Source organism: Lepidothrix coronata, unplaced genomic scaffold (genome assembly GCF_001604755.1).
Source record: "Lepidothrix coronata isolate B3197 unplaced genomic scaffold, Lepidothrix_coronata-1.0 Scaffold353, whole genome shotgun sequence".
Classification (NCBI taxonomy): domain Eukaryota; kingdom Metazoa; phylum Chordata; class Aves; order Passeriformes; family Pipridae; genus Lepidothrix; species Lepidothrix coronata.
This window is the reverse complement of record NW_016690533.1, coordinates 197,994-269,161: the sequence shown is the minus strand read 5'-3', so window position 1 is coordinate 269,161 and position 71,168 is coordinate 197,994. Positions and strand designations below refer to the sequence as shown.

The 71,168-nt window shown below is 41.2% G+C and overlaps 3 protein-coding genes across 7 annotated transcripts; 1 reads left to right on the top strand and 2 right to left on the bottom strand.

The window, feature by feature from the left end:
* Positions 1–4,301: 4,301 nt before the first annotated feature.
* CDV3 (CDV3 homolog) lies at positions 4,302–28,214 on the top strand. 5 transcript variants are annotated; one of them, XM_017838704.1, is made up of 7 exons: positions 4,302–4,579; positions 6,997–7,076; positions 9,287–9,426; positions 10,303–10,465; positions 11,589–11,638; positions 11,770–11,854; positions 12,021–13,698. In XM_017838704.1, the coding sequence occupies exons 1-6, from the start codon at positions 4,346–4,348 to the stop codon at positions 11,775–11,777; spliced, it is 675 nt and encodes a 224-aa protein (XP_017694193.1). In that variant the 5' UTR covers positions 4,302–4,345; the 3' UTR covers positions 11,778–11,854; positions 12,021–13,698. The 5 variants fall into 5 exon arrangements, with proteins under 5 accessions (XP_017694193.1, XP_017694192.1, XP_017694194.1 ...); XM_017838703.1 differs by having other exon boundaries at positions 4,303–4,579; positions 11,589–11,854; XM_017838705.1 differs by lacking the exons at positions 11,589–11,638; positions 11,770–11,854; positions 12,021–13,698 and adding an exon at positions 25,515–28,214 and having other exon boundaries at positions 4,303–4,579.
* Positions 28,215–29,925: 1,711 nt separating this feature from the next.
* TOPBP1 (topoisomerase (DNA) II binding protein 1) lies at positions 29,926–55,067 on the bottom strand. The gene is made up of 28 exons (XM_017838721.1): positions 54,975–55,067; positions 54,621–54,702; positions 53,933–54,067; positions 53,221–53,364; positions 52,250–52,431; positions 51,934–52,127; positions 50,915–51,094; positions 49,851–50,020; positions 49,158–49,321; positions 47,913–48,160; positions 47,304–47,623; positions 46,350–46,522; positions 45,148–45,359; positions 43,466–43,755; positions 41,691–41,864; positions 40,541–40,650; positions 39,357–39,480; positions 38,935–39,084; positions 38,328–38,436; positions 37,506–37,698; positions 36,476–36,702; positions 35,319–35,482; positions 34,273–34,387; positions 33,591–33,754; positions 32,547–32,687; positions 31,436–31,525; positions 30,812–30,973; positions 29,926–30,475 (listed from the first exon to the last, which is right to left on the bottom strand). The coding sequence occupies exons 2-28, from the start codon at positions 54,699–54,701 to the stop codon at positions 30,332–30,334; spliced, it is 4,560 nt and encodes a 1,519-aa protein (XP_017694210.1). The 5' UTR covers position 54,702; positions 54,975–55,067; the 3' UTR covers positions 29,926–30,331.
* A 2,020-nt stretch (positions 55,068–57,087) lies between these two features.
* LOC108509338 (C-C chemokine receptor type 5-like) lies at positions 57,088–64,522 on the bottom strand. The gene is made up of 2 exons (XM_017838719.1): positions 64,238–64,522; positions 57,088–60,535 (listed from the first exon to the last, which is right to left on the bottom strand). The coding sequence occupies exon 2, from the start codon at positions 60,522–60,524 to the stop codon at positions 59,454–59,456; it is 1,071 nt and encodes a 356-aa protein (XP_017694208.1). The 5' UTR covers positions 60,525–60,535; positions 64,238–64,522; the 3' UTR covers positions 57,088–59,453.
* Between the last annotated feature and the right edge of the window lie 6,646 nt (positions 64,523–71,168).

Below are 71,168 nucleotides of genomic sequence, written 5' to 3'. Positions count from 1 at the left end.
CTAGTCCCTGCCTCACTGAAGATTTCACACTGAGCAGAAACATAGCACACCAGGTAAGAACTAGTACTCTAGCCTACCATTCTACTGTTTGCATTTCAGTATAAGGATTATTATACTGATTCTATTGTTAAAAGATTATTTTTAAGGTCACTTTCAAGCTAGCATTGTCTAAAATTTAACATTTTAACAAAACACCATGCACTGCTGCCACCACTATCTGCTTTCAGATAGCAATTACTGGTGAAGAAATGGGCATGATAACACTTCTCCCTTCTGGCTGTAGAGGTCTGAAACTACAGAGAGAGAGCCTCAGAGCTTAGAAGAAGGTTAAGCTCCTAAAGAGAACTGGGCCCATGCTGTGACGATAACTACACCAGAACCCTTCTGCAAACTGCTTTGCACCTAATGGTACCTTTTCCAATTTCCTCAAGCAGGCATCTGCCTGAAAGTTACAAAATGAATTGTTCTTCTGCTTGTGCTCTGCAAATGTCAAAGCAGTTTGCAGTGCTACCACCTTCATGTCACAGAATGATAATTAGGTACAAAGAAGTAAGGGTAAGATGAAACACTGGGGGACTGGAAATGGAAGTCTGCTCTTAACTCCTGCATCACCCACAACTCACTTCGACTTTCCTCCCTTTCAGTTTCTCCACAAGAACAGTGGCTGCTGCATCACTTCCCCTACATGCAGTAGTGCTTCACGCCTCAGGCTTTATAATATGCACCAAGATGCACAGGGAACAGCATCATGGCAAGGCTCACCATAGCTACAGGACAGAGAAAAGAGGCAGGCAAGCACCACTGTGTGCCGTGACAGGCACACTGCAGTGTGCACTGCTAATGTGGGGGAGGAAAGAGACAAAGTCCTCAGTGCTCCAGGTAAATCCATACCTGAGCAGAGGCATCAGAGCGCTGTGTCTTGCCAAAGGTGGGTCACACAGGTCAGTGATACACAGTGCAGCAGAAAGCTGTGTGTTGAGCTCATGCTCCCATCACAGCAGTGCGGCATTCTGGACATATTCCTTCCATTATAAACATTACTTCTGCCAGCCAGGCCTGCGAGCCATTCTTCAGCGAAATGTCCTCTGTGCAAGTATTGAGAAATGCTGAATTCGAGAAAGGAAAACACAAATAGTGACCTTTTTTCTGCCTCTAACTTTTTACACAGCGACAATCTTAACTGTAAAAGCCAACATAAGGCATTCGCAGTGAACTACAAATGCCATGCATCAGCACATTTTCACAATTTTACATAAAAATAAAACTAGAGGTGGGAGGCAAATCCAAGCATAACCACATAACTAATGCTTCCTTTAAAGCGCCAACTGAGACATGTCTTTAAATCTGAATCTAAGCCTTCTGAGGCCTAAAATGTTGCTGTTATTTTCCATGGTTTCCGCTGAGTCTGTTCCAGTTTAACAGCTGAAATGTTTCTCAGTACTCTGCTCCTGACAGGTATTAAGTTTCTAATCCAGAGCTGGGCATTCCAGCCTTGCAGCACTGTGTTTGCAAGAGACAAGTGACGGAGATGCCAAAAGCAGCAAAAAGGCATCAGGTTCACTTTCATCAGCCTGATAACGGGGTTATCCATAATAATGCAACTAAAATATTTTACCAGCTGCAGAAGTTCAGAATCAGGCACAGCACTATACTTAGTGGCCATTATTAGCCACAAAAGCTGAGGAACACAAACTATCTGCTTAGTTGCATGGTATTATCACTGCTGAGCCTGCAAGTCACAGCACAGTGCAGCGTGGAGGTACATTGGCTTCCTGGGCAGTAATGGAGCACAAACAAGGAAATGCAGCGCTTCAACAAAAGGAATGTCAAACACTCTTCCACACCCAACTGTCCCCTGTCACACCTTCCACGAAACCTCCTATCAGCTGAAGGGAAGAGTAAGAGGGGAGCACCAAGGAGGCACAGAAAATGAGCCTTAGCTACCAAATATGCTCCCTACTTCAGTAATTATTTCTGTCACAAGTAGAAAGTGTCGTTGATCACGCGGCATTCTTGGTGTTACCAGACGAACTGTTACACTTGCAGCTTTTAGTTCTCAAGGCCTGCTCTGTGCAGGCTCAAACCCTAGAAGAACACAGGTAGTAGAGAAATACAGGGAAGACATAGGATGGCATATAAAAATATGACTGTAACACATCTCCCAAAGGCAAAACACTTGGCTACAGTGACTCAGTTATTGGCAGCTACTTGATGCTTCATGAAGACATTGCGTATTTAACCTCTTTCTGCAGTATGACAATGGCACCTCCCCTGTTTTTCTCAAACAATCTGAGAAACATGGATGAAAACCACTAAATAACAGTACTTTCATGGACAGAAACTGAGACTGTCACTCTCCAAAGTTTGGAAAAACTTTTCATTTCTATGTTAATATATACACATATATGTAATGATTTCAAAGAAAATATCACAAAGCACAAAATTGTATCAAATAACTCAAGAGTACAAACATGCTTATTTTTATGTAATTGTAATACAAACCAATACATATTTGATAGGTAATTCTCATTTGGGCTTACTCTTTACCAGTAGGAACTTCTATCTCCTTTTAATGGCTGACCAGCAAAGTAAGTAATCAGAAACAGTGTCTCATGTAATTATTTATGTCTCATGACAGTCTGAGGCTGTTTTTCCAAATGTCCTGCCTCAAACCTTCTGACAACGCGTTTTGAAGCTACAGTGAACTTTTTAAATACCCATGTTTTTTTCCAGAGTTAGAGGTCACTACGGTACCCAAAGGGAGAGGTGACAATCTGCAGACATCCACTGTGAAGTCAGTTTTCCAGTAGATATTCCCTAGGCTTCCTTTTCCCTAGGAAAGCAGTTAGGAAGCTGACGCCAAGACATCCGGACATCCTAGACAGAGTGGTGTTTCAAGGCTTACTCACTTAACCACACCATCTCCAAGATGAAAGCTAAATTACTTCCTTGCATCCTTTACAATGGCAGTGTAAGCTCACAGCCCTTGCTGGGGTGCAGGAGGCAGCACCTTTGTCACTGCAGTCCAGGCTGGGAGTGAACATCACCTCGCGTCATGGGTGGGAGCTGGGCAGGCCGAGCAGCGCCTGGAGCTGGCAGGACTGGCTGAGGGCTGGGGCCGCTCCAGTAGCTCTCTCAGTCTCCTCAGAAGTGACTCCTGCCACACTCTGAGTCCAAGGTGAATGTCCCTCTTTCACGGTACAGCCCAATGCAGGAAGCAGCCAAGGGTTTCCCCAGGAGCTGCAGCCGATCTTGATCACAGAATGGTTAGGGTTGGAAGGGACCTCTGGAGATAACGTAGTCCAATCCCCCCGCCAAGACAGGGTCACCTTGAGCAGGTGACATGGGACGCGTCCAGGTGGGTTTGGAATGTCTCCAGAGAGGGAGACTCCATGGCCTCCCGAGACAGCCTGTGCCGGTGCTCTGCCACCCCCAAGGTAAAGAAGTTCTTCCTCATGTTGAGGTGCAACTTCTTATGGTTTAGTTTATTGTCACTATTCCTCGTCCTGTCTCTGGGCACCACTGAACAGTGTAGCACCACCGCCTTGGCACCTCCCTCTGCGATATTTATATGCATTGATGAGACCCCCTCTCAGTCTTCTCTTCTCCAGACTAAACAGGCCCACCTCCCGCAGCCTCTCCTCATAAGAGAGATGCTCCGCTCCCTTAATAATCTTTGTGTCCCTTCGATGGACCCTCTGCAGTAGCTCCTTGTCCAGAACTGGGCACACTATTCCAGATGTGGCCTCACTAGGGCTGAGTAGAGGGTCCCTCGACCTGCTGGCCACGCTCTTCCCGATGCGCCCCAGGATACGACTGGGCCCTCCTGGCAAGCACGGGGGGGTGTCACACTGCAGTTTCGTGGACAACCTGTCACATCCACATGGAACCGATCCCTGCCCAGACGGGGAGGGGCGGTAGCAGGAGGTGTCCGCGCGAGCCGGGCCCTTGGCGCGCACGCGCCGCCCCGCCCAACTCGGCCAATCCGCGGCCGCGCCGCCACCGCCCTCCCCGCGCCCGCCGCTCGCGGGCCTCACGCGCCACAACGTCAGCGCCTTTCGCCTCGTTTTTGGAGACGCCCCCGAGGGGCCGGCGGCGCTCATTGGCCGGCGCGCGGCGGCGCATGCGCGCGCAGAGGCGCGGCTCCGCCCCGCCTCCCCTCAGCCCCTCTGCTCCCCCCGGGCCGCGTCAGGCGTGGGGCGCGCGACCCGCCGGGCGGGCCGGGCAGGAGCTTCCGCAGCCGCCGCAGCCGCCGCCGGGCGGGCGCGCTCGCCCAGCAGCGGGAGCGCAGCTCGCCTGTCCGCCCGGGCCGCCGCCGCCTCTCCTGCCCCCGCCCGGCTCCGCCATGGCCGAGACCGAGGAGCGGAGCCTGGACGACTTCTTCGCCAAGCGGGACAAGAAGAAGCGGAAGGAGAAGAGCAGCCGCAGCGCCGCCGCCGCCGCCTCCAGCGCTTCCAACGCCGCTTCCAACGCCGCGGGCGCGGCCGCGGGGACCCCCCGCCCTGCTGAGGGCGGCGGCTCTGGGGCCACCGCCGCCTCCAGCGCCGCCGGCGGCTCCTCGGCCAAGGCGGCGAGCAAGGTGCGGGCGGGGAGGCCGCGGGTTCCTGCCGGCAGGGGGCGCCGCCGCCGCCCGGCCATGCGGCGCCCGGGGCCGTGCGGGGCCTGGCGGGGAGCCCGAGCCCCAGCCCAGCCCCGCCCGGGGCCGCCGGGACGGCTGCTGCTCCTGCTGCTGGTGGGGGGGTCGCGGGAGCCCCTCGCCGCGAGTCCTGGCCTGGTGGGAGGCGGGAGTGCTGGGCCCTTTCCCGCCCTGCGGTCCCTCCCGGGTTTCCGGGTGTTGCGGCCGGAACCGGGAGTTTGCGGCAGGTGCCAGCCCTGGGCCACCTGGGGCTGTGCAGCGTGGCCTGTGGACCTTGGCGATAAGATTTCCCCGGAGTCCGCTCTGTGCCTCGCTGCCAGGAAGGGTTTTACTGCCAGTAATTTTTTTTTTTTTTTTTTTTTTTTGCTACCGTATTACAGTGCAACGATGAGAATGCAGGAGAAGCTTAAGTGCCCGTAGTTGAGTTAGTGCCTCTGTTTCTTCCTCCGCCAGCTCTCCCCTGGCCCCAGCATCGGCACCGAACTAATGTAACTGAAACCAGAAGCAGTTATAGGATCTCTAATGCTGTATATTTCAAAATGAATTTTAAGAAATACTCTGCTATTTCTTAATGATGTTTAAACTGGGGAGTCTGACATATGCAGTAGCTTTCTAATGTATCTTTCTGCTTTAGACAGGACAAATAGAACCTAAGAAATTACTTGAACCTTTTATTTCTTTATTTCTGCTTTGGGTTTTTTTGCCTCTTGGTGTTGTTTTCCTTCGTGGGCTTTAACAAGTAGTAATCTGAGGAAATCTTCTCTGTTTTGCTGCTACAAACCAAATCTTCATCTGTCCCTGTGATATTGTTGTATACTCTCTGAATGTAAAAAGATGGCTTGTGAAAGGGTTTTTGGAAGTTAGATACCTTGCTTCCTTCATTGTTACGTAGGGGATCAATGATTTAAGGATATTTTCTTGTGCTAGATTGAATACTGAAACCAGAAGCAGTTATAAGAGGTCTAATGCTGCATGTTTCAAAACAAATTTTAAGAAATACTCTACTGTTTCCTAATATTTAACTGAGAACTCAACAAGTGCAGTAGCTTTCTGAGTAGATCAAGGTCAGCGGTAATCTTTCAGCTACTGTTTTGCTCACTTGCTGGTAAAATAGTATGTGGCTTTGACTGAAGCTTGTACTTGGATTAGAAATAAAAATCACTGAATGTGAAAGGTATGTTAGCTTGGAAACTGTGATGTTTCCATGGAGATGGGGATATAAGAAATCTAAAAGGTTTTAGAGCTGTAGATTCATCCTCTTCCAAAAGACTGAATCTTCAGCAGATGGTGCAGTTACATGGGGTCACTTCCTACTTCTGTTACTTTAAAGCAGGTCAGAGTTTTTCTGCTGGAGATTGACAATGTAGAAGGTCCTAGCACAGGGCTCTAGAAGAAGCTTTATTCCCAGCTGTTCAGTGGAAAGGGGACTGTACCTTTGTCAGACCTTGTTCTCAAGGTCTTCCTATTTAAAGTAGTATAACTGCATTTTGTGTAGTGTGTAAGAATTATGTAAACCATTAATTAGGCTGTGTGTGTCTTAAAGCTGTGACTGGGAACATTGTGAGGACTGCTTATCTGTTCTGGTCCATTTCTGGCCTACCTTAATAATCCCAGAATCTGCTAATGACACTGTAGGACAAAATTAACTCCACTTAAGTGAGTCCCTCTTTCCCCAAACACGTAATCAAACTCGTGTTTTAAAACCCTGTAGTGAAGCTCTTGAAAGATACATGTTTTTGCGTACTAAGATTGCTGTGGTTTTGAAGCTGACCTTTTGACTGTTATAAAAACGTTTCTAAGAAAACAAGACTGTAAACATGGCTGTGAATGTGAAAAAACCAAATGTATCAATATTAATCTCTGTCATAAATCCACGGGAAGCCATTCCAGATGTTCTTTACTGTTTTGCTCATGAAATAGATGGATGGAAAAGTAAATCTAAAGCTTCGTGTGCCTTCAGGCTGTCACAAAAGCTTACTGTTAGTAACAGAGAGAGGGCTTGCCTTGTATTTCCCTGGTCATGACTGCACAGTCGTGTTCCATGATTTGTGTTGTCCCTTGACTTCCTCATGGATGTTTACTGAGATGATGTGGTTTTCTTTCACTCGAACGACTTCTTTGCTGGGGCATTTCTTAGCTGTTGTAGTGAGTTAAAGTCAGCTCACAGGTGCGTCCCTGGCGACAGTACGTTAGGGGAGGAGGGCATGCAATCCTTTACCCTCTTGCCACTGGTGGTCACAGTTTGGTTTCTCTTAGAACTGCACCTTCACCCTCAGTTTTCTTTGCATTATCTTAGTTACATTCTCCTTTTCTACTTTTGTTGTAAAGAAAGTTACAACTTAATTTTTCTCTTCTTACAGGAAGAGGATGACTGGAAGGAGTTTGAGCAAAAGGAAGAAATTGATTATAGTGGTCTTAGAGTTCAATCCATGCAAATAAGGTACTACTTTTTCCTTATTTTTTTTCTCCAGTATAATCATTACGTATGTTTAAAAAGAATGGATTTTTTTCTTCAGAGCTGCTTCCATGGAGTCCAGTTAAAGGAAGCTGGGTACATTTCTGATAGTGTAGAATTTTGCTCCCGGGTAACTTAGGTTTGACTGGTCTCTGCCAGTATACTCTTTATTTTCTAAATTTCCATTCATACTCTAGGTCTGTCTGTTTTAGTTGGGACTCACATTTTTATTACAAATGCTTAACGTTCCCCTCCATAAAGATAGTAAAGAATTTCTCAGAGGAGTGCAGGGTAGTAATTCCCACTGAATCATTTGGCTGCTGTAACGGTATCTGACTCAATCTGTTCAGGATCTTCAGTTTGGGAGCAAATTCCTGAACCATTGCGTCTTTATTTCAGTAAAACAAAAATATAGTTGCTAAAGCTAGTGTCCCATGATAAGATCCCACAGGACTGCATTTCTGAGTCTCATCCATGATTTCTTGTTTGCTTTTTCGTTAGACTTTTCCTGTTGTCTGGTCCAAAGTAGGTCTACTTAAGTCTGTCCTGGTTAAGAAAAACTTTTCGTCGGGTCAGAAAATGGGTTTTTATGACCTCAGTCGTAGCCTGAGAATGCCAGATAATGCTGGCAATTAGGTACCATGTCCAGGTATTGATGATGATCAAAATAATGTCGTCCTAAAATCATCATAACCAATGCAGTAGATGTTTTCTCCACTGTGTGAGCAGGTCTGACATACTCTTTGAATAATTTACTTTTTTGGATCACATAATTCCCCCTACCCCTTTCAGTTAACTAGTCCTTTTAGGTCATTTGCATGAATTTGGCCCACAAGCTGTCCATGCCATTGAAGTGTCACGGTGGATAATCACGTCTGAATAGACAAGTAACCAGTGGGCTGCAGCTTCACTGACTACTGGTGCTGTTTGACTGGGAAGCCAGTACCTTGGTTTTCCAGACAAAGGCTGGCATGCGGAATGCTTCTGATACTGTGGCAGATTTTCAGGCACATGGAAGTTTCTGCCAGAGGACTTTGTAACCACTCGTAGATTGAAGGGAAGAGTGGAGAAGTAAATGGAAGAAAAAACCACTAGAGGTTATAAATTATCCATCTCTGGAGATCTCTTAGCTGAAAATAAGATATAGAGTATCTGACGGGGTGGGGTGTTACTTGTCCTGGCTCTGTTGTAGTTAGTCTGTAGGCATCTGCTTCTGACTCTCCTTTAAAATGCGGTAGTGATGGTTTAGGCCCTTGGATCACCTTACTATGATTGTTAATGTGTTTGGATGAACAGTAAAAGGCCACTTAGTTTTCAGAAATTACAGGCATATTTTGCTGTTCTCTGATTGTTGTTTACACAGAACGTTTACACAGATCATGATCCAGTAGGATTTGGTGTATTGCAAACTTCTGAATTGACACTTCGCTGCTGTTGAGATCAGTGTCTGGATTTTTTTTTCAACAACCTCACCCTCCACATCTGTCACATTCTGCTACACGGCTTTCTGTAGTAGCTTTGACCAGGAAATTATTTTGGGTCTCTTGACTATTTCTGTGCAAAATATAATAGTCTAAATAAAATACAGTCAAGCTTTTGCATAGGATTTCTCTTTAAAAAATGACATATTTTACTCTCTTGTGGGTTTTTTTGATTGCCTGCTTTCAGAAAAAAAATCTGAGTTTGATTGTAGAATATGTGTGTATGGGTAATATGAGTGTGTTTCTCACGTGGTTGTGCCTATAGGGAATGTGAGCTCAGGATTTGCTTTTTTTCACCAATGCTCCACTATTTCTTCATCTTGACTAAAGCATTTTATGGAAGCTGGACTTTGAGACCTTTCCTGCTTTGTCTTCTCAACCCTTTCAAATGTCTTAGTAAGGAAAAAGCCTTTAAGCTCAAAATAAGATACCAGTTTCTTTGATCACTTAGTTCAAGTTGAATTTGTCTTTTTTTGTAAGTTTTGCTTCTCAAGTACTTTTTTTTTTCTTCTCAGTTGCCAAGTTATGTAGCAGTGTGCCAAAAATTGTTCAGATGGAATTACTAGTTCAGTGATTATGGGACTAATGTAGTCTGGTTTAAGCTAGTGCCTTCAGTACAGCAGCCATGAAGTCTTGTTTATGGGGATTCTGTAATCTCTGGCAAGTCTTAAACCTCTGCTTGTAAGGTGCTAATGATCATTTCTTTTTTTATAGTGAAAAGGAAGATGATGAAAGTGAAAAAAGAGAAGAACCTGGTGACAATTGGGAAGAGACTGGTGGTGGTGGTGTAGATAGATCATCTGGTCCTTGGAACAAGTCAGCTCCTGCACCAGCACCTGTCATTGAACCAATTGGTAAATTTAACTCAGAGTTGTTTTTTCCAATTGGAAGTGCATCAGGTTGAATTAAGCTGCTCCCTGGGTAAAGCTCAAGGAACAGTTTTGTTCAGGCACCCATTAACATACTAGTGGCTTGTTTGGCATGCTAGTAAACGAGGAAATTTTCCTGTGAGGGCATCTGAGGAACTGAATTGAATTTAAAGTGTCTGCCCGCTACTTTAAAACACAAGGGGAAGTATTTTTTTATTTCTGACTTCGAGGGGGCGGGGGGAAGCATTCTGTCTTTTCAGGAGATCCATCTACTGTCCAATCTGCAAAATATCTGTGGGAAGCATTTCTGTTGATCTAAAAATACTGCTTTAACACTTCTGTGGATGTTCAGCCAATATCTGATGTCTAACGTGGCAGTTCTTGAATAGGCTTCCATGGTTAGTAGCACGCTTTTCAAATTAGTTCTAGGATATGGAGAACATGACATTGCAAAATTGATTCTTTAACTAGGGTAGGACTTTAGTTTTTTTATTAAATACAATTTATTAGCATCAGTGGACATAAACTACCAAGTCATGATCTGAGTTCGGAATATTCTCTTTTGCTGAGAAATTACTGAAAAATAGTCTGCTTTGTTCTTCCTTGTTTGTACAGGCAAGGAGGTAAAGCTAATTAGTCATGTTTTGATTTGACCACTGAGTACAGATTGAATTAGGTGATAGCTGATTTCCTACTTCGTCTAAAATATTTGCTTCCAAAGCTCTAAAAGGTACAAAAACGTACTTGAAAGATTTGTGGAGTTTGGTTTGTGTGTTGGTTGTTTTGTTTGTTAGTTGTTTTTTTTTCTTCAGCTATGAATGTAAACCTTTTCGCTTGTGTAACTCTTGTCCTTGTAACTAGTTACGGAAGCTCCAGAACCAGTTCAGACTGGTGGTGTATACAGGCCGCCCGGTGCCCGGGAGGGTGGCAGGCCACGGAGAGCACAGCAAGGACCACCAGAAATCTATAGTGATACACAGTTCCCATCACTGCAGTCCACCGCCAAGCTTGTAGACAGTCGAAAGTAAGTACATTCCATTAATGCCCCAAGAGACATGAGTTAACTGCTTTCTCTAAGTTCTTATTTTGTGTAGGGCTTAAGCCTGAATCTTTCCACAGAGAAAGAAATTACTAAGAGGTGTTAACTATATTTTCTGACTCTGTTCCCATTAAATGATTTTCATAGGACCTAGCCCAGTAAGACAGCCAAACAAGACTGCCAGTTATGTTATCTTTGATGGCTGAAGGATTTCCCTGAAGCAAAATATTTATGCACTTGACAGCATCTGGTTCCCTGAGACACTAGCCATGGGGAGGGAAGCTCTCTGTTACTACCTTCAACAGGCATGTAGGAAGTCTTTAGCATACTGCCTTCACTTTAGAGTTGTGAAGGTAGCAGAAGTGGAAGAATGGGGTTTGATACAAATACAAATCCATACACTTGCTGTCTGAGCTGTGGTTAACAGTGATGAGCTCCCCCAGTTTTACGGAACTGTTTTGTATTTATGTGGTGCTGAAGACTTGAGTCTCACCCTGCTTTTGAATCCTGATCTCACCATAACCTCATTGTCAATAGAAGAGATAGCTAGGCCAATACTTAATACACTTGGGATTTTTGGGGGGTTTTTTGTTGATGATTTTTTTTTCCTTTTTGTTATTGTTGTAGTTTGATGGGTTTTTTTTCTCTCCCTGCTTGCTACGTTACTGTTTAATACAGCTTGGCAGAAGCTCTGGGTTTTTTTTTTTGGTGTGGCTTTGTGTGCTTGGCAAATGAAACATGCTGTCATTGGTGCTTTGGGGTTTGAATGGTACAAATTGAGTCAAGGTGAAATTCTGAATGAACATTCTGGAAATTGGCTTCTGCTTTCTAGAACCTATTTTTCATAATTGCACTTAAATTTACTTTTGAGAATGTTAATATTGACATTTATAATCTGAATCGTACTGGGTGGTACAATGGATAGATATTTATGTATTTTGGAGATAAGATTTGCTTGGGAATGTTTGGCTATTCTGTTCAACTTAAGACCTTAGTGTTTGTTTTATGTTTATAATGTTTTTGTTGGGATGGGGTGGAAATAGTCTAGAAATTCACAATTCACAAGCTAGTGATAAGATATTTACTGATTACATTTATTTTCCCTTAGGGATAAAGAAATGGAGAAGAGCTTTGAAGTAGTAAAATACAAAACTAGAGGTAGGGATGAGGTGTCAAAAAACCAGGCACTTAAACTTCAGCTAGACAACCAGTATGCTGTGCTTGGGGATCAGTAGAGCTGCACACACATTACAATTAAGGAATGCATTTTTGGTAACCCTTCTACTAAGGTAACTAAACTACAGCTAACAGCTATGATGAACATGCCACCTTATTTCTGCTGGATCTACTGCAGCGAGTGCAGACTACTTTGACGTAAGTGATTGGTTCTCCTGCACTATGGAAGCATAATATATTGCAACTTCTCCATTGGATATGGGGCAAATTAATGTAAATGATTGAACAAGAGTCATCAGTGTTCTTTAATTGCTCAGAAAGATACCTACAGCCAGTGGTCATTTCAAAATCTTTTTATGTTCAGATACTGAGCCTTCGTAAAGGTTGACTACCTCAGACTTGCTGCACTCATTGTGGACACCATGTGGATCACAACTTCTGGAAGAGAAGGTTACAGCTGTTTTAGTGGCCATCTGAAACTTGAAACCAGCTCTACTGGATTCCTGTCAGAAATCCTGCAGAAGTCAGCCATTTGGTTCCAATTTGCTATAACAAAGATTTAAGTGACCTTAATGACAAACCTGTTTGTTCCCCTTCTGAGGAATCCTGTCATGTGTAGCCATAGCCTACTAGAGACTTCTGGAGCATACCATACCACTCATACTATCCAAGTATAACAGAGCTGTAGTTTGTTTACCTTTTTAGACAGCTGTACAGAAGTAACTGCAAAACAAATTAAAACTTATTCAGTATCAGATTTGAGGAATGATGGGTTTGAATGGTCTGTTTGCATTAGCCATTTTCACAGTTGTCTGTTTAAGCATTTTTTTTTCTATTATCCACAAAAAAAAAGCCTGCTCTGTTTCTGGTATCAATTTGCAGTATATTTAAACAATGATAAGATGTTGTAGTGAAATAGGGTTTATTTTGGTTTTTGTCATGAAGTTTATCTTTCTCACCCTAAAGCATTGAGAGTTTTCGATTTGACACAGAAGTATCTGGACTCCAACTACAGGCTTCAGAATTTGTCCTTTAAAATGAGATACATGGCAGTAGCGATACTACATAAAAACTGTCTTCTATCAAAAATAATTATTTGTTGAAGAGTGATGATTACTTGGTAACCAAAATAACTTAGTACGCAGAGGGATAACTAAAGCTGGTAAGCCTGATTTGTTTGGCTACTTCTGTGAAACATGCAGGTTCTTTGAGGCAGAAATCCTCTAAGTATGATTCATAAATGGTGTTTATTCACAGTCAGAAAGTTTAGTAATAATGGAAGGCATTGACTTCTTTAAGTTACTTAATTCAGTGGAAGAAGGCAAAATGGCACTGATACACTAAGAATATAGGACGTTGGCTGTAATTCTGTTTTGATGAACCAAACATGTCAAGTACCAAAAGTGTTCTGCTGTAACTGTTTTTCTCTTCTCTGAATTCTTAAACCAGAAGCAAAATGAAGTACAATAGTGGTGTGCTCCAGTGTTGAGATTTTTCAGAGTAAATGCCAAAAAATAGACTCAAGACCCCAGGAGTTGCCAATGGCAAGAAAAACAAGGGAACAAAACAAAGTTTGCTTACGTGTGTGGGAGTACTGTGTATGTGCAGAAAATGAGGATAGTGCAGGAATCACCTAGTTGGGTTCCCTTTGACTAACTGCTGACTTGCTTTAAAACTACTTTTCTGAGGCCATTGTGGATTTTGCTGTTGACTTCAGTGGGGCTGGGGTTTCACCTGGTTTTTTTGTGCACGGACTAAAACTGGCCTTGCCCTTGCAGAGTTCACTGTCTCTAAAACTTCTGCTAGAAGCTGCTATTAAAGAGAGGGCTCAAGAGACTATTCTTAAAGTTGGAGACTTCATTTGGAAACAAACCCCCGCTGAAAGACTGATACCTTGGACTCTGAGCTGCGTATCTTCCTTGAAAAACCATTGTTGCCAGCCAAACTGTTGTCACAATTTCTGTGGAATTCATGGTAAATGGACATGTCTCTTGATGGGGTAGAAATGTGAAGTCTTAAAACACTTTTCCTGATGATCTAAAGAGAGTGAGGTCACCAGTGCATCTGAATTGAGTTTGAGTTTCCTGTGTAGGGTAGATGAGACTATCCATTGTACCACCTTGTGGTGGTTTAATACCTCCCAGCTGTGAGTGGTATTGAATAGCAACATAGCCGTGCCCGCATGGCTCTAAGCTCTACCCTATCTCTGCAACCAGGGCATTATCCACCCCTTATTCTAAAGTATCTATGTCATGCCCAAATCTTAGACCTTCCAAGTGTGTATATGTGTGCATGTGTGTGTATATATATATATACACATAACTATACACAAGCACAGGTATCATTTCATTAGTAAATGGCTGTCCCCCAAGACATCTGTTGAATTCATTTAGTCCATGTCTCTGGGCTCTGTCCATCCTGGATGTCTTCCACAGCAGGAGAGCTGGTGTGCTGTCAGTGGGTTGCAAGCTGCATCAGGAGCTCACAACTGGTGTAACTGGAGCAGTCCACACTCATGGTAGTTATGACACATGGTGGCAGTGTCATTCAGCAACCAATATTACATACACAGTTCAACATGACAGACTGTTCTCACCCAAAAATCAAATCCCATTGAGGTGCACCTAGTGTTTCCCTGTTCCTCTGTGTTACCCACTAAGTGCATCCAGGCTCTTGGGCAAAAACAGTCCTGCAGATGGGTTTGCCTTTGCTTGAGGCAGGACTAGTCCAAACTGTCTTCCCTAACTTCTCATATGCACCATGGGGACTTTATCTCCTTCTGTGGTAGGTAAGGGTTCTGATTGGGCGGAGTCAGCTTGATTGTCAGAGTTAACTAACCAGGTGGCCTTTGCTAAGTATAAATCCCGATGTTTGAAGTTCTCACCACCCATTGCTTTCAAACAGTCCATTGTACATTCAGTTTTCCCAGAAGCTGGTGCATGATAGGGAATATGATACATCCACTCAGTTCTGTGCTCTCTAGCCCAGGGGTCTGTGAGGCTGGTTTTGAAATGAGTCCTGTTGTCTGACTCAGTTCACTCTGGGGTGCCGTGTTGCTACAGGACTTGCTTGCTTTTCAAGGCACAGGGTGGTGTTACGGGTGGTGGCATGAGGCACCGGTATGTCTCCAGCCATCCAGTGGTTGTTTCCACCATTGTCAGCACATAGCACTTGCCTTGGCGGGTTTGCAGCAATGTGATGTAATCAATGTGCCAGGCCTCCCCATATTTATATGTTGACCATTGTCTCCCATACCACAAGGGGTTTACCTGCTTGGCCTGCTTTATTGCAGCATATGTTTCACAGTAACGAATAACCTGGGAGGTAGTTTCCATGGTTAAGTCCACCCCTCAATTATGAGCTTATCTGTATGTTGCATCTCTTCCATAATGACCCTCAGGGGCCCACCAAGCCAGAAATAATTCACCCTTATGTTGCCAGTTCGGATCTACCTGAGATACTTTAATCCTGGCAGCTCGATCCGCCTGTCCATTGTGATGCTCTTCAGTAGCCCAGCTCTTGGGTACGTGTCCATCTACATGATGTACTTTTACAGCCAACTTCCCTACCCCAGCAGCAATGTCTTGCCACAATTCAGCAACCCAGATGAGTTTCCCTCTGTGCTGCCAGTTGGTCTTTTTCCATTGATCCAGCCAGCCCCCAAGAGCATTTGCTGCCATCCATGGGTCAATGTAGAGGTAGAGTGTTGGCCATAGCTCATTCAGTGATACCTAAAGCCAGCTGGACAGCTTTCAGCTCTGCCATCTGACTTGATCCACCGTGTCCCTCAGTGGCTTCTGCGATTCGCCACATAGGACTCCATACGGCTGCTTTTCATTTTTGGTTTGTCCCCACAATGCAGCAGGAATCCTCAGTGAAGAGAATGTGCCGCCTTTCATTTTCAGGTAACTGATTATATGGTGGGGCCTCCTCAACACATGTCGCCTTCTCCTCCTCCTTGTCTGATGATAGTCTGAAATTTTCACCTTCAGGCCAGTCTGTGATGATTTCCAAGTTCCTGAGAGATTGGGGTTTTCTGTTCAAACTTGCTGTGTGATCAGCGCAGTCTACTTACTTCACATAGCATCAGTGGCGTGATGTGTGAAAGGGACTTTCCTTTTGAATGCCCAGCACTGGCAGTCAGGGTGCCAGGAGGAACTGTGGCGCTTCTGAAACAGCTCAACCCCCTTCGTAAGCTGCCAGTATCTCTTTTTCAGTTGGGGTGTAGCAGGCCTGGGATCCTTTGTATCCCCAACTCCAGGGACTGTCCTTAAGTCTCCCCAGGTACTTTTTGCCAGAGACTCCAGGAAGGACCATTCTCCCCAGCCGCAATGTACAGCACACTTTTTTACGTCCTGTCCTGATCTGATTGGTCCAAGGGCTACTGTATGAGCAGTCTCATTTGATCTCTTCAAAAGATTGGTTTTCAGGACCCCACTTGAAATGGTTCTTCTGTGTCACAAGGTAGAGAGGGCTCACAATCTGATTGTACAGTGGTATATGCATTTTCCAAAAACCCACAGCCTCTAGGAAAGCCTGTGTTTCCTTCTTGATGGTCAGTTGGGACGTAGCTGCTATTTTGTTGACCATGTCCATTGGAATCTGGCAATGTCCATCTTGCCATTTTACTCCTAAAAACTGAATTTACTGGGCAGGTCCCTTGACCATACTTTGTTTTATGGTAAAACCAGCCTGCAGGAGGATTTGGATTATCTTCTCCCCTTCCTCAAAAACTTTCCCTGCTATGTTCCCCTATATGATGATGTCATTGATGTACAGCACAGCAAGTGCTCTGGAGCCTCACCCTTTTCCGGTGCAGTGTGGATCAGTCCGTGGCAAATAATGGGGCTGTATTTCCACCCTTGGGCCATTCGGTTCCAAGTGTACTGGACACTTTTCTAGGTGAAGGCAAACTTGGCCTGCATTCTGCTGCCAAAGGAATGGAGAAGAACACATTATCAATGTCAGTGGTTGCACCACTTTGCTGCTTTGGACTCCAGTTCGAACTGAAGTTCCAGCATGTCCGGCACAGCAGCACTTAGTGGTGGTGTGACTTCGTTCAGGCCTTGAGAGTCCACTGTCAGTCTCCACTCTCCATTGGACTTAAGCACTGGCCAGATAGGACTATTAAAGGGTGAGTGAGTCTTGCTGACCACTCCCTGGCTCTCCACAAATCATCTTGTGAATATGGATGTTCCAACCTTAGATACAGAGAGGTGAAGTGTGCCTCTGTCCATACATGTGGAAAGGAATTTAAGATCGAATATACCCAAAAGTGAGATTAAGATAAAAACGAGGTCAAATGTTGGTATCCAAAACAATAATTCAACTTTATTTAAACTATCAAAGAGGCAGAGAGAGAAAGAAGGAAAAATAAAAGTGGGAAAAGGTAAGAATAATTATTAGAAGCACAGAAAAGAGTGTTATCACCATCATGAACTAAACACTGGATCTCATCCTTGTTGATAAGGGGAGAAGATCTCCGTCAGGTTGTTCTCTGGTCTTTTGTCTCTGCAGCATGAGTGGAGTTCTCGCAGCATGTGTTGGTCCTGCAGTGCATCCTGGGTCCAGCCAGGCTGGTCGCAGTGCTGGGGCACGGCTCATGTGCATCCATGGTGTGTGTGTCCACAGCGTGTGCCAGGCAGTGAGTGTGGGTGTGTGTGTGCCCCCGTAGCACGTGCCAGCTGTATGTGTGTTGCAGGGTTTCCTGCCTTAGTGCAGTGCAGCCCCGGCTCACCAGAATGTGGGGGAATCTCTGCAGTCGTACAGCCACCTTATAAGCATGGGGTCAGCGTGTCCCTGCGGCTGATGTGAGGGGCAGGGTTCCCGCCTTCAGTCTTTCCATGCAAGGTGTCGGTTCATGCAGCACTGCTGACAGTGCACTCTTGTGGGGCATCGGTACCTGTTGTTCTTCAACCCTCGGCAATCCCACAGGAGAAGGGTTCTCTGAGAGGCCAGGCAAGGTATTCAGCTGTCTAATTTCCTCTGTCTTCATAGCAGCTATCCCAAAAGCCCTTTTGGGTCCTTGAAATACCCTCTCCTGAGGTAATCTATGCCAAGGATGCACAAGGCCTCTCATCACAACGGGGTGTTTTTGCCATTTATTCCCAGTCAGGCTCACTGTAACCTCCAGTACAGTCAGATCTTGGGATCCTCAGTCACTCCAGAAATACAGGTGGATTCTGTCCCTACATATCTTGATGGCATCAGGGTACATTGTGCGCTGGTGTCAACTAAAGCCTTATATTCTTGTGGGTCCGATATGCCAGGCCATCGGATCCACACAGTCCAATAGATTTGATTGTCCCTTTCCTCCACTGGAGGCGGGGCCACTCTAGTCCTGGTCATGGTACTCATTGTTCACTTCTTGTAAATATGACTTCAAGAGGATTGGACATAACATCATCCCTTCTATTCTTTCTGAGGTTGTTCTTCCTTTCCACTCATGTACCCATGCTGCTAGAGCAGAGGTGGATTTTCCATCCCTCTTCCTCACGTCTTCTGTGTGGTCATGCGGGTAAAACCACAGGTTACCTCGTGGTGCGTACCCTCTCTCGATCAGGGAGGTGCCTGCTCCTAATAACAGAGACTCTGGTGTGTACTGGCAGGACATGGGACATTTCCTCTTTTAATTGCTGGAAGTCCTTGGACAGTCTTTCCATGGATGAGACACAGGCCTATATTGGGGAGGAGATACTTTCTTCATGTAGCTGGAGTTTGGTAACCAAATTGTCCACTCTTTATTCTCCTTCCTTCCATGACATCACTGACAATGAGTTGGCATATGACGATGGCATGCTCCATAGAAACTCCTGCCACGTGATTTGGGTGCACTGGATGTCATTTGGATTTATGAGGGATTGCTCATTTGAATCCTTATAGATTGCCTCCAGCACTGCTAATTGCTCTGTGGTGGTCTGCAGGTCTTGGTGCGCTAAAAGGTCATACCTGCAAGATACTTTTCCCTCATGCAGAGAGCCTGCAGAGGCTGAGAGTTTCTGGTCTTTTCCCAATCCCTTGGTCAATGCCTGTGTCTCAGGAAAGGGATCCTACTTGTTTGGCTTCATTACCATTTAGTGTCACACCATTGGCCACAATATCCCAGCATTGGAGCAGCCAGGTCACCAAGGGCTCACCTGACTGCGGACTGTAATCTTTTTGCCTATCTCACAGGTCACCCAGGGATAGGGATTGGGTGATTATCTCTGGCCCTGTCCCTTCCTCTGGTTGTGGGGGTCCTGCTTCCTCTTCATCGCTCACTACACAGACTGATTTGGTCTTGGATTTCTTCTTCTGTATAAGGGGTGACTGCCACTGGCACAGGTTTTTCCTCCGGTTCAGCTGCAGTTTGAGTGGCCACAGTGCTTCTTGGTCTGCTTTCCTTCTCTTCCTCTGAGAGTGCTATCTAGTAACAAGCAGTGCCTGGTAAATAGTAGCCTGGGCCCAGCACCTTGCATAACTTCTCACCTCTCTGAAACTTCTCACCTCTCTGAAAATAACTTCTCAATCTCTGAAAAATGACAGAGCATTTTTCTTTCAAATATTCTGCCACTTTTTCAGGGTCCTGTAGTTATTCAGGGGTGAACTTCCAAACCATTGGAGCAGAATACTCCTTCAAAGCTGGCCCATTTTCTCTCACATTCCATGCCACTCATGACTATCCACCCCCATGGCAGGTCCCTGGACAACATCCTAGAAATTTCTGTCCTGACTCTAAACACGGTGTAGATCACACTGACTCTAAATGTGTTGGAGACGTATTAAGGAGACATAGCAGACACAGCAACAAGAACATGCTTTCTTTAATATCCAATTCAAATGAGAATTCAAAATTCTCAAAAGCTGTTGTAGTAGGCCTGAAGGAGGAAAGGGGGGTAAAAGGCTGGGGAAAATCATCCTCCCCTGTTCCCCCCACAGGCTGGGTACAATTAATGAATCCCCAGAGGTAGCAGCCAAAACCAGGGCAGGTGAACAACACTGTTTTACCTCCACATGACCCCCGTTGCCCTTGATGTTATAATGCCATAGACTGATACCACACAGGACATCAACAAAGCAATCCTGATCCCTCTCTGCTTTGAAAAAGAACATTGTAAGGAACACACAGTTCATACCCTGAGGTATATGCAGGGTTAGGTACCACACCCACATGAACAGACCAAGCAACATGATAACCAGGGAGTTCTGTACCTAATACACAAATGCTTAGATCAAAATTGTTTCCAACCCAATTGTTTCGGCAGATCCATTGTTATCTCAGCCCTCTTGTGCCTTATGTTGGGCATCAATTAAATGTAGTGGTTTAACACTAGCTGGGAATTAAACTCCAAATAAGCCACTCTTCTTATCTCCTAAGTCCTCAGCTGAAGGTTTGGCTTCCTGCCCAATGACTTTGAGTTTAATGTACTTCCGCCCCTCCCCTTCCCTGTCTCCCTCCAGTGAGAGAGGGACAAAGGCAGAGACTGTGGGTTGAGATAACAATTTACTGAAAGCAAACAGCAATGGAATAAGAAACACCCAGTAACAACAACATTAATAACAAAAGTATGCAAAAGAGAAGGTGCTTTACACACAAAAGGTGTTCACCACCTCAACTGAATTGTACGTGGCCACTGAGACAAAAACAAGATGGTGGACATTCCTGTGGCCCAGCAGTGACACACAGTTATTCCTGGGACAAAGGCAAGGTGGTTGACACTCTCCTTAGCCAGTGCCACATGGCCCTCCTGAGACAAAGGATGTGAGACGTTGACTGTGGCGAGCATTCCCCATCCCCAAGAAAATGAAAAACAGTGGCGGACAACCCCCCCAAAAGCTGGATCATCCACGTTGTGCCACCTGCTTTTCTGGACCGCTGGGCTCGGCTGTGGTCAACAGTCTTGGTTCTGCTCAGCTGGGCTGGGCTTGGGCTTGCCATCACTCCATTCCCAGACTACACCACTCAGCTCACCGCAACTTTTTTTTCAGAGCTGTGTCCTGGCTGCATTGACCAAGGAATGGGAAGGGACGGGTGGCAGAGGGACAAAGTCTTCAGCGCTGGTCACTGAGAGTCCACAGTACTACCACAACTTCTCCGAGGAGGAGGGAGAACAAAATGGTGCCGCTTTGGGGTGCGCTCACCTTTTCTCCCCCCAGAGCCATGCCCCCCAATGGTGATGTGGGTGGTACAGAATAGCCCACCCAGCTCTAAGCTCCGCCCCCTTCCTGCAGCCAGGACACCTTTATTTGAGGTTTTTGGGCATGAATTCTGGCAGTTCAAGAAAACCCTGTAAAAGTCTCAAATCAAATAAAATGAAAATATACATGGATTCTGGAGTCTAATGAGTCTTTACGTTTTAGTTTGACATCATGACCATACAGTAGGTGAGGAAAGGCAGAGCATTTGGATCTCTTAAGGGACAGGCCATGGAGTGGGCAGTCAGCCTTATGGTCAGGTGGGCTCTGTTTCAGAGCTTATAGTAGTGCATATTAATACGACTTTTATTTATACATAGAAGTTTAGTTTGCTACTTGTCACAGTGTCTTCTTACTCCATCACCATGTAGGTCTGGTCTGAGATGACCAGAATATGACTGAAGCTTTGATTTGCTTTTCACTTAGAACTACCTTTGCTAAATTAAAGACTGGGGAAAAAAAAACCCCAGCCTCTGGATGGTTGCTGTCACTAGAGTCCATCAGGTACTGATAACTAAAGGTGTTATTTTGGAGATTTCTCTCAAACATATCATTCCAGTTTCTTTCTGGAGTTACAAAGAAAAAAAACCAGAAACGTAGCAGATTTCCGTAGTACAGAATGTTAAACTGTTTTGAAGTGTTCCTTGTGTTAATTATCGCTGCCAGCAACTATCAAAATACCAGTTGTCAGTATCTTCCTTATACCAAGTAATTGTTCTGCATGCCTGAAATTTTGAAAGTCAGTCTTCTGTGGAAGCTCAGTACACTTCTGAGACTCTGAAGTCCAACTTTATCTGGTTTGTTGTTGCATTCATTCGAGGCATGCTAAGAATGCCCTTTTCATTCCTCCAAAATGCTGGTTGAAGGCTCATTCCACAAATGAAGGGTTGTCAGTTGTAGAAATGAGATTCTTGATGCCAGTCAGTAAAATGCAGTTCTGTGCTGCTTCAGGAACTCCCTAGCCTGTGGCATGCTTTCATTATAGGTTACTTGTTAACTTCCAGTTTAAAAGTTCCATTTTACTTCCTCTGGCTTAAAATAAAAGTACAGCCATAAAATTACCAACTTGCTAGTAAAATATTTAAATGTCCAGTGCTTACTTGGAAAGGAACAATTTGGATTTGTGGTTCTCAGTGATACAGTTTGTATTTAAGGATGTTAAAATGCCAAAAAATAGATAATTTTAATACAGTTGGACTTCCCAAATGCCTGCTCTAGGAATCTGGCATCTCTGTTTACTTGAGCTGATGATAAACGTAGGAGAGGATTAGTTTTGCCCCACCTCACCTCTCCTGGTTTAGCTGTGCCAGGTTTAATCTTATTCACAAATGTAGAGGAACTGACAACCAAAAGTAACTGTCTCCTGTTACTTCAGTTTTGTATTTGTAGCTTTACCAGTCATGGCCACAGCACCTCTCTTACAAATAGGTGAATTTGTAAGGATACAAACTGTGTTAGAGGCCTGACACCCCAGGGACTGGAGATTTGGTGCTTGACTGCCTCTGTCAGCTCTTGGAAACACTTGCACCAGACCATGGCTGAGACACCTGTACTGTTCAGGTCAGGTAAACAATATAAATTCGATTGGGCTGCACATTTTGGAGTTCACTTATCTGAGATTTTGCAATAGTAGCTTTTTGTCTTTCTAATTTCTAGATAAGAAAATCTAATTTCTGCCTGGTTAAGCAGTTTTAAATTTACTTGTGGTTTTCTGTCAAATACCCTAACTAAAATGGAGCAGATTATTAGACTAACAGGGCTTCATATGCTTTAAAGGTTGCTTATTTACAAGGTAGTAATATTATTCCAATATTGACATGGCCAGAGAAATGGATACCTCATTTCATATGATCAATTTGTTTCTGAGGCCCAAGAAACTAAATTTTACCAAAACCACTTTGAATACTTCGAAATCTTTATTAACAACCACAATCCAGGCTTTTTTGCCTGACTATAACTTAGTTCCCAAATTGTCTCTCCCTGTTTTCAGCTTTTAAATCACAAATTGGCTTGAATGGTAAATAGAGGGTTTTATTTGAGAGTATAAGAAAATAATAACATGCTTATTTAAACTTAAGATATGTGAATTAGATGTGTACAAAGGAGAGGAAATCTGACATATACTTGCAGATGTCTTCAGAAAAAGTTAAAGAGACAGCTTGTCTGTATTGAGGCTAATATGAGAGCCTACAAGCTCTAGCAGATGGAAGAAGAAATGACAGCAGAAAACAGAACTGAGAGGTCTAATAACTATCACGTATCTAAAGTTTGGCTTCTGAAGCACCAAGTGTAGTTCTACCATGTCTTTGAAGCGAAATAGAGCAGGAAGGAAGATTAAAAAATTAGTAAATTAGGGAGAGTAGTAATGATGCAAATAAAACACAGGCGGTATAAGAAGAGAGGGATTAGGAAGGCTGTTTTCTAAATGATAGTATTAAATGTATAACCTGAGGTAGGGAGTGGAGTGTAAGATGTTGGATAGGAGAAGTGCTGTGTGGGTAGGCACTGATTTCACAAGTGACAGATCCATCTGACTTTAAGTCAGCAAAAATGTTTAAATTTCAGTACTTGGGGAAGGCATCCCGTTTTATTTCTTCCTTTCAAAGAAAAGAACTGGGGAAAGCTGTCCAGAGAGAAGGTAGAATTTTGCATTGGTACAAAGCTGTCTGATCTGTTGTCTAAAGAGAGAACCGAGAAAGGACAAATTCCAAGATAGTCCAACAATCTTATTAGGAAATAACTTGTGTATTTAAGAAAATTAGTTTTCACTTCTGCATGATAAAAAGCTGAGATATTGTTTCAAACAGCATCTTCTAAATGGTACGTATATCACGGGTTTATGTTCAGTTGCTTAGAATATATGTTTATACAGCAAGGTTAATGAAGTTCAGCGTTCAGTAAAGTTCTTCTTAGCCAGAATGCAAATATTAAAAATGTATCACAGTATTAATGAATCACAAGAAAAAAGTAGCTCGTCTGGAATATTGGAATGGAAAGTATCATCTAAACTGCGTGCACTGAAGAGAAACAAGCTGTTTTGTAGGAAGAGCATGGGAAGCATGGGACCAAGAGAGTGGGATTTGGCCTTGTTTTTCTACTGAGCTGCTATGTTCAAGTAATTTTTCACCTTGCCTCAGTTTCCCCAGCTGTACCAAAAAACCCCAACAACCTACCTCACAGGGGTGTTGTGAGGCCAAAGCTGTTTGTCAGGGGCTGGGGCTGATGAAAGGTTCTACGGAGGACTAAAAATCTTTATTAAAAGATCTTTATATTAGCTTTCATTATAGTATTTTAATACTTCTTTGGCAAAGGCTTATTTCTATAGAATGTAATATACATCCTATTTAAATATAATGTAATTAGACTTATTTTAGTATGTATGGGTAAGGGGAAAGTTCAGGCTGAGTACTCTATCTGGTATTTCATCTCTTCAATTATCTGTGCAACCCAAATGGCATATTAATATGAGGCTCTTTGTTTTCATGTGGAACATACTGAAGTCAATATTGTTATATTTTGTGAACTCCATGACTGAAATAAAATCCTGCTCACAGTTGATAGCCATCTCTTATAATGTGGCTGTTTTAAAGTTTGTTCAAATCATGTGAATCAGAGATGTTCATTCCTAAGTGGTATTTTGTCATAGAAATGTAGTTTTCTTCCCCTTTCCATGTCCTGCTCTTTATTCTTTCACATATCTAAGTTGAAGTGGCATGCAGGTACAATGGAAATATAGGAGAGAGAATAAACTTCAAAACTTGTAAAATCTGGTACTAAGGCAGACAGTGGAGGAAGAAGGTGAAGGGAATGAACCGAAGGGAAATACTTGCCCATGGAGGGTTTCTGTGAAACAGATAAAGGAAAGAAATGATCAGAAAATAGAGCTGAGAGGGGTAAGCAGAGGGACAGGTAAGAGAGGAAGGAATACAGATAAAGAAGAGGAGATTACCCTATTTACTGTTATCTCCTGGTTTATCAGTTAACTGCAGCTGAAGGAACATGAAGAAGTAACTTATGAATGTGCCCTTGTCTGCTGTTGCTGGTGATTTCAAGGTTCATTGCTCAGCTTTTACAGTGGGCCCTCAAATAGAAGCAGAGAACACGATGGTGGCCTGCATGCAGAAAAATTAGAGCTGTGGTGGGTCTGGGACAGAGATGAGGCCCAGCAGCTCTCCTACTGATATTTTTATCATTGCAGTACCTCTAAGTCAGTTGTTAATGTGCATCAGCTGTGACAATTCTCTGTCAGAATTTATTACTGTCAAATTTCAACAAACTATAGCAGTTGCTTCAGAAGAAATGTGTAACTAGCTGAATAATAAGCACTGAAGAATAACACAGGGGCTTTTTTGAATAATTATGGTGGTAATGCATTATATTCAGGTCAACATATTGGTAGGCAGCTTAAAATGACTTTGAGGTGATATCTTGTTATACAGTGGGAAGGAGAATTACTTTTAAGATGTTTATCATCTATTCCCTTCTTAAATAAACTACCTTGGTCTTACTGTCTTCCCAGCTACAAAGAGCTGCTTCTACCATTCTCTCACCCTTTTACTCCCTGTATTTTTCTAATAGGCCACTTTTTTTTTAAGTTCCTGATGAAAGAGCAAATATTCATTGAGGACCTCTAAGACAAATAGATGCTGTAATATTTTTCCGTATTGTTCTGTCTTTAATACAGCCTAACATCTTACTCGCTTTCTTGACTGCAACTACACACTGAGCAGATGTCTTCATCAAGCTGTCCATGGTGATGCCTAGATCGTCCCCCTGAAAGATCACAGCTAACTCAGAATCCACCAGAGCATGTATGAGTGGTTTTAAACCTTTCCAGTATTCATTGCCTTGGGTTTATGTTCTGTTGACATTCACTTGCCCCTTAATTGCCAAGTTTACAGAGTTAGTTAGAGTATCCTGGCAATCACCATCAACCTAATAACTTCTATGGGGATTGGCTTTTGCCATCTGATGTACTGAAATCTTCAGTTTTGTGTACATAATCACTTCTCGCCAGTGATTAGCATGGCAAGCTCTTACTAATTTTTACTCAATCTGACCTTTTGTGTTCCTTTTCCTGTCTCCTGTCTTCTGTGTTGAATTTTCTTTCTAGCTCAGTTGCAGCAATGAAGTCATTGAGTTGTAACAGTTTGCTTTATTTCAAATGACTTGTCTACAGAAAACTGTTAGTTAAGATGTTGTCATAAGCTTCCTTTTTTAAATTAAAACAAATCACTTATTCTGTATCGCTTTCAGAGTATGTACAACCATAGCAAAATTATTCAAATCATGAAAACAGGCTGATACGAGAGAAAAAAATGTATTGAGAAAGAGTTAAAACATATACGAATCTGGTCTCCCAGAGCTTAACTTCAATGGAGTTATTTGTCATGAAGTCGGTTTCTTTAAACCTTTATTTGAGATCATGTCACTTGAAGTCTAGGTTGAACGGCTATCAAGTGCAAGGGAACAAGGCCCGTAGCAAACTTGTTTTTAATTTTTGGGCTATTCTCCTCCTTGTGGCAGAGATGAAGCAGATGTATTACTTGGGCTCTGGCCAGCAACCAGCTGGGCTCAGCCATTCTTAATCTAATATACCTGCTGTAGTATTCAACTGGACATTGAAACTAGATTACAATATTTGAGATGAAGCAACACTGGAGGGCAGGCTTAGTCTTTGTGGTTTGTTTCACATCTTTATTCTCACCTTGTGCTTCAGAGAACATGCAGCTGTAAGTAGTGTTCAATCTCTAAGCACTGACTGCATTTACCAGTCATGTTACATTTATAGATACAAAGGAGGTGTTGTCAGGGCAGCCTCAAGCCTGTTTATGTGCATAGCCTGCCAGTGTCTCAGTATCAGAGAACCATATCCTAGAGAACAGCTGCTTTCTAGTACTGGTTGAAAAGAATGTACCTTGGATTTTGCATCCAAATAACTGTGTCTGTAGGTGTTCTATTACAGCAGGTACTAGTATTCTGTCAAAAACCAGCTGTGGCTGCTGGGGGTTTATTAAGTTGGCAAATAGGTGTTGAGGGTTGGGGTTTTTTTTTATTTTTTGAGGAAGTGCGGGGGGGGAAAATAGAGCTGATAAATCTGATAGTTGTTAGAATGTAGTACTTTGTACCCTCTCCCACACCTCTAAGAGACTCATCTCTGCTGCTACACTCACCAAAGCCCTGTCTTGCCACTGTAATTCCGTATTGTGTTAATTACTAACCACCCAGTAACCTTCAGGACTGACAAATTCTTCGACCATGCACTGTGTCTTTAATCTGGGAATGAGGTAAAAGGCAGACTGGCACAACAGTGTTTTCTAGGTAATTGGTTCTGCTCATTTTTTCCCTGCAACTCAAAACCCATCAGAAATCTGATTTGACCTCTCCTCACCCTAGGGTATTCCCTCCTTCTGTTCATCTACATTATTACCATGCCAAGGATTTCTTAGGTGCCTGAACTATTCACCACTTATTTAGAAAGCAGCAGGCAAGAACTCCTGTGTCTCTAACCTGCTGCATTTCTTCTGTCAGGGTTGTAGTATCACAAACATTGCAAAATTGCCTAGCAAGTAAATGCAATCTCCTTGAAGAATTGAAACCTAGAGCCTCAGAGGCTACGTGGGAGCCCCATTCCCACTGAATACAGCAAAATGAAGGCAGTAGCACTGCTCACAGTACAGCACAGCTCAGCTGTGGAAAGGAGTAGGGTTGCATGACTGGTAACGTGCTAGCTTAAACAAAACTGTCTTACCTGGACAGCACAGTCTAGCCTAAAGCATTTTAATTTTTTTTTTTTTTAATGACGAGATGACTGAGGGAAGTATAGTAATAGGACATCTGTAAGTGGGGAAAAAAAAAAAAAAAAGAACTGAATTTGCTTTCAGCAATGTACCAGAATGTCTCACCACCAGACTTCACAAGAAGAAATGAAGATAAAGCCATTTGAGTGCTTATTGTAGTGCAAAAGAATGATACTGCCTGGCTGGGAAAATGGTTTGGCTGGGAGCCCATGGAGCACAGCAGAAACTGTTTCAGCAAAGTAGAGTACAATATGATCTTTCTGAGAATCCCTGTGTGGACCCCACAGTTAACACAGGAACCTAATGGTGCCTGTATATTTATATGATTAAGTTTATAGTCATAAATTAACTTCAAAGCCTGAACTATATATATCTATTTTTTGTCAGTAGATTTTTTTTACCCTGGTTTACCTATCATGGCTTCTGCATATGACAACTTCTAACTGTGCAGTGCACACACCTGTTGTTGTCCTTTTGTCCCATGTTAGAGTAATGGTATGAAACTCTGTAAAGCACTTTCGTGATGTTTCCTGTGAAGAAAGCTGAAGAAAATAAATTTATCTTAACAGCACCAACTGAATTTATACCTCCCAAGTTTGTCTTGCTTTTGTTGTGTTCGTCTCTGTGACATACAGACAGCAGTGTGCTGGATTCGAGGCTCAAGGCAGAAGAGGTGCTGGCTCTGGCTGGAACAGCTCCTTTCTGCCTTTGTTCCCCCAGCACTCCCTCCCTGTCCTCCTGCGTTCCCCCTAAGTTAAAACCAGTGTCCAACAGGGCAGTGCACACTGGAGAACAGGTAATGCTCAGATGCCAGGTTACTGTTTCCACTGGAGGTTGGTATGTGGCTGATTTTAGCTACTCCCCTTCTGCCCTGCCCCCAGGATTCACAACAGCTGCAGGAATTGTGTTTCTCCAAGACTTCTTTAAAGCTTCGCTAAGTGGGTCAGGGAGTGATTTTTTTATCTGTAAAGTGAGAATAGCAGCACCACCCTTACACAGCAGCTTCTGGGGACTGGGAAGAAAAAGTCACAGAAACCTTAGGTGTTGCCTGGTAATATTCACACCTATTTAAAATGCCTGCAATGCAAAGCAGCATTTCAGAGGTAGAACAGAGTGAAATACGTGAAATACAGTTAATTCAAAGTTAATTTTAAGTTAACTCAAAACATGATATAATGCATTAATAGCAGCATTATTTTCAGTCCATTACTGGACTTGAAACAAGTCAGATGTTTGACATCCACAAACAGCAAAAAGCATCAAGCTGTTATGAGCAAAAAAACCAAATCAGGTGATAAGGCTGTAGTCACTGCAACTCAACATGGCAATCTTGCCACAGCCAAGCCTCCACTGATGGGGGCACAAATTTCATTTTTTAAAAAGAATCTAATCCCTCACATTCATTTGCAGTCCTTCCTGACAATTCCTTCAGGTCATCCTGACAGTGAGTTGCAGAGCTCACTGACAAAACATCCACTGCACTGAAGCAGGAAGCAGAAGCAGGAAGTACAGCCTTGCACACAAAGACAAGCTGCCCTCCTATTCTCTCTCACCTGGAGACTCACAGCTCAGGTCCCTTGTCCCTTCCCCCAGCAGCAAAGGGTTAGTTCTCCCCAGCCTAGAATGATTTTCCAGGTTAAAGTGCAGGGCTTAGATGCTTGTGGCTTGGTCTTGGATCTTCAACAGATACTGGTGCAAAGACATTCTAGAAAATTATATTCAGCAGCTAGAAAATAAAAGTAGAGTGCACCCCCTGCCTTCAAAACAAGGAAGAGATGAACTGAATAGACTTCAACTGTTACTTATATTTTCTGAGACAACTCCACCGGTCCTGTGCATATGGATGCTGTGCTTTTCTGCTCAAACACACTGTGGCAATCCCAGCTGCTTAAATACAGCTCCTCAGATTCCATGAGCACAGACTAACTCAGTGCACTCACATACACTAAGTTCAGTAAATAGAGACCCAGACCCCACAGTTACTGAAAGGTCAAATACTTTGTCAAATATTGTAGTTGTCTGACTAAGAACATTTCCAGCTGCCGGAAATGGAAGTCTTTGGCTCTGGTTTCTGCCACAGACTCAAACAGGGAGCATGGTCAGACAAACTTCACCTCTTGGATAATAAAGTTGGCTCTATGTTTGTTGAGCAGATTCATTAGCACTCAGGTCAGCAGCACCTCAACAGCACCTCTGATCAATTGAAATAATTTATTACACCCTCTATGAGTACAAAAATTTACAAGTCAGGTTTTTTTGTCTGTCTTCCCCTTCCCCTCCAACAGAAAATACCAAAAGAGGAAAAATTACTGTATTAATGTAAAATCTAAGTCCATTACTGTATGTGAAATGCAAGAAAATTCTTAGCAACTGGTATTTTCCCCAAAACACACAGATAAAAGATGTGATAAGCATCTTACAAAGTATTTCTTAACTATTATTATACAATGGTGTCCCCAAACAAAATCATTAGTGGGACAGTTTGGACATTTATGAGAAAAAGAATTTTTTGGATGAGTTCTTGCCACATTTTTAGATGCTACCAGTAACCAAAGCAATCTTTCCTATGAGTATTACTGTAAAGCTCTTTTAATCTCAGGACAAATTAGAAGTGAAACTCAAAGCTTTTAGTTTTTCTGATGAGAATGAAAAAATATAAATATGAATTTAAAAATGTACAATTTAAGAACAGAGAATTTGCTCAGTGCATTCTGGATCGCTTGACTCTGCTCATTTCTCCTGGTGCTTTTCTTTTCTGAGATAATCCAGTTCCAAGAGCTGTGTTATCCTGAAGGTGAGACTCAGCTTCCGGCAGGCAGTAAGAATCCACAGGGGGAGGTGGATCCTTCAACAGAGGAAGAAAAAATGAGTGGGTTAGTTCAAGAAGCTTCTGAGAAGAAAGAAACAGCTCATTAGTTGCCTAAAACTGAAAATAACAAAATGAGCATTGCACACCTAACGTTTTGAATATGTTTTGCGAGCAGTTTCATACCCCGCAACAGATCCCACTGCCAGCACCAGAACATGCTGCAGCAGTTAAATTTGAGGCTACAGATCAAAGCCCTCGGTGTAGGCACTCTGTGGCCACAATTCCTGGCAAAGGAGGCACGTGACTGGATTCAGGGGGCTGGGTCTGAGGGAGGCCTGTGGGGTCGTGGAGAGCGGTCTCAGGCATGCACACCTGGATGAGGTAGTCAGCGATGTACTCCGGCTTCAGGCAGTTCACTCCTTGGGCTGCTGCCTCTGCCACATTAACCCTGCTGTCATCTGGCTTCAGCTTACTGAAGTCAGCAAAGAGATGAGTTGCTTCTTTAAAGAGAGATACAGAATGACCAGAAAACACCTACAGACAAAACACAACAGACAAAAATGAGTTTAGTTTTGTTTCTTCCCCAAGACAAGTGCAGTTCATGACCTTTAATTTCACTCATCAAATTAACTTGAAATCAATGGGAAATAAAATACCATTTACAGCTGCATTCTATACCATCACATACCTTCCCAGAAGAGTGATCCTTCTCATCAGAGCAGGGCACAGAAATTCTATCCCCAGTTCCCACCAGCACTACTGACTTGCGTTACTTCAGACAAGCTCCTCTGCCTGACCATTTCCAAAGTGAAGATGACATAGCTTTTTCCTCCCACCTTTGACCATGTCTTAGCTACCCTGTGCAAGCAGTTTAGTTCATGAAGACCTTTTACTCACATGAAAAATGCCCAGCACAGTTTAACAGAAAGAAAAAAAAACCCACATAATTAAAGAAACACACATACATTTCATTATTTTTTTCAAACAATTACATACTTGTGCTCCTCCCGACTGAAGAAGGCGCCTGAATCCTGCCTCCTTGGTTTGATCAACATTCAGGATCACTTTCCAGCCACTGAAAGCTCCCTAAAGAAAAGACAATTTAGTCAAAAGTTTGCTGGTACTGAAAAAGTACAAAGACTTAATGGATCTATAATTTGTCCCTTTTGAGAATATCCATCAGATAAAGACTTGCAATTACCTAGTTTTGTCTTTAAGTGTAAATGTCAGAAAAAAAATTCACAGAACATACAGCTATTGGGCCACAGTCAGGCAGCTTGCCACCAAACCCTCTCACAGCCTGCACAGCAAGATGAGCAAACCAATCTATGAAAAGACCCTTGGCAATGAGTATGTTTTCCAGAACACTAGACACTCATTTATAGAAACTTACCTTAAAAAAAAAATTACTTGGAAACATTTCTCCCTGTTCCCCCACCATGCACTTAGTTACAGTAACAGCATCGAGGGCCAAGTGGTTGCCTCCTACAAACACTCACTGTGGTTTCCAAGTAGGCAAAGAGGTAGGCAGGATTTGCTACAAGCATTCATTTAAAAAAGATTACTGTAAAACCCACGCAAGTCAAGATTTATCCTGATGTAACTGAAACACCTTCCAAAGAATGCTCAACTGCAACGCCTGCTTTGAGAAAAGAGTTAATTTGGGGAGTTCAAGTCCCACTTCCAAAAATCTCACTGAAAGACTATGGAACTTGCATCACGAAAATGACGGAAGGTGCTTTAGGAAAGGTACCAGTACCAGTTGTGGTTTCCTCATAAAGCTCAGTGAGGTTGGCTCCTCAGTCAGTGCTCTGAAGCATAAATATCATCTTCCTGGCTGAGGGACATTTACATACATAAGTAGCCACATTCCAGCTTTGCAAAACATGAAAAATGGTTCAGGAGGAGATTAAGACTTTTAATACACCAGCATAGAAAGTTTAAAAAAGAAAATGAAAATTACTTAACTGGAATATTTTCAGACAAGACATTTTGTTCTTGATAACAAGACAGGTTACCTTCCCCTGCCAGTTAAGTTTCCAAGTTTCTTGGTGACAATCCCTGTCCTGTCCACCCACACTGTACCACTTAAGGAGTATCTATATACCTCGACAATGCCCGTTTCTTGCCTCCCTTTATGAATTCTTTTCCTCCACCTCATGGCTGCCAGTGCTAGTTTCTTCTGGTTTACATTGATTGCAGGCAAAACATTAAGTATGGAATTACTTCCCCACTCGTAATCTTCTTCCTGGAACAAGCATAAACTTCAATTACAAAGCATTCCTGCCAACTTTACCAGCAGAAAAATAGATTTAAAAAACCCACACCAAACAGAACCCCCCCCAAAAAAACCAAAACCGACAAAAAACCCCCAGAACAAATCCCATCTCACTCTAGCTTAATATATGGATTTTATTTGGCCAAAACAGCTCTAGGTAAAATTGGAGATACGGTTCTTAATTGCACATATGTATCTAAATAACTCACATTTTCTGCAACATCAAATCATGTACACAACCAGATTCCTGTTGCAGTTACCTACAATGGAATTCAACAGCAGGGCAAAGCAACTCACTACTCTGCACACCACTGACTTTTTATTTCTGCAGTGCCTTCTAAAAGAATGAAAGTTGGTTTTGCTGCATAAAGATATGAACAGTCCACAGGCATTATTTTAAAGTTCACCTGGTCAATGTAAAAGAACTGCTTGACCCAACAAAAATAACAGGGAGGTGAAGAGTCTGAATAACTAGTGTTCAAAAATGTTTATGCACATGGTCATAGAGTCAGATTATTTAAAACTAATATATGTTCATTTATTGAAAGGATCAACATTTAATTCCTGGTGTAACAAAATCCATGTAAATTTAGCTGATACCAGGGAGAATTTACCAAAAAGTACTCAAAACCCTCAATTTTCAAAAGCAACTATAAAAAGTATAGGTATTTCATTTATCTTATATGAGGAGTTTGGTCCAGAACTAGTTTTCAGACAAAAACTTTACTGACTTTGGATTCTCTAAAACTCCCAAGACTCAGGCACCGTAAACTGCTAACTGGGTTTGAGAGGTTGTCTTTTCCTACTAGTGCAAAACAAGAACAAATGCAAAAAGGTACAACATAGTAATGTCTCAGTAATAGGGTCACATGCCTGAACAAAGCAGCCAGCTCCTCTACATGCCTCCAGGTAGGAACGGTGAAGCACCCACTTTCCAGCTGCCATCGAAGCCAAGAATTTTTCATTTCGAAGAGGATGTCCCACAACAATGTGTGTGCAACTTGGATCAAAGTACTGCTTCTCAAGTACTATTCCACCTTGAAATGAGGAATGAATTTGATTCAAATTACCCAAGAGTCATGCTTGACCACAGAAAGGATCAACTCAAAGTGAGAATTATCTGAATTCAGATAAAAATATACTTAACTCAAATTTACACTATAAGTATTGTAATTGAAATGACATGGGCAGAAGCTGGCAAGGAGGGAGAAGCAGCTAGGAAAGAGTGGCTCTGTAAAGTGCCACTGCAACACAGACAGGAATGGGAGACACCAGAGGACAGCAGATCCTGGGTACTCCCAACATTAAAGAATGAGGCTGTTGTGGAGACAGCTATAAGAAAGTTGCCAGAAGACAAACCCATTGCTGTTTTATGGCAAAGCTGATCACTCACATAATAATGATACTATATTCAAAGAATCTCTCACAGGCACAGAAAGCCATAAAGTTGAGACCTCAAATCTGATAAGTCACTAACAGAAGCCCTTCCTTTTCCCCAACAAGCCACAACTGAGCAGACACATAGTATTCTTTGCATTTCACAAATATCTGGTACCTAGTTCCTCAATCAGATGGGAGTAATCAAATCTTTCTTGAGGATTAAGAGAAGACAGCTGAAATTTACGGTGTTTTTCTGGTTCTTCATCAGCCTTCTCATCTTCTGTAACAGCCTAGAAATACAGTAACAGATTTTGAAAATATGACAGAATGATTAGGTTGACAGCTGACTATGTCTCTGCCAAACATTCTGGGTTATTTTTATATTAAGTTTTCTTTTAGCTGGGAAAAGCAGAATCAAACCTGTCAATCACTTGACAAAAAGCCTGGATCTTATAAAATCATCCTTGGGCTCCTGCTTGAACATCCTCTTGGTTCTCCCTTTCTTCAGGGCACAGCTGAACCAATCTGTCATAAAAACTAATCCTCCATTCACATCTACCAGATGCCAGGTTGAACACATGAGGAAAGCATCACTTATCTATCACACTGCCTCATTCATTCAGAGTTTCCATAAAGTCTGAATTTTATATTCTTTGAGGGCCTTTCCACTAACATGACATATTATGCCCCTGAAGACACAGAGCTGCCTAAAGTTTGAGCATTAGATGATGCATTGCAGACAAAGGACTAACCTCATTGTCCTTTCCCTTTTCAAGGTCACAATAAAATAGAATTTTAAACCAGGTTTTTGGCAGAAGAATAATTTTCCATTTGTACCTAAACATAAAATTCCAGATACCACCAAGGAAACCTTGGCCTAACCTTTATTCCATCATCCTAACGTGGCTGGAGGAGTTCCAAGTAATACACATAGTAACTCTTCACTCCAAAGCCTACCTTAGTGTTCCAGCATGAACTAACAGGACAAAAACCTTTATTTGTCTGAACAAACAAGCTTTATCTATTTGAGCAAACACTATTTGTTCAAAATCTCAAAGAAAGGGGGAAAAAGAAATAGTACTGCACAAAAGTAAACCACTTCAAGATTTTAAATGCAGATATTCACCTATTTTATACTCACTGTCAAGTTCAAAACTTCTTAAAGTGTCACTACATCTGTCAGAAGACAAATCATTATAAACATTTCTTCATATGACAAACCTTTTCTTTGGGCTGTGGTGCCACAGGAGGGTTAGCCAGTGGGAAAGCAATGGTGGGGGCCTGTGGAGTGGGAATCAAGTTATCTTTAATTGGTGTTTCAGGATCTTTACATACAGGATTCTTTAGATCTTCAATCACCTCTCCATCTCCAGCCTCAGGAAGAGCTGTGAAAGTAAAGCACTGTTGCATGACTTGTCTTTGGAAGAATATAATTATGGATAAAGTAAAAAATAAAAATAAATAAAAACCCCCACAACTGCTGCTACAACGTATACAGTTATATTTCACCACTACCTTTCATAAAGATGCTCTTCCTTATACCACAAACCACCAACTGCAGTATTGCAGACTCCTGTCCCCAGATGCCTTGCTTTGAAAAAAACCTGAAAACCTCAAATGACCTGATTTCTCTGGCTAAACTGCACTGATTTGGTTGAACAAAAAAATCAACTGAATGCATTTAGGTAATTTTCTTCAACCCTCTGTAGGACAAGGGCCAGTTTTCAGGAAGACTACTGCCACAAGCAGAAACTCTACAAGTAGATTGGTGGCAGGAGGGAGGAAGTGAGGAGAGAGAAATAAAGGATTCCATTACTCAGAACAGGAAGAAAGCAAAAACAGATAAAAAACCACCTGGTTTTGGCAGAAAAAGCATGTTGCTTCCTTAATCTTAGCAGTAGACTTAAGACTTCGAGAAGAACAGGGAATATAGATAAAGTATCTTCACTGAGTCCTGACCCAAGCATGTCCACCAGCAACTCAACACATCTCGTTTTTTGGATGTGTGAGTTATCGTCCTATACCCCCATTCTTCACCTATGAATATTTTCACTACAGTGAAAAACATTTTGCTACTGGTATTCCCATTTGAATTCCACTATACCTACTTAAGGTGTTACCTGGAAACCAGCTGTGGTTCCAAAAAAACCACCAAAAAACTTTGGAAGATTTTATGAAGATCTTTTTTTTGGAACCATGGCAGTCTATTTTTAGACAGGCACTGCCTTGGCGTTTGGCCACAAATGGACAGGAAAGCTTCTCTCTAAAAAACAGCAACACATAATAGAGCTCAAAGATGTAAAATTGTATTTTAAAAGTCTCAAAGAACAAATGGATGCTGTCACAAAGAACCAAGGATATTGCATTTCTGATTTTACCTATACCAGCAATCTCTGCATCCGGTACAGATCCTCTGAGGGCAGACTCATCCACATTCTTATTGGAGTTACTCTGACCTTGCTCAGTGTACTGGGAAGAACTATTAGGCCACTGAAAGTTGCTGACAAGTCTTGCTCTCTCCTCCCTTGCAGTAGGATCATCCCAGACGATCTGCTCACTCTGGGATGGCTCTGTGTTTATATCTGCGAGTGCCTGACGGGATTGCCTAAAGAAAAAAGCACAGGTACCTTAAATACCCATCCTAGAAGGCAATGTGTTAATGATCACATCAACTCTAACATCCAAGTGACTTCACAGTCACTGGAATGGCTGGAAAGGGGAAAATTTCAGTATAAGAGCTATTCTGGCATGCTGGCTTTGTGAACCCAAGTGTCAGTTTGGCTGAAAACAGGCACACAGAATATCAGTAGATGCTTTTATTATGTGCTTATTAATAAGTTATTACCAAATCAGTGTACTTTACTCTTTACTGAGCCTATTTATTTCCAAACAAACACCAAGCTACATGAATAATTTTGCAAGACTTCCATTACTTTTTTAGTGTACATCAGCATGATAGAATAAAAATTCTATCCTCTGTTTAGAGAGAAAAGAAAAATAAAAGAGAAGAACCATGCACAAAGGTGCTTTGCGGGAATACCTACTACTTGTATATGACCTACATGCTGAAATATTGCAGCACTGCTTTCTTCAAAATCTGTAAGAACATTAATATGAACAAAAAGAAAATAAACCTGTTGGCATAATTCAACTCAAAACTAAAAACCAATCATACTATTCTGTGATTTTTTTGAAAAACAAAAAGGTACCCACTACGGATTAAGACAACGTTATGGCTTTATCTGGCCCATCCAGTTAAAGATTCTGAATCGTAAGAGAAGCAGCTCGAGTACATCAGTAGAGACAGACAATACACTTGAAAATCCTGAAGACCTATTCATGTTTCAGTGAATGTCTAAACATGCACAGGGAGAACAAAATAAGATACTTTGAAACACAAACCAATACCTTAGAGCTTCTAAGACCCTACTGCGGCCATTTCGCACAGACCGTGTGCTATCAGGAGTGGTTGGAGAACCATCAAAACTGCTCCTTGAAAGGGATCCTCTTTGCCCTTGTGGTTTCACCAGCGATGTGGCAGACATGATCTCCTGCAGCTGCCTTTGGAAGTTCTCCCTCATTTCCAGTGCTTGAGTTAAAACTTAAGAGAAGGAACAAAACTCACAATATCACAACTGTTATATTGCAACATGTGAAAAGTGAACGACTGTTCACTGTTTCAGTGAAAACTGGAATTCCAGTCAACCTCCCCTGGCACTGGGACAAAGAATGTACATTAAGAAGAGGAAAAGATACTTGGTAAAAAATATCTAGGAAAACTACGTATGCCCCAAGTCACCTATTCTTAGGCACAAGAAGAAATCTCCATTTGGTTGAACTGGACTTCTGAATTTGCTCACAGGATCTAACTTAGATCCACAATTCTCCAGGAACACATTTATTTACACAACATATACTCCAAAACAGCAATCTGCCATGTTAAAGATGAACTTCAGTGTTTTAAAAACAAAAACCCAGCAATTAAGTACTTTGCAATGGATGATCATGATTTTCTTGCAGGCTGACAAAGTCTTTAAAATAGAGAGGAAAACTCTTCCCTCACATCCAGCAACAGTAGTTGTACTTGACCAGTATGTAAATATGGTACCTAAAGCTTCTAGATCTTAACACTCAGCACCTGAAACTGTAAAAGGTTCATATTGACAGTTCCATGTTCCAAAACCATTTTGAAAACGTTTGAACAACTGAACACATTTTGAAAATATTTACCTCCTTTGGATTCACTGCTTACACTTTGTTCTTCCCCTGTAGTGATTGTTCCCTTTATTTGGTCAGTAATTATATCACCTTCAGCATCATCTTCATCCACTGGAATTATCTAAAGCCAATGAAGACAAGTTGATTTCTCAAAGACCAAATTTTTTTGCTTTTTAACCATGTTTGACACTTTTATAAATTCTGAAGGTTATTAATCTTGCCTTAGAGTAAATCTAACATTTCTGCTAATGCAATGATGGTAGAACAGTGAACAGTAGCATCAGTGACAATTCCTATTCCGCAGTCTAAATGTCTGCTAAGGAAGTTAACACTTTGGATTTCATTATCTACAAGAGGAGGCAAAGACTGAACCTACATCATCTCAAATTTGGAAAGCAGCTCCTGAAATGCCTGTGTATCCCTCCATCATCCTAGAAGAGGAATATTACAAATGCAAAAAAACCTTAAGGGACATCTGCAATAGCTACTATTAACTACTAGTCAAACCTGATTCAGTACATTGCTGAATAAGCATCAATGTTTTTTATTATTATATTAATATAACTATTAAGCAAACCAAATCACTTCAAAGAACATGAATTCTTATCACACATCATACCTCACTTTCCTCTGCTGGGTTTCCAGTTGATGGAAGTTTACTGGAGGAGGAGAGCCTGATGTCGTGCACTGCACTGATGTCCAGGCTCATTTTGGGATTGTAAGTGTGAGGGAAGAGAGATTCAGGAAGCCGTTTATATGCCTGGGCACTCTGTAATAACATCAGTTAATAACAGAAAGATGAGGAACTGATTTAGATAAAAGAAATTTCACACCTTAACAGGAAAATTTGTTTTCTCCTCATGGAGAACAAGGTAAAAGTGAAAACATGTCAGTCGATTTATTAGTTCTAAGCAGGATACAAAACATCAGTCCCCATACATGTTCAGGATAAATGCATACAGAAAATCCACTGCCATATAACTGGTTTTAAGTCTCCATTTCCCTTCACTTTTAAGAAAGGGAACAAAACAAGCTTCATACCTCTAAAAGCCAGTGTTCTGAAACAATATGTATACCCCGTTCTTTAACAGATTTGTACTCCTTATTGTTGTCATTCTGTCCTCCCTTGTAGATGAAGTGTGTTACTGTCTCATCAAAGCACCATCTAGAAGAGAAAACAAAATACAAATTGAAGACATCATTTCTATGAAAAAGTATCAGAAATCCAATTCAGAAATGTTCCTGTCCCTTGTTCAAGTTAAAATATTGTTTTGCCTATTTTTTTATGCTGCAATAAACAATAAGCTCACTGTCTTTCCCAGAAAAGACAGCATTCTTAGGCACAAGGATGTTTCACGACAGAACAACTTCTACGCTGTTTGAAAGCGTTCCTGAATAAAACTAAATTGGATAAACATATGGAAGAGGAGGTGTTTTGCTTTAGTTTTTGTTTTGTTTTTATTCAAGTAAGTGGAGTTTTAAATCAGTTTCTGAAATGTTGTCATATTGAGCTGCAAGTGAAATACTGACTCTTGAACAATATGTGCATGTACAGTAAGAAGTACAAAATAAACAAAATGAGGAATTGTAACTTTTAAATTGATAAAATCTAGTATTTGCTATTTAATGCTATCTAATGCTAGTATCTTCAGCATTTCTAAGCTACTACAAAACATAAGGCAACTTCCCTCACACGATGAATAATAACACTTATATAATAAGTCAAGTAACAAAACACATAAATCAGATTTATTGGAAGCAGAATTCTGTCTTAAATCACAAATGTTAGTTTGTAGTTTCTCTTCATGATAACCTATTTTTCTAAGCTTTTCTAAGACTGACCTAGCCATGCTTACAGTCCAGAAAATAATTCATTTTGAGCCCAGGAGAAACACACACAAATTCACATCAGATTCAGAATATAAAATATACAGCAAATGTTAAACCATTAAACCATCCAAAAGCTAAACTTCTTCAAATATGAAGAATAAAAAATAAAAAAATTCTGCAAATCAGGAAGACTTTCGGAGATAGACTTATCAAGAACACAAAGATTGGGACACGGCAGGGAAAGATGGCCTTACTTCACATTAGAAGAAGATGACTTTAAGATGCTGAAATGCAATGTTTAGCTATAGGAAAAGGCATATTAGAATGCAAAGATTCATATTTATTTCAGATCACATCAGTACAGAAGGTTAGAAGCCATTTGTATTGGTTGATACCTGCAGTCTGCTCCAAGAGAAGCTGCTACTGCATTCAGTTCCCTTTGCCTCTTAGCAAGTTTTTTACTAACACATATCACAACATCGGCCAGAGGCTTGGGCTCTTCTTCCTGGTCAAGCAGCAGGGATAAAAACAGGAGAGTCACTACTGGAAGGTTTCTGTATCAATAACAAAAATACTACATGCCACATTAAATATTAAAGAAAAATATGTAATAACAACAAAGGTAAGATAAATACACTTCCTCTGTTTTTGCTGCTCCCAAACTCCATGGTCAAAACCCAGCGCTATTATCGCACCATACACTAGGAATCCCAAGACAAAAGATTCACTTTCAGCCAATCTCCCGAGAACATATTCTGCTCCTCTCACCACAGACTGAACACTTCCTGAACACTGAAATTAGGGAATTATCAAACCTGATGCCACTGTAGTATTTCACTGTCCTGGAGCGAGAAAAGTAAGAATAAGAAGCTACAAAATAAGAAGTGACAGCCTTCCCTTTCTGAAGGTCATTAGCTTTCTTGCCCCTCCTCTACAGTGACTGGTACTAACATGGCAAGCCATACATAAATGCTCCCTTTCCTCCTACATCTTTTTGTTTTCTCTCACTAGGGTGGATTAGACTGAAGAGGTAAGATGACTGCAAGAAAGAATAACATAGTATGTCTTCGTAAGAAGTAAGCAACTGATCACATCTTGTGCTTCCTAGTAAGAAGGAGCACCTTAAAGAGGAAGGGAGGAAAAGAAGACGCGTGAAAGATGAACTTGTAACTTTGGTCCAAGACAAAATAGCTACCCCTGTTCAGCTGGAGCCTGGGAATTTCTTAAGTCAGACAAAATCATCTCATTCCAATACCACAAAGTCTAAACTGGTACATATTTATATGCCATGTCACTTAGCAACTGGTTAATATTCAAGACAGTAGTACAGAGAATAGAAGAAGCGTTTAAAATTCGTTCCCTTCCATGAGGAAATTCTTTTATCATACCTTCCTTTAACTGTCATTGACAAATGCATAATCATATGGATTTGTACTCAGATAGATCACAAATAACAATTCAAGAACTCCTTTCTAACTTAAATCACAAAAAGATACGGCCTTTTCCTAATTTATGCTCCAGAAACTAAACCCCAAAATTTCCTACCACTTTCGACTGTGCAGCAGTTAACTGAGGGCTGGCAGTAAGAGCTGCTGTATGCCTTGTGCTGTTTGCCAGTGCCAATTTCAAGTTTCTGCCGATGACTTCAGAGAGAGGTGTGCTCAGTTTCCTGGTTTTTTGATCAGGACCTCTTGGAGTTTCCAAAGCTGCCAGAGCATCCTACCAGAAAAAAAAAAAAAAAAAGAAGAAGATACTTCTCACTCAAGTGCAAGTTTCACAAACACAGTCCACAGTAAGACTTCATATTCCTAAAACCAGGACAGTGTACTAGAGGAGCAGCTACCAACAGCAACTGTAGTACCACTGCAGAAAAGCAGTACAAGACAATCCCAGTCTTACAGTCTGCATAAGCAAAACAAGAAGAAAATAGTTTATTAATCTCTCTTTTTACTGCCATCACTGAAAACTGCCCTCGGTGGAAAAGCCAGTGGTCAAAACCAGTCACTCACAATTCCAACCAACTACTTTAATCTACTAATACTTCACCCCACAAGAGTCACATATGAGTATGTGATTTTATCTGCACCTTTAAAATACCATTTCAGACTGCCTTTTTTTAAAAAAAGAGAAATTCTGGTCTAGAATATCTTGTTTTTGAAAATGATCAGAGTGGTGAACTACTAGGATTTTGAAAAGTCAAATACCAACTTAATCACAGAATGCTTTGGGTTAAAAGGGACCTTATAGTTTGTCATCTAGTTTCAACCCCCCTGCCATGGGCAGGGACACCTTTCACCAGACCAGGCTGCTCAGAGTCCCATCCAACCTGGCTTTGAACACTGCCAGCGATGAGGCATCCACGACTTCCCTGAGCCACCCGTGCCAGTGCCTCACTACCCTTACAGTAAAGAATTTCCTCCTAATATCTAATCTAAACTTACATTCTTTAGTTTGAAGCCATCAGTCCTTGTCTTGTCACTACATGTCCTTGTAAAGAGTCCCTCTCCATCCTTCTTTGTAGGCTCCCTTTAAGTACTAAAAGGTTGCTAAAAGGTCTCCCTGGAGCCTTCTCTTCATGAAGCAGAACTAGCTAAAGAGAACACTGGATTTGCAACACATGCAAACCACAACAGACAACTCACAAACAACCCCCCAGAAAAACCTAACAACTTTTCAGTGCACTGATCTTTCAGTTAAGGCCTTGAAAATGAAAATCAAGCCTGAATCCTTCCAAAGCACACTTGAAACATTCAAGAGCTATTCCAGCATAGACACTCACTAAGTATAGGGGTTTCTTTGTGCTGTTTTTTTTAGCCCTTTGTGGCCTTCAGAATGAGATGCTGAGCCCAAAACCCCAACACGTTTTTCAATTTGCAATAACAGCTTCATAATTGCTATAAAGCTATTACATTAAAACATGTATGAAAGTAGCATCTCATCACAAAATAAACAAACACTTGTTTCCAAATACCCAGAGCCAATTACAAGCTGCCTTGTTGCATTTCTCAGTCTTTAGATGCAGAGAACACAGACTGTGTACTGTCTGAGGTGTAGGACACACAAGCATATGATGCAATAAGCACAAAGGAGCTTTGTTAAGGACACTACAGCATCTACTAGTCAATAAATTTTGTCCACAGGTTATTAACTAAAACTATATAAATAAATGGAGCCAGTTTTCCTGGCTTTATTCAAAAGGGAAATCCTGTATGTGAACAGTATAAAAATGGATAAGCAAAGGTTTCTGTGCTGCTTTTAAGTTTATGCACATCTTTAACCATACTGGCTCTACAGACTAAAAAATTTGCAAAGACAATCACCTTTACATCAAAAGAAGGCTTGAACAACTTGTCCTTGGAAAGAAATTTTGACGGTGTGTCAAGATGCAAAGAGGGTTCTTTCTGTAGTGGTCTGCCTTGTGCAACAGGGGTTGTGTTCCCAATGTGATGAGAGATGACAGCTTGGAAAGCTTTACTCTGGAACCTGTTGATATCAAGTGGGGTCACAGCTGTTTTTTTTCCAGCTTCAAGAAGATAAGCAGGTTGTTCTGAATCAAGATATTTAACAGTTGCTGGTGTCTTGGTAAGCTGAGTAACGAAACTCTCAGTATCTTTAAAAGAAACAAAGAAAACATAAGCAAGCAAACTAATTTTTCTTCTGAACACAGACCTCACATACACTTTTATTTAAACAACAACCAAAAGTTCACCTGACCTTTCTTTCCCTAAAAGAATAATTCATATCCCCCCCAATAAATGCTCTAAACTACAATTACATTTTAAAAGCCAGCATGTTCAGCATCTCTTTCAGTTAACTACTTAGTTTGTATTCCGTAGGCATGAGCTTGACCCTAAGTGTCTGAAAAGAAGTGAGCAATCCCTGATCCACTAACACTATCAGCAGTTCCACACATACCTGTATAGCTCACGTATGTCATACAACAACTATCAAAATTCTAATCCAAGAAAATGATGTAATACACAACAAAATCTTCCCTTTCAACACTAAAGGTAACTCCTCCTCCCTGGCTCCTTACTTCCCATGCAACTTCAGATTTCTTTTGCATTCATAACTCTGAATCCCACCTCTTTAGCTCATCACGTATACATCCAGTCCCTCATGCCTTTGGATTAACAGGACCAAGACTTAGCTAGAAATAAACTGTTATAACTTGTCTATCATAAATACTTCCAGATAAGCATGACTCACTGTCTTTATAGCTGAAAAAGATTTAACACAAGAATTGCTTTTACATTTTACTCCTCATTTCCCATGACCTCCCACTTTGTTTCCTTAAAAATGTAATAAACAGATAAGATGTGCCATGCCAATGGCATATCTTCTGTCCTCTGACTTAGTGACCCACATAATTAATTTATGAGGGCACTTTTAAAACAGGTCTGCTAACATTCAGTATTAAATCATTGTAGTCTGCATCTTAATATGGAAGAAATATTGCCAAATAAGAGACTTGAAAAAACTGGAAAAGGAGCAGAAGATGGGGTAGGCATGAAGGACTGAACAGAGGGACTTCACTGCAGACTAACAAGTACGAAGTTCTAAGCTGGATCTATCATCAATTCCCACTCAAGCTACAGAGCAGCATAGGTGCCAAAAAGGACAAAGCTGAGACGCTGAGCTTGAATTCCAATGATTGATAACCAAAAGACTCCATTGGCTCCAACAGACTTGCAGCAAATACACAGTATCATTTCTGTAATCATGTCTCAAAAGCAGGAAAAAAATATAGAAAAAGTATGGCTACATTGAGCAACCTGGTCTAGGGGAAGGTGTCCTTGTCCATGGCAGGGGGTTGGAACTAGGTGATCTTTAAGGTCCCTTCCAACCAAACCATTTTATGATTCCATCTTAATACCTGGAAAAATATCCTTTAGCTCTAATACTAAAGGTGTTAGGAAAAAACATTCATCATACCTGCCTTTTTTATCGTAAACAAACTCACACAGACACAATCATATTCCCTAACTTGCTGATAACCAACCTTCAGTCTCTGCATTTTCAACCAAGAATTTGCTTTCATCTGCTCTCTTCCCTATCCTTGCAGACTGCAAAAGCCAAGCTACAGTGACTGCTGGCAAATTCCACTTCTTCGCAGCTTCATACTTGGAACCATTCGGTTCTCTTACCACAAGATGGGTACTGGCAAACATTCCTTTTTTTGCATTGGCTTTCCGCACAAAGAACTCTTGGACTCTACAATTACATTAATAAAACATTCATTTAGTCATTAAGAAAATTAATCTAGGGCACATTTATACTATTATAAAATGTATTCAAGCAACAGGAAAAGAACTAGTAGAATTAGACATCTAAAGCCACCCACTTTGCACTTTACAGCCTAACCTACAAGCAGAAAAAAAGAAAAATTAAACAGTAATGTTTTGCTTCTATCAGTATTGAAAACAATATTTCTCTTACTCCAGCACTCCTCACATCTCTCATTTTCAAATCATATGCTGGGCCTAACATTCTTCTGTAAGATTAATGGAACAGGCTTGATTCCCTTCTGGAGCTAACATGTATCATTTCCAAATAATTAACAGTTTTCTTTATATTACGGTTTTTCTCTTATCATCAAGGACACAATCTTCCAAAAAGATGGCAGGACTGAGAACTCATAAGCAAATAATTTAGTTCAAACAGCCTACAAATCAGATCAAATGATACTGTAAGCTACACAATTTTGCTATGTCATGATTAAACATGCTTTTCTTAATGTTTTTCAAAGATCCTGATGAACTGGGAGGAAATAATTCACCATGCCAGCTCCTAAGTAATGGCACACTATCACTGGTTATGAGGCTGAACTGGACAGTGCTGAAGAAGAGGAAAAATGGTCCTCTCCTGGATAACTGAAGAACAACCCAGAAGGCCTGACACCTGAAAAACTGACTTTTATTACTCTGTTCTAGGGCAGAGTAAAAAGTTACTGAGACTCGAGTCACTGGGAAACACAAGACTGAGCATATTCTGGTAGAAATCAGACTGTATGAGTACAGATCATATTTCTTTAAAGGAAAGGAAAACAGAAGAACTGTGTAATGACGTCTCAATGCTTCAGCACCAGGTTTTGTAAATAAACAGAATTCAAAAGAACTTTAATTTTTGTAAAGAAAAATGAAATGCGCAATGGCAGCACATTGGTTATCTAAGGACAAGAAGAAACGGTGACAGGAGACATACCTGGCTCCCAGCAGTCCTGCCAGATAAGCAAGGGAGTCTCTCTCTGCACCAGTGAACTGGCTAAAAGAAAGAACACAGTCTTCCAGAGGGGTAGCTCCTTCCATTACCAGGACTGGTGTGAAAAGTGGATTGGATCGGAGATCTAAAAAGAGCTGCTGTTCCACACATGCTATCTTTAAGAAGGTGAAAGAGATAAAAATGTAAATCAAGCTAAACAGCAACAAAGCCAACAATATTTCAGCAACTGCACAAGAGCATTCATGGACTCAACAAGCAATCCTGCTTCCATCATTACACCTGATATAAATTATTTCCCAAATTCTTTTTTAGAGCACTTCAATTTTGTCAAGTTTGACATACTGAAGCATTATTCAGAACTTTTCCTTACTTAAGTTCCAACCCTCTATGTTCCCTTAGAGTAGTTCAAGGCATGATCTGAGGGTCTGTATAGATTTACTTCACAGAAAGCTACCTCATACTGAAAAATACTAACAGCAGGTAGTCTATATCATATGCCCACTCTTGGCAAATATGGTTAGTATTTCTTGACTTTTAAGCTGTAAAGGTGACTTCCTCTTCTGCCGCAAATTAAAAAAGCTATAAAAAGCATGAAACAAGCAAAGATATAAAATGAAATCATTATTAGTCAACTAGCTCCTTCTACAATTCATCATTTAGAGAGAATACTGTCGGACCTTATAATGATCTTTGAGTCAGGACAACGAAGTCCTGTTTAAGAGTCCTATAGTAAATGAAGTGCAACAGACAAGGTATACCCTACAGACGCAGAGGTTTTAAAGCATGCTTTCATTTAGTATATTTTAAATGAAACAAGGCTAATCTCTCAGTATCTTATTTATATGTAAGTCACCAATAACTCCATATTCTGACAAGACAAATTTCTAATATAGATACCTATGTATTTGCGGAATTGAAAAAGTATAACTCCCTTACCAGCCATGTATTTGTGACAACATCACCAACAGTTGGCTCCACTGTGCACCCCAATAAAGGTACCACAGCATAGTCTGCAATGGTTCTGCTGTGCAGTGGCAGAACTTTCCCAGCATTCTCCTTTATAATATCTGCAAGGCAGGACTCCTCCTCTTCACCAAAACCCAAGAGAAGAAAAGTCTTTCTGACAAATACACCTCCCTCAGCCGGTGCAGAAGGCTCTCCCAAAGAACCATTACAGACAGAAGACTGATTCTCTCCTTGAACAGTTGAGTTAGTAACATCATTGAAGGTTCTGGATGTTAGTTTTTCCACTTCATCTGAAAGGTTAAAGAAAAATAAACGGACAATCAAGCATAATAATTGATTGACAAGAACATCAAAGACAACCCAAAACAGTTTCGTGAAGAAATGACAGTATTCTGCTGTTTTCAGCCAGGTTTTAGTTAAAAACTGTTCTATATAGGCCTGTTTAAATTTGATTTCTGAAACACAATGTAGAAGTTAACATACCAGATGTGGTTAGCTTTTTAATAAGCAAATCCTGAAAACTCAAATGCTAATTATGAACAGTTAAACTTTATACAGTATGCTGAGCCTAGGACATACCTAATGTAGAATCATTATTTACATATTGAGAGAGGAAGTCATCTTCAACAGCTTTCTGGTGCTTTAGAACGTTCACAGCTTCTTTCTTTGCAAGACTGGCTTTTTTTGGAAGAATTGACTTCATTTCAGGTTGCTCCAAAAGTGGGTTCTCTAACAGCTGATAGTTTAGAGGGATATAGTGCTCCACTGGATGTAGATAGCCTTTACTATATGACTCCAGCAACCATTTTGCTGTCACTATATGAGGCCTAGGAAATGAAGTGTTACAGAAACAAGTTACAGCAGGTTTAAGACTTGTGATTCTTCTTTCCTGCTCCACAAAATACTAGGAAATACACACACATGAAGTCTGTAACTCCCATACTAAGCAAGCTTCGGGCACTCTACAAACCTCAAGTTTTTTTAATTGTTTCAGTCTGAGAACAGCATTTAATACCTATTTTCTGTAACATAAATTATATCTGCCACTGTTGGGTTGCCAAATTCTTCCTCCTCAATATATTAACAAATACATGCTAACACCTCTCTTCACCCATAAGAACACTTGCTTTTCTATTTACTGAAGTGACTCATGGTTACCCAAAAATACAGCATTCAAGAGCACATAAGGATGTACTTATGAACACATGCTGTAAGTCTTCTCATTTAAATCAAGAACCACTTAGTATTTTCAAATGAATATGTGGTTTCAAAGAATCATAGAATGCTTTGGGTTGGAAGGGACCTTATAGTTTATCATCTAGTTTCAACCCCCCTGCCATGGGCAGGGACACCTTTCACCAGACCAGGCTGCTCAAAGTCCCATCCAACCTGGCTTTGAACACTGCCAGCGATGGGGCATCCACAACTACTCTGGGCAACCTGTGCCAGTGCCTCACTACCCTTACAGTAAAGAATTTCTTCCTAATATCTAATCTAAATTTACACTCTCCCAGATTGAAGCCATCAGTCCTTGTCCTGTCACTACATGCCCTTGTAAAGAGCCCCTTTCCATCTTTCTTTGTAGGCTCCCTCCAGGTACTAGAAGGCTGCAATTAGGTTACCCTGAAGCCTTTTCTTTTCCAGGCTGAACAAACCCAATTTTCTCAGTCTTTCCTGAGGCTGCTTCATCCCTCTAATCAACTTGGTGGCCTCCTCTGGACTCACTCCAACAGGTTGATGTCCTTTATGTGCTGGGGACCCCAGCGGTGTTGGGAGAAAGAAAACAAGGTGTAAGCAGACCATAAACAATACAGTTATCACAACCTGTGAGCCGTCTTGTCCAAAAAGTGTTTCAGCTCATCATTATTTTCCCCCAAAATGACATGAGTAACATCTTCATTAAGTTGATTAAATCGAACACCACCACCAAAATTAATAAGTCTTCTCAGCTTGTCCAACTTCCTGCCACTGAAGCCACATAGATAAATCTACAAAGAGAACAGAGCAATAAATAAGGCTTTAAAACTGTTAAAAAAAAAAAGAAAGAAAAAAAAAAGAAGACTATTTTGGTATAATTTGTTTCAACTGCTGCAGAACACAAAGCAGTGGTGCAGCTTCTGAGAAGCAGCAAAAAAGTTAAGCATTTATGATTGGATTAATTTATCTTTGAAAATTAATCTAGCAAAGCTTCAATGTTTACTAATGGAATGGACCCCAAAAATTATACAATACAAAACCCCAAAACAAACCTCCACACCAATTCTAGAACCCATTCACTATAGTATTTAAATATACATTCTATGAATACAGAATTTAATATTTATCATACATATTTAATACAATTGTATACCTACACAAATGTAGGCGCATACACAAGCTACAGCATGTGGACACAAATCTGGTATTAGTTGTTGACCATCGAAACAATTTACTCAAGCAGCAAGTGCCAGTGCTCCAACATAGTAGCTTTCACACTGTTAAGACTAAACATGTCAAAGTATACATTGTCAAACATACTCGACAACCATCTAACAAATCTTCAGGGGCTTGAAAAGAACTTAGGTCCAAGTTTTCCAGCTCATCAGGAAGAGGATCCAGTCGGCTGCTCATAGCAGAACTACATGCAGTTTCATTAACACCGCTCAAATTGATATTGGAAATGTGGCTGACGTCCGAAAGGGTCTGATCTTTAAATAAAATTAAAATCAAAAAAGAGGCATTAGATCTGGCTCATCCCTCTCTGCCGCTTCACTAAACAACAAAATGTAAAGCCTGAAGAATGAAAAATACTAGGTAAGTAGAACCTTGGTTAAACCAAGGGCTTCATTTAAACACAGATTGAGCATGGTCTTGCTAGCAAGAGAATACACCTTCTGTTTGTTCCCAAATAGATGCTACCTACGACATGGCAGCAAATGAGACTGGTTTTCAAGATTTTCATTCCAGTTTTGTAGACACCAATTAGAAATACTCTTACAAATAAACAGGGCTCTCTGTAGTAGAGAAATCATCAAGAAGCTCAGTGATTTAAGAGAAGTAGGAATCAGTATCAGGTGGACACAGACATTAAAGGTGGCTGTGTCTTTCATGCTACCAATGTGTGCTTAAAAAATACTTTTAACTTTCCTTCTGTTAGAAGCATGGAGTAAGTAAAAACAAGTATATGAGAAAAAAAATAAAAATAATAATAAGAAAACTTCAAAATCAGCATTTGTTCACCACCCTCAAGACTGCTGTAAGATTATGTTCATTACAAACAATGTTTTTAAACTTCAAACGTATGAATGTTCATACTTTTATAGGACTTACAGATATACACCATGGATTCTTAAGCAGACAATCATACACCTAATTCAAGTTCATGTTCTTAACAATCATTCACGTTTCAAGTCTACACATGCTGGAATATTCAACGTGTATAAAAGCAATCTATTGGGTTTTGAACTTCAGCAGAATCTAGAACCCAAACTGTCAAACCAGCACTGCAAAAGCAAGCACCTTGCTAATCTTAAACGGTTCTTCCTCCTCAATATAAATGTTTCCTACCTTAGTTTTAACATATTTTAAAATATCTTACTTACTATCAGGCTTGCTGGCATCATTCGTAGGTGTTGATGTACTGGGTGCATTACTCAGTTTTGATCCAGCCTCTATTTTATACATTGTCTCATCCTGACAGAAGCCTTTCTTGATGCTGTCAGAAAACCACTGCACGGACACACAGTGCACATTCCACTTTTTGGCACATTCATACTTCTGACCTTCCAAATGTAAACAAAATTTTAAAAAATCACAATCACTAAAAGGCTGGACCTTCAGATAGCGATCGCAGAAAGATGGTTGGACATTAAGAAAATTTAGACATTCAAATAACTTATTTTAATGTGCAAGTTGTGTTATCCCGGACTCTGTTGATAAGCTGCTTATTCTCTAATTAAAGTTAGAGTAAAAAATATCATGGATGGCTAGCTCATGGTTACAGTATGACAGAGCGCTAAAGAAACAAAAAAGGAAAAAAGTCTTTAAAGCTTTCAAGCACATGGGAAAGAAATGGTTATAAAGTCCCAGGATAGTTCACCGTAGAGATAGGGAGGGAAACCGGAGAAAAAAGAAAACCCTTCAATGCTTCTCACAATAAAACTAAAATCCTTTCATCTTCCCAAGAGGAAGGAAAAGGAGCTTTCGTTTTATCTTAGTAAGGAGTTCGGAAGGCACAAAGAATAATTAGTTAAAAAAGCATCAGGCTACTATCCAATTTCAATCGCAGTATAAATTAAGTACTATCCAGCTCTCCCCAAAAAAATGAGTTTTTCTTTTCTTTACCCCCTCTAGGATTCACCCTTTTTTCTCCCCTTAAATACCAACTGTGTATATTTTATACCAACTGGCTTTTTTATCTCTTTTGTTCTCTCTCTCTCATGCCTTTAGACCAAAGCAAGGGTGCCCTGTGTTGTTCCTTCCAACAGCAGTGATTGCCTAAACAGAAGCAGTAAGAGCAACACTGAAGCAGAGCAGGAGACGGTTCCAAACCTTATGCTTATGAACATTTACACTACTTCATCTCAAGAAGTGAATACAGTATTTATTCTGTCGGTCCTACCTTTTGGCTCTTGAACTATGAGGTGAGTACATTCATTCATCTTGAGCTGCCCTGTGTATTGCCCCCCGTGTTCGGCAGTAAGGCGCTGGACTTCTCTCCTGTCTGAGCTGCTCAAGCCGGTCACGCAAATCGTGCAGCCAAGGAACACAGGACAGGCATAGTCTGCCGTGTTAACATCCGTGTACCTCACCATGCTAAAGCAAGGAAAGAGAGAAAAGAAAAGTATACTTTTTCTTCTGGGTAAAATCAACTAGTAGCCTGTGTTAACATAGGAATTACCAGTCCCCAAAATGAAATCAGTTTTGTTTTTCCATACCTTTGCTGAGACTTGTCCCACAATGTCTTAACCCAAGAGGGAAGCAAAATAGGTTTCTTCAGAGAAGCAGCTACCAAGTATTTCTTGCTGCCAACTTCTCCAGCTACAAGATGAGTTACTGACACATTGAGGTCTCTGCACACACATCCACCCATCATCTGCACATATTTATGAACTTCTTCCTGGATGGGCCAAAAATATTATTGAAAATTATCAAGAAAAAAGAACCTACATGACAGTCCTGTTCACCTTAAAAAAACCAAAACAACCAAATGTGGATTTCAATTGTCCATGGTTTCCCCTAAAAAAAATATTCAAAAAATACAAAATGGATATATATGGAAGCCATAAAAACATAACTATAATTTCCATTCTATTTTCACTTATGATAAGTTGAACATAATATATACCCTTAATAAAAACATTACCATCGCACTGTATAAGCAAAGTTTGACAGATGGTTGACATCTTAGGTAGCTTTAGAAAGAGCTATCAGAATAAATAAAAAGTAAACTTCTATGATAAACTACTTAAGCCACAGTTGACTGGATATTAAACCTTTACCATGTAGTCTGAGTAACCAGAAATGTTGTCTGTAGCATTATAGTCGCAGACAAACTAGCAAGATAAGTGATCCATCTAATCAGTTAATAAAAATCCCTAAAACATACATTTACTCCCATATTAATACCCCTCAAATATGATTATATATGCATACACTTATGTGATATACATATGTGCATGCACAGATACACCACTACATACATGTTTATATACTACATATACTTGCAAGACTCTCTTCATACAACTCTCTACATAAACTACACATACTCTACAAGCCACAGAAGACTAGGTAAATCTAGACACAGGTAGTTAGACATACACAGTATGACTGCTGCCTTAGTAATGAGCCTTCTGAAGCAAACACCAACAACAATCAGCTAAGCAATCCATTTTTTGGAAGGCATTACCCTGACATCTTTCTCCAGGTTGGTACAGGACACCGTCACATCGGCCATGGTCATGTTGTACACAGGATACTCGGCTCTTGGGACACATCGCTGGGACTGCATGCAGTACAGCACTACCTGTGGTCCCACGATCCTGCAACCAAGCTGCGAGAAAGTAACAGAAAAAGCACAGAGAAAATAAGCAGAGGGCACACAGGTATCAGGAAGGCTTTCCTTGTCCCTGAATCCCAAGGAAGGCAGGGCCTCTTGGTCTGTCCTCCCCCTCCTCTACCATCTCCGGGTAGCTGACACTTTTGTTTTTGCTTTCAGCTGTGGATTTTCTGTACAATCCTTGTAGATTTTCTGGCCTCAGTAAAAACTGCAGATGCTATGGCTAACATGCCAGAGAATTCCAGCTAGCCTATCTTTGTCTGCCAGACAATTCCTTGCAGCTAAAACCAAATCATGTTTCTCAGGAGATAGAAAAAAGTCTAAGATCCAGCTTAGGGACTCCTGCAGAATCAGAACTGACCATACTATTTTTCCACGTGTTTAAAAATAATGATTACGCTTTGCTAGTCATCTTCTCCCATAAAGAATGCAGCAAAAAGGATGCAGTGAAGTTCATACTACTTCACTCAGTGCAAGAGAGAACGTGTAGGATGTAAGTACAGACATGAGTTCTTCTAGAAAGGAAAGAATATTGCTAGGAGTAAGTTGCTGGGTAGCATACCTTTTTGAGATGACTGAAACCCACGCCTCTAAAAGGATCACAAATGTAAAGTGATTTATCATTTTCTTTTATGTTGAGTACTGCTTCCTCTTCAAGGATCTGGAGGTGTTCTTCTGACTGGAATTCTTTTATAGACTGCAGGTAAATGATGCATACAACACTTATTAACAAATCACAAACAGACAGTCCTGTACAAACTACACAAGTGCATCTCCTTGAAATAGCTCACAACAAAGCTATCATGCAAAACACCTTGTGGATGTCCTTCTGTTCCCCTGACTCTTCACAACATTCTGACTCAATCATTCATCATACAAACTTTCAGGACCCGATCCTACCGCACGATGCCTTTGGCTCCCACTAAGTTCTCAAGTTGGAAAACAATGAACGGTGTCCTCCCTAAGTTTGCTTAGGGCTTAAATGAGTGACCACCACCCAGACCTGATGGGCTACATGTCTCTTCATTAAATGTCAACAGGGTTTGAAAGAGTAGTTATCTCTTGGAATAATTTCTTCAACAAAGTTGTTCTTGTTCAGCATACTTTATTAAACACTAGACACCTATGTTATGGAAACAGCTTTATTTCCAGGTGTACACACGCGAGCTAACTTATTATATGGCTCATACAGCTCAGTCAACGACAGAAATCCACCAAGCTCACTGACAGAGGTGACCAAGTCCACTTACCTCAAGAGCCTTGAAAAAATACTCCGAGCTCCCGGAAGACTTTACGAACTTCACAAAAAACGGCTCCTTGCCACCTCTCATCCTTTAACGGAGAAGCAAAACCCAGTGAGCGCCCTGACATTCCCGCCGCACGCTGGAAGCCCTCGGGCCCCTGTCCCCGCCCCACGGGCACACCCCACGCCGCCCGGCCTCGGCGCCGACTTCCGACGGGGACGGAGGGGCGGGGGCAGGCTGGGCTCACCAGGAGGCCCCCTCCTCACGGGGCCCAAGGCACCCAGGGGGCCCTGCTGGGCCGAGGGTGCCCGGCGCTCCCGGTGCCCCCCCCGCCGCGGCTGCACCCCCACAACGCCTCACCCGCCGACCGGCGCCTCCGCCACGGGCGGGAAAGCGGTGATGCTCGCACTGCGCAGGCGCGGGGCGGGGCCGGCACGGCATGGGCGGAGCGAAGGGCGGGGTCTGCGCGGTGTGGGCGGAGGAGGGGGCGGGGCTTCTGTGGAGTTACCCCGCTCGGGGGCGGGACCGAAGAGGGAGGGGGCGTGTCCTTTGGGCGGTGGGGGCGTGCCCTTTGGGCGGTGTGGGCGGGGCGGGAGCGGCCGTTACGTGTGCGCGGTGGGAGGGGTCCCCCGAGGGTGCGTGGGGCCGAGGGGAAGGACGGGAGGAGAAAATACCTGGAGTCGTAGGGGGATAAGCGGTTGGAATGGGTCTTACAGATAGATCATCTAGTTACAAGCACCCCTGCCATGGGCGGGGACACGTCCCACTAGACCAGGTTGCTCAAGGCCTTTATCCAGCCTGGCCATGAACACTGCCAGGTGTGCATCCTATTCCAGTGTCTCTCCACCCTCACAGTAAAGAATTTCATCTTAATATCTAACCTAAATGTCCCCTTTTTCAATCTGTACCCATTACTCCTTCTCCTGTCGGTGCAATTCCTGACAAAGAGTCCCTCTCCAGCTTCCCAGCAGATACTGGAAGGTTGCTGTGAGGTCTCCATTCAACCTTCTCCAGGCCGAACAGCCCCAGCTTTCTCACCCTGTCTTCACAGGAGAGTCCAGTCCCGTTGTCAACTTTGTGGCCCTCTTCTGGACTTGCTCCAACAGTTCCATGTCCTTCTTATGTTGTGGACAGCAGAACGGTACTCAGTACTCCATGTGGGTTCTCATGAGAGCAGAATAGAGGGGGCAAACCACCTCCCTCGCCCTGCTGGCCATGCTCCTTTTGATGCAACCCAGGATTTGGTTGGCTTTATGGGTCGTGAGTGCACATTGCCGGCTCATGTTGAGTTTTTCATCAACCATTGCCCCCAAGTCCTTCTGCACAGGGCTGCTCTTAATCACTTCTCTGTCCAATCTGTAGGCGTGTCTGGGATTGCCACAACCCAACCCATGTATAGGACCTTGCACTTCACTTTCATCCATGTAGCTTTCAAGCTCTAGGCAAGAATGTCAAATGCTCTCCCTCCAGAGCAGGTGGCTGGAACCTGGAACTTGCTCAGGAACTAAAATAAGTGTCACTACTCCCACATCACACCGTAGCATCTGCCTGTGTCATTAAAGGGTGTCATTAAAGGATCACCTGGCCCATGCATCCAGTGGACCTCCATTCCATTCTTAGTGGCCACAAATGTTCTCTAAGGTTTGCTGCTGTTTGCATAATACTGATAATGCCCACAGTGGGAGGAGTCATTCCATTAGAAGATCCTCTTAAGAAAATAAATCCCAGAATCACAGAATCAATTAGGTTGGAAAAGGCCTCCAAGATCATTGTGTCCAACCTATGACTGAACACCACCATGTCAACTAGACCATGGCATTAAGTGCCACATCCAGTCTTTCCTTAAACACCTCCAGGGACAGTGACTCCACCACCTCCCTGGGCAGTCCATTCCAGTGTCTAATCACCCCTTCTGTGAAGAAATTCCTCATAAAAAATGTTTCAAAGGAGGAAAGCACCAAAAGCTCTGATGGGGTAGTGCATGTTTCTTAGATTGAAACCTTACAGTGAGGCCACATGATGGCACCGTAATCTTATGAACTGAAGGGAAGTGTGTGCACAAGTCCACTGTAATTGTTAGAAGTTAGCCTTTCCATTACTAAACACATCAAAATTTTTCTGTATGCTTATGTCTTTTAAAAATGCTTAATAATAGTCACCTAGGACTGGTGTGAATAGTGTGAGATAATGCTTTTTCCATCTGTAAAACAAAGGTAAACAAAACTGAATATAATGACACCAAAAATAACATACTTATTATTAGATTATTAGTGATAAGATGGTCCTGTGTTATTTGATGATGCTGATTCTTAGTCCACTTTTAAAACTCTGAATTTGTCCTGCCTGCTCTTTTAGTGTTATTTATAGGAATTTATCTTCCTTTTTCAGTCTTCTGGGCTATTCTAAAAAGTACGGAGAAAGGGGGGAGGGTTAGTGGTGGTGGTGGTGGTAAAAGGATCAAGAAGTCAAACACACAAAAGTTAACCAACTTTAATGGATTGTGTAATACAAAATATTATTACAGTTATTGGCAGAGTCCTTAATTGAATGTACCAGCAGTGCTATCAAATACTGTGTTTTCAATTATCTCCTTGAATGTGGATCACAGTTTACTGCTGAAATCTGGTTTGATTTCATTTGCTGAAATGTGGTGCCTTCTCAGTGAAGGAATAGAAACTCTTGGAAAGGTGCTGATCCACTGGGCCACCAATCTCAAAGTCCCACTTCTTTCCTCTGGAGGCTGCTTGTTGCTTGGAAAGATCCATGATGTATAAGAGAACACTGCAAAGGAACAGGGCTGCTTTTTTATATTCTTCTCAGACAGCTTGTCATCATGTTCAAGCATGTTTGGTTGTTGCACTTTTTTCCTGCAGGGATGGTGAAGATACATACCCTGTCTGGCATCAGAGCCCTCCAGAGAAAGAAAAGGCCAAATGAAAGTTCTTGTCAAGAGCAGAATAAAACATAGAATTGTTTTCATAAAGTCATTTTAAAAGTAAAAAAAAAAAAAAAAGGCAACCACTCTGGAAGTTCCTGCATGTAGCTTCATATATCTTTTAAAAATAAATGCATATGTCATTATATGCTGAAATTTCCCAATTTCTGCTTATGCTGATACATTTACTCATTTTAAAACTATATACAAAAGTAATTGATGCACAGGGTCTTTAAGAAGAGTATGCAGCTGAAGATCTTGTAAATTAGAAGGTGTGGTATACTTCTGTTACACTTCCCATAAGGGTATAATTCACAAGGGGTGCTTAATATGACAAAAATGAATAATTAAAAGCAATTGGTTTGATAAGAAAGTTTTGTCTATTTCACTTCCTGTTTTCACAAGCACTTGGCACTTTAAAATCTCTCTGGGACAGTTTGAAACTTTTGTTTCTTTGAAAATTATTTAAAAGGTGGTTTAGAGAAGTTGGGAATCAGAAATTACCTTGCTGGATAAGAACAGCAAACAAAACATTCACTTTTCATTTCCTTTCTCCAAGTTTGTCCAATACCATATGTGTTAGGGGAAATATCAGAAATGCTAGAAAGGAGAACTTGGCCAAAATCAATTAATAGCATGATTATAGTATGTTCTTAAGCACTTGAGTAGCCCCATATTTATTTTATGTTTTCTATGTATTCACATTCTTTACAGGTTCTGAACTTTATGGAGAATCAGTTATATTTAACCATCAGTTATGGAAGTTTTTACACTCCGTGAAACTTGTAAATGGCAGGGAAAAAGCATTATCATAGCTCCCAAATGATACTTGCTTCTAAAACAAAAAAGAGATCCTCTATGCCCTTGAATCTGTAGAATAGGGAATATTTTTACTTATTCAGATGTTTTGATAAATGATTATAACATATTCTTATATCTCTAAAAATATCTGTGTCAACCCTGTTCAGGAATCATTTTCACACCTCTAATGCTGTTGTGGTTTTGCAGCCATTGCGACTGCATTAATTTCTTATTTTAAAATTTTTCTCTTATGTAGGCTAGAAAAATGGCAAGCAAAATCACTGCACTAAAAAGCTAAAAACCCTTTTGAGTAATTTTTCTTGTTTGATCTAACCTGGTTAAAGCTCCGTGTGCAATACTTTATTTTTAAAATATGGTTACCACACTGATTTTGTGATCAATGATAGGACATTATGTTAGCTTTTTTAGTATGAATAGCAGATGATTAAAAGAGTGCCTTCTGAAATATCAAGGTCACTCAGTTATTCATCCCTACTAGTTAGAACTATTATGAGAAAGATCTGAGGTTAGTACTCAACCATACACAAAGGAAAATACACCTTGAAATATCAAAGTCCGTTCTAAATGTATGAAATTTTCCATACCACTCATAAAGATTCTGTATCACAGACTTCAGTAATTTAGCATTGTTTACAGAGATACACAACTAGTAAAAAATGTGACTGAGACTGACTTGAGTGAGGTATCTTGTGTAACATATGGTGAAGAGATGTTTCCAAAGAACCAGTGTAAATTTCTAACCACTAGTCCAGTTCAAAAAATCAGTTTATGAGACTGCTAGCTCATACCCTCAATCTTTGTGTGGTTTTCTTTATATGAAACTATAATTTTACATTCACAAAGAGAACACTTTTTTCCCTACAGAATCCCACATTTGCGTACCTACGTAGCTAAGTTGATACATCCTTTTCATTTATTTACAAATACCCAAATCTATGAACAAATGCAAGCTTTGGTATGTATTCTTTGATTTTTTTTTTTTTTGCAGCTGCCTTAGAGCCAATATACAGGACAGATTTTGCAGGCTTTCATGATAGACTTGATTTCACAAGAGTCAATTCCGGTTTTTCACTATACACAATTTACAATGCAGCAGAAACCTCTTGTTCTCCAGTAGACTGTGTGTAGGTAGAGCTAGCTCTCTCAGCTGTGTCAACATAGAAAACAGGACAGTATTTAGAGAAGCGGGATGCAATCTGCTTTCGGAAAAAGCTGTGAAGATACTTCCTAAATTTTTCTCCAGCAAAGGCGTAAATCACAGGATTGACACAACAGTGGATCATTGAGATTGTTTCTGTCACCTGGATTGCTTTGTGCAGTTGACTATTGCCTTCACAAGTAGTGATGGATAACGCAACTTGAAAGTCACGCAGGAGAATGCAAATGTTGTATGGTGCCCAGAAAACAAAGTAGATAATCATGATAATGAAAATAAGCCGGACTGCTTTATGTTTCTTCTCATTCCTACATTGCAGTAATGTCTTTATTATTTGTGTGTAGCTGCAAATCATAATTAACATTGGAATAAGAAGTCCCAGAATGTTCATCTTTAAAGTCAGAAATTTCTTCCATACTTCTCTCTCCTCTGACGGATAATAAGCGCTGCAAGTGTAGCCTGAGCTTTCCTCCTGAGTTTTGTGAAATACTATCCCAGGAACAGAAGCTAAAACAGCAACAGCCCAGGTGACGATGCTGGTGAGGGTGCCGTAGGCAACTGTCCTGGCCTTTAAAGCAAACACCGCGTGCACTATGGCCAGGTACCTGTCCAGGGTCAACAGGATTATGAAAAAGATGCCGCTGTAGAAGCCAAGGAGGTAGACACCTGAGAGAATTCGACACAGCGCCTCCCCAAAAATCCAGTCGTGAACTGCGTAATAAGCCCAAAAAGGGAGAGAAAATACAAACAGCAGATCAGAAATTGCCAAGTTGAGCAGGTAGATGTCAGTCATACTCTTCAACTTCTTATATTTTACCAGGATAAGGATAACAAGCATGTTGCCTGTCAGGCCAAATATCACCACTAAAGAATAAAGTGGTGGCAAAAGTTTTGCTGCAAAGTGCTTTTCCTCAGTTCCAGGACAAGGTGTTGAATCTCCATAGTCAAATTCTGTTGTATATGGCAAGTCGATGAAGTCTGTTGTATCATTTCCCATGGTGTTTTGGTCTGGAAAGGAAGAAAAGGATGGTAAACCAGAGGAATCTCCAAGCTTGGCAACGAGGAGAATGAAACGTTTTGATGTTCTTATTTGGAATGTGTTGCTGGTGAGGACACAAACATTACTATGTTCAGATGTGAAAGAGAATGATATTGCAGAGCTCCCAGGAAACCCATCTATACCTCTGTGAAATCACATTGCTGCATGTTGGAAGTGTTGTGTGTCACTTCCCACATGTACACTGCCTAGTGCTTTTTTCCTTCTCAGTAGAGCCTGTCAGCTGCCTGACTGAACCAGAAGCAGAGGAATGATGAATATATTCAGAACCATGGCTACTTTTGGTTTGGGGACTGTTGTGGGGACTGTTGTAGGGACTGAGCTTCCCTTGCAAGAAGGAGCCAGGACCTGGGAGGTGAGTGTGCAGCAGAGCTGTGAAAGCCCCCAGGCCAGTTCTGTTACAGTGTGAGCAGACAAAGCCTTGTGACTTTGATATCAGCCTCTCTAGTCGCCAGAGCCTCCCCCTTTCCTGAGTCCCAAGTAGGACTGTGAGCCACACACAGAAGCAAAGCTATCTTTGTGTAACTTGGTCTCTGAAAAGTTGAGAACAGTCTTCTCACAGACCTCTGGAGAACATGGAAGAATTCCCGTGTGTCCCCTGAGAAGCTGGGAAGAGGATTTTGTGAAGATGAGTGTCAGAGTGGCCAAATGTGCTCCCTGGTCACTTAGTGGGGAAGTGAAATCAATGCCTTTGGTAGCCACTCAAATAGAGCTACTTGCTGTCTGGTTAAAGGGCTGCTCTTTCTTGCTGTGCCATCGTGACTGCTTTTCTCAGGCACTTCATGGCAGAGTGGTGACTGCCCATGGCAGGTTGATGGTTTTGAAATGAGCACCTTCCTGTCAATTTGATGCCTGTTCTTAGACAAAGGCAACAGACTGCTCCTGACACAGAAGACCAGGCAGGGCCTCTGCCCCAGCTTGCTGTGTGATCCCTGACCGCTCATGTCCCACAGCAGTGTTTGCTCCTTTCCTGACTGCACTTTTTTCAATGGTGTGGTCTACCCTGTGTGATTGCAGATGTCTTTTACAGACACCACACTCTCAAAACCATGACTTCATTCTCTCTGCACCCAAGTTCTGGAAGACTAAATGTAACTGAAGAAACTCAGCCCGTGGCTGGAGTGACACAGAGACAGGCCTCTGGTCTGCTTTTTGGTAGAAGCTGGTGGTTGGCCATTCTGACTTAGAGGCTGTGAAATCCCCAAAGCATCTCTTTGTGTCTGTCAACAAAACTGTTCCGGAGAAAGGACTATTTTCTGCTGTAAAAACTGATCTGTTAGCATACTAATGTCCTTAATCTGTGTCAAAGTGGTTAACTTAGCTAAACCTAAGCTGATGTCTTGGAGAAAGGGCTCTTTGATAGGTCTTTTTTCACTTCCCTGTAATCTTACAAATGAGGTTCTGCTGCCAACTCCTGATGGAGATTCTTATGCTATACAATGCAGACATGAATCTGCTACAAAAGAGGAAGCTTTATTGGAGCAAAATCTGCATGTTGTAAACAAAAAGTGTTGCTTTTGCAAACCTTCTTCGCCAAGTTCTTCTTGAGTCTGGCTGTTAACACTGCTCCATACAATAATGAGGACATCCATATTCAGACAGTAGTTTGGCATGCTAAGTGTGGTGTAAACTTTTCTTCTGGAGAACAAGGAACAAGAGAAAATCAGCAAATTGTAACAGTTAAGATCTCAGCTTTGCCCACAATCAACTTCTTGGAGAAAATAAGTTTTGTCAAACTCCACAAAGACCATCTTTAGAAAATGCTGGCAATCTCTGTGAAACAGTTTTTTTCCACAGCCATACTAACTACATAGTTATTACAATACAGAGATAATGGTTTTGTTGGTAAAGGAAGTGGCTGTGGCTCCAGTCTGTTGCCAGTAAATAAGCTGATTTTAAAGTATCTAAGGACTTATATTTCTTAAATGCTTTCAGCAACGCTTTAAAAAAAAAAAAGGCACCTTTATAAAACACTATTTGGTCCAAAACATTAACTTCTTTATTTCAAAATATGATGAGACTTGAGCACCATGTAAATATTTAATATTCCCTTCAGCTAGACCCGCTAGATCCATGTTGCATACCCTGACAGTATGTTCCTGCTACTACCTGTAGCTAAATATCCTCATTTACTACGTGCCAGTAGCTATAGTGTCTACTGGGATTATGGGGTGAGGGACTGGCTGCTACACAGTGCCAGACCCACCACTTCCTGTCTTGCTCATTTTGCACCAACAGGATGCTCGTGAATAAAAATGGGTATGAAAAACACCTTAGTCATAAACCCAGAGTGGGATTTTATGAGTATGTGATTGACAGGTTTCATGCAAATATCATTGCAAAATGCTGCCTTGATATTACTGTGATAATTCTTTTTGCAACAGCCCCTTCTTCCTGCTAACTGCTGTCTCAATGCCATCTCTGCTTTTCATTGGCCTTATTGGAATGACAGCCACATCTTCCCTGCATCTTATCTTCTCATTTGCAACTCTCTTTGCGTGCTTAAATCATAGTCTCCCCTCTGAAAGGTTCCTTCTGCTACCCAAGCCCTATTCCTCTAGCCTAGCCTTTGCTTCAGAAGCCTTTCTGCAAAAGTACTTGCTGCTCTGGATTGTGTATACTATCCAGCACATGCTGACAATGGAAACTGCAGATACTAATTTGGAAACCAGAAAAAGGAACTGTAAGTGGGTTTGTGCTTTATCCTATAATCTTGATGGTTTAGGAAACAATGTTGGCCACTGGCTAGAATGCTTCACTGGGTTAATCAGCCTAGGTTGTTTATCCAACTAGAGGGATCTGACTGGGCTTATGTTTCCTGAGCATTAAAAAAACTCAAAAATATAGTCCATGAAAATCTCTGAAGAAAAGATATTTCAAAAAGAGGTCTATATTATTTTGAATACAGTTTAGATAAATGCAATATTTCTAGAACCCCACAATCTGCTGTATGAATCTGCTAGTCTCTGTTGCTCTGCTTGAGACTAGCAGACATGCAGTTTTCAAGAGAAAGGCTCGCCATAGAAAAGATGAGCAAACTCATGTCACTGTTTTGTGCTGTTTCAGGTCAGAGCTTTCTGTTTTAAAAGAGGCAAAGATTTTATTAAAGTGAGTTTCAGTTAATTTGCATAGTGCTATAAAATAATAATAATTATAAAGCTGTAGCAAATGGAGGTAAAATGCTAAGCTACGCTGCATGTAAACATGATCCATGAGTCAGAGTGTCTAAAATACAACACTGGATTTTCTGTAGTCATCCTAGGAGAAGAATAAGTACTCTTGACTCAAATAAGCTGTTTTATCTTACTGTAACAGTTTTAAAATCTGTATTTCCAACATTGCACATCATTTTCAGGGAAAAAAAATCAGAGAGGCACACTCCATTATACTTCTGACTCAGCTCAATCTCTAGATATTTATTTCTTGGCTTACCTGGATCATCTGCTCAAGTCTTCCAGTGATTTTGCCCTTTAAAAATAGTGTATTCCATTTAACATATCCTATACATTTCCCCAGGGTAATTTTTAAAGATGAATACACTGGCAAGATTCCTCTAGTATTTTTCACTTCAGGCTTCAAACTACCTAAACAGCTACTAAAGTCAAAAAAAAAAAAAAAGGAAAAAAGAAAAAAAAGAGGCAAAAATGACTTACCATGTATCTTACAGAGCAAGTGATGTCTTGTATTATTACAAGAGGAGTAATGCTAAACTGATTTGTCAGTCACAAGACGAAGGTCAAAAACACCTCTTCCTGCGTGAAGAAGGATGTATCGGTTTGAAAACTTCTAGCAAAAAAAAAAATCTGTTTTCATTTAAAAAAAATGAAGGAGCAGTTCTCTGGTTCTCTTTTTCTAAAAATGGGTCATCAGATGTTACTCTTCTAGCTCTGCGAGATGTGCAGAGATGTTGAAATTGTAGAGGATCCTCCAAGGAGCTGAACTCAAAGTTTCACAACCCACAGCTGTAATTCTAGAAAAAGAGGTTTATTTCGTTACTTTATCTTTTTCTTTTAGCTAATGTCTTTGATCAAAAATAGTTTACATGAGGTTAATCTCTTTACATTTTTAATCATTACATTTCATTTATGTTTTTCTGTCCCTTAACAAAAAGTGGAGCTTTTAAATAAAGTTCATGCTTCTATTCAGAATTACCTGCACTTTCTTTGTCTTGGTCTGAGCTGCAGTCCTTATATTTTGAGAAATTTGACTGATTCTATTTTTCTTTAACCTGGCCTTCTGGCCTATGTTTTTTATTTTAATCCCTCTCGTAAGACCATGACTTAGTCTATATAGTGAATTTGACTTTTTAAAACAGCACTGTTGCTTAGTTTTTGGAATTAAGTTTCAAAAAAGCCTGATAAAATCTGATGTCATGTCACTTTCTTTCCTTGTGTCTGATTCTGGTGGTTTTCAGAGTTAGACTGAAGCTGCACCGTAAGCAGATTTTTAGATCCTTCTTGGACATCAAAGAAACCACACAGGAGGTAGGAAAGATACACAAAAAGCAAGAAGAAGATTGTGTCTTACCAGATACTTGAGAACCCCTGAGAGAGAAACCCTGAGAAGATACCCCCTCCTCCCCTTGACATCTCTTTGGAGGATTCTGGAGTATCTCATCCTATCAACCTATTGAAGGCACTAAAGGGATGTCTTTTCTGCACTCAGTTCTTAGTATCCTTAAAAGATTTTAAAATGCCAAAAGCACAGTGGAGATGTCTTTCTTTGGATGCTGCTATTCCTTAACAGAAGTCAAGGGAATCACAGTTTCTGAGTTACATCTCAGATTTTGGGAGGAGACAGTAAGAAAGCTAAAAGCTCACCCTGTTTTCCTTGTTAACCCTTCTTTGCATGAGGGATTAATCTTTATTCCATAGGACAAATAGATTAGCTGTTCCAATGAGTTCTTTAAAGGCTGGAGTCACAGGGTCAAAACTAATGACCCCGTAGGGTATTCTAAGGGTGTATTCACACTACCTTGCTCAATGGACTACACTCGACCCTCTACACAGTCAGTGGAAAGAGCTGCCTCTGAAAATGTTTCAACTACACCTAAAACAAGCTCCCAATTACTGCCAAACTTTTCTGGCAAAAAAATTCCACTTTTGTAATGAATTCCTATAATTCTCAAACAAGGTATTGTATTAAATTAATTTTTCAATGTATAATTCCTAATCAGTCTACATACAAAAATTAACAGACATTTTAATTATTTCTTTATGAAGCCTGCTTTGTTGTTTGTTGCTTGTTATATGTTATTGAACCCACTGAAGACTCTAAAACCTTTCCTAATATCACACTATAGGAACAGGGGAAACAGTTTGAAGCCTGTTGCTGGTTCTGAAACATGCTCCCATAAAACTTGACCCCCTCATTTGAACAACAACACTTAAAACTAAGGTCTGTGATAGGCTGGTCTTCAGAAATAGTCCCTTGTTCCCACAGATTGGTCGGCTTTAGTAATCTGATTTTGTTGATTATAGCTTTTTGTTCTCATGACTCAGTCTGATCAGCAGGCATAGCGGGGCATTTTATTTACTGATTCAAGGTATTGCACACCAACAGAGGGCCTCTGTCACTCAGGGATATAGCGGCTGAATAAGGGTAACGTTCTTGGCCTGCTCACCAGCTGCATCTTACAGTCAAATGAGACTCCCCAGAGTGAGTGTGCGTTGTTGGACACTTGGCAGCCCAAATACTGGGCTCACTCTGGCAGCAAGTACCTAGGCTGTGACTTTATTATCCACACCTGTGGGATAGGTACAATTAGCTCTACACCAGCAGCAGATAAGCAGGGCTGCTGGGAAACCAGATTTGATCGGGTCTTACATGTGGCTGTAGGCAAGCCCTGGCCCCTTGTGCTGTTTGTGGGGCACTGGGGTGCTGGTGGTAAGCTTTTCATCAGTGCTGTTGGGATAAGATCTTTCTTTCTCTGCTCCCCTACTCCTCTCAGGCTCTCTCCATGGGCCCCTGCAAGAGCTGGTCTCCCATCCAGTCTGAAGCTCCATCACACCAGCCTGGGACTGGCCATCTTAATGCTGTCTCACCTCCTCTTCCCTGCTGCCTTCAGATTGCCTCTGTCTAGTGTGTGTGAACACTGAGGCAGGGACAATGCAAGCAGCACATGTGTTGTTACAAGTCAGATTTTTCAGCTTTTCTCAATCCCTTGCCCAGCATCTTGTTGAAAAAGTGCACTGCTTCTTGTAGTGAGTAACAGTGGATTTTAAGAATCTTTACCTACAGGTGAACCTCATAATTTTACAAAAAAATGAAGCTATTGTTCAGTAATAAAAGTAATAATTCCGTGGATTGGTGTAGCTTTGAATTTTACCTATTATGGTTTTACATTCAGACATAAGGAGAAGTTATTTTCAGTGATGTGATACTCATTCTCTCCATAAAGACATTCTTGGAAATGGAAGTGAGTTTCGTTCCTCACCTGTGGGGCTCAAGTTGATGTACTCAGCAAATGTGCAGTCACATACGCTGTCAAATCAAACTACATTTGTCAATCTCTTCTATCTAATGACTGATTATATGATGCATCTTCACAGTAATCAGGCCATCACATTGAATTATCTGGTATCTAAGTGGTATGGCACTCCCACAAGGAGATATTGTCATTTCTGTCAGGTCTCCACCAGTACTGACATGTCTGCTAGGAACATACCAAAAGCTCATGTACCAGTGTGACACACAAATGTCATCAAGTAGATTTGTGGGTACAGAAATCTGAAAATGCAACTAACAGTTTCCATTCAATTTATTGCAAACTTGCACCATCTGAAGAAAAAAGACTTGGGGGAAAAAAAAGTCCTGGGACAGAACGACAAATGCCTTTTTTAGGTAAACACGATGTGATAGTGCACAACACTTTTTAAAAGTCTGTAACTACAGCAAAGCATATTAATCCTTTTCATTTGGAGAAGAGGTGTAATGAAGACAAGTGAACACAGACTGTGCTGTTACTTGTTCTGTTCATAACAGAATATTCAATATGTCCAAATTAGGTTAGTATTGGCATATACTTTAATTCATGAGTAACATGAAATTGTTTTGAAGAGGCTGATTAAAGACATTCCGCTAAAACTGCTTTATTGCTTAGGGTATTTATACTTATCAGCTTTTTCTTTAAGATTCTCAAGTTCTGGTGACTAAACTTTTGCTGCCACCGTAACAATCATACCCAGTCTTAGCATCTGTGAGGTGTATTCTTCTGAGGAAAACAGGGAAAAAAATACGATGTACCACACCTAAAGATTTCTATCATGGAGACTAGTGAAAAAAACCAAGCAAAACATTTTACACATAGATGTAAAGGAAGCTGGGTTACAAACAACAAGCTCTGTGAGGCATAAGCATTTCTAATTTGAATTAACACTTCTTCACATGGTTTTTTACTGGCAGGAAGGACAATGGGGTTTTTTCCCCCTACTATTCTTAGGTTCTGTGTTTGTTTCTCTCTTGTAAATCTTGCACATACATAATTGTACATTGCAGCACATATTAATCCCATTGTCATGGTATTATTTTTGTTTTGGCTTTCTCCAACCTGCTCTTACTAAACCAACTGTTTCCTCATGCAGTGAGGAGGAGGAGAATGTTGCTCCCTTCTACAATTTTTATCCAGGCTTCTGATGTATACTGCCTGTTTTTTATAGATAAGGGCTTGTCATAGTACAATAGACTTTACTTTTGGGTCACAGTTAAGCGTTTCACAAATTTTCAGCTCTCAGAATCTCGTTTTTACATAGGCCTTTAATTCTCACACTTCAGGCTTTTTTGAGTACATTTATATGACATAAATTCTAGGTCTAGAGGTTGTGTTTGGGGCTATCACAACTGTACATTGGAAATGCTCCTCATTGTACATGTAAATCCTGAACTTTTTATCAGGCAGATTAGGAAAATCACATACCAAATTTCTTCCCAGTGAATACTAGGTCACAGAAAGGATGAACGGAGTCTGTACAATGGCAAGGTATGTGCTGGTATTGAAATAAAATACCTTGAGAGGGTTGAAAATTCACTGAAATATAGTACAGGTGAAATAAAAGAACTTTTGAAAAACAGCAGAATAATCAAAGCTGCAGGAACAAAGAGCTGTGGGCCAAGAAATAAGAACAAGAGGACACTAAATCAAAATACAAAGGAAACGAAACTGTTGCTAAAGACGAAGAAGTCTGCTTGAGCTTAGTGCTTAGTCATTAACATAGTTAAGTACCCACCTATAGGCTGTGATCACTCCTTATTCACAAAAACCCCTTCTTCACAGAGCATACAGGGTAAAGTAAGCGTACACTGTATCTTTAAATGGAGTTGAGAGAATGCTAAGGCAAGGACTCCAGCTTTAAGTCGTTACCTATATGGGAAATGTAGGATTTTTATTGTTCAAAATGTATAAAAATGAGCACGTGGCATACTGAAAGTGTGCTAGCTTTGTGGATTTACCACCTAGCACCCATCTCTGTGCAGATATGAAAGAAGCAAATACCTCAACTCTGTGTGTGTGAACTGGCTTCTTGCACACCAGGTGAAAAAACCCATATTCAGGACAATACCAGGACCCAGGAACGAGAAAGTACTTTTGGGTGCCAAAGATTAGATATAGTCTGTAATTGTGCATACCTTATATTGGCAACCCTGAAAGTTATGTTCAAATGGCTCTTTTACTTCTATCCATTTGGTTTCTATTCCATTCTAAAGGTCTGGTATCAGGACAGGTTGTGTGTTTCATGTCGTAAGGATAGCATCCTACTGGCATAATCTTGTAGACAGTTCTGAAAAGCTGAGCGTCACTTGGAGGTTTGTGCAGTTTTGCATACTGACCTGTGTTTCTCATAATGCTGACCTCCTCCACCTCAGGGTTGGGGTCCCACCTTCCCGGGATCAGTCATTTCAGACTTCAAACACTCAAACCGAGATTGCTCTCTCTGTCACCAGACTTACAAACCTCTTAGCAGCTATAAAAACTTACAAAACACTTTTTTTGCCCTACCATTCCATTTTCTGAATGAAGTACAGTTCCTAATAAGCAAATGTCACCAGAATATGGGTACAAAGACATGCCTACACTCCTTTGTTTTAACCTGGTTGTTATTGATATTTTAAATGCACTAGAAATTTCCAGTTCACTTTTGTTTCCCCTGTTAGCTTAATGTTTTTTAATTACTATACTGTTGAATAATGCTTCTAAGGCCACAGTAACCACAGTAGCCACTAGGAGAAGGCCAGTAGGCATCAGCAGTTGAAATCAGCAGCAAAATTAAACTTCAAAACGTGCAGTATCTGCCTGTTGTGCTGTTTAACCTGGTCAGCATCATGTTATTCTCCTGGCACTTCCTTTGTTTCTCATTAACTGCAACAAGATATCATGTAAATTTGTCCTCATGTTCTCTGAATTTATCCCCATTATAATTTTCACTGGAAGGAGCAATATTTATTTTGGAGCTTCAGAGCTGCAAGTCTCTAATACTCACCTAAACCTTTGAATGTTCTGCTGAAAGTATTTACCTCTGGTCTTCCCATTACTTTATTATATTGATTTATTAGCCTCTGTTAGACCTAATAAAGTCATTCTTTCATTTTTTGCTGTTACTTTTTCCCATTTATCCATTTTCATTTACTCCTCTTCGCTTATATCCCATTTATGTTTATCTTATGTAAAATATGTACACGTAAGGCTACAGTTGGATTAACAAACAAGAAAGTCTTATGGCAGGAACATCCCTATGTACTGGTTGCCTATGTACTGGAAGTTTTATTATATCTATGTTCGTACATCATATACTTACTACAGACAAACTAATGGCAGTGATTATAAATCTGGTGGTTGCTTGTGAGCACTGTTCAGCACTCACCAATACCATACATGCACTTCTGCTACGTTTCCTTTTGCCCCTTAGGAAGTCTGCCTGACCACTGCCAGAGTTATCTTTTGCTGTGTGAGACATTTCTCCCTACATGTTTCTGGACGTGACAGAAGCATCTCCTAACAGGAAGGTCAGACTGTGTCCTGTTCGGTGCATAAACTAAACTGTGTGATGGGTTTCGGGGCTGTGCACATGCACCTGTCCATGGCACACAGACGTTGTTTTCATAAGCATGCTGGAAGCCCAGTCAACACATTACCCCTTCAGAAGTTCAGTTCCAAAAGTTTTGAACTTGCAGCAATTTCCACTTAGCTGTTCAACATTTGCTGTAAAGGAACAATTTACTTGTGGAGTTCACAGAGGTCTTGTCTTGAATCTGTTTGATGTTCTGATGCTGCTTGCACACTATCTGAAATGCTTGCTTTTGTTTCCTCAATATCTCACCAGAGCAGCTCAGATGCTTCACAAACACTGCAGTGGTTCTTCCTTGTGTTAGTTTCTTCTCTGCTGTAGTTACAATCGTGGCATATTTGCAAATCCTCGCCATTTTCTTAGCATACCTCTAGTTCCTCACACAGTTTCTGTACATCTGCCTGCGTCTCTAGCTCTCACATACACATTGTATCTTCATCTCAATGTTTTTTCACTGCAGACCTTGAGTTATGGAGTATTTTCCTCCGGTATGTAAAATTTCTAGAACCAAGGTAACTTGTGT

Coding starts and splice junctions, on each gene's coding strand:
- CDV3 (XM_017838703.1), top strand. CDS start 4,346: ATGGCCGAGACCGAGGAGCGGAGCCTGGACGACTTCTTCGCCAAGCGG. Junction 4,580..6,996: donor CGGCCAAGGCGGCGAGCAAG/GTGCGGGCGGGG, acceptor CTCTTCTTACAG/GAAGAGGATGACTGGAAGGA. Junction 10,466..11,588: donor AAGCTTGTAGACAGTCGAAA/GTAAGTACATTC, acceptor ATTTTCCCTTAG/GGATAAAGAAATGGAGAAGA.
- TOPBP1 (XM_017838721.1), bottom strand. CDS start 54,701: ATGAGAGGTGGCAAGGAGCCGTTTTTTGTGAAGTTCGTAAAGTCTTCC. Junction 48,161..49,157: donor TTGGACAAGACGGCTCACAG/GTTGTGATAACT, acceptor TTCATTTCCTAG/GCCTCATATAGTGACAGCAA. Junction 43,756..45,147: donor TGAAAATGCAGAGACTGAAG/GTTGGTTATCAG, acceptor TTTCTTTTAAAG/ATACTGAGAGTTTCGTTACT.
- LOC108509338 (XM_017838719.1), bottom strand. CDS start 60,524: ATGGGAAATGATACAACAGACTTCATCGACTTGCCATATACAACAGAA.